The sequence below is a fragment of the Vitis riparia genome, chromosome 17 (genome assembly GCF_004353265.1).
Source record: "Vitis riparia cultivar Riparia Gloire de Montpellier isolate 1030 chromosome 17, EGFV_Vit.rip_1.0, whole genome shotgun sequence".
In the NCBI taxonomy this organism is placed as follows: domain Eukaryota; kingdom Viridiplantae; phylum Streptophyta; class Magnoliopsida; order Vitales; family Vitaceae; genus Vitis; species Vitis riparia.
The window spans coordinates 5,599,193-5,671,281 of record NC_048447.1 but is presented as its reverse complement, the minus strand read 5'-3'; the positions used below and the strand labels follow the sequence as shown (position 1 = coordinate 5,671,281).

Genomic DNA, 72,089 nt, shown 5'->3' with positions numbered 1-72,089 from the left:
CACAGGGCACTATTCACCCGCGCAAATGCAAAAGTGTGGCTCCTTCAAATGGTCATAACTTCTTTGTTTCAAATCTAAATCGCACACCGTTTGAACCACTGGACTCCTGACTTCCTAAGCTTCAAAATGATATATGGTATGCATAATTTGAGCTCCAGAAAGTGCTCCAAAAACGTGTCCAACAGTAGCAAAAATGGGTGCGGCTGCAACACTTCCATTTAAGCTTTGCACAGTCATCTTCAAACGGCCATAACTTCTTCGTTTCAACTCCAAATCGAGCACCATTTGAAGCTATGGACTCCTGACTTCCCAAGCTTTGAAACGAGATATAGTACGCATGAAATGAACTTCGGTAAGTTTTCCGCACAGGGGAGGGGGGGTGTGCGAATTTCGCACACCTCAAATAGGGGTGTGCGAAATTCGCATTCCTGTGGTTCTCCAAGACAGAGAGCATTTTTTTGAAAATTGGTGAAAAAGCAATTTCGCACCGGGTTCGCACCAGGTTCGCATACCTGTGAAATTCGCACAAGGGGACAGAGAGTATGCAATTTTGAAAAGTGGAGCAAAAATGAATTCGCACCGGGTAGGGGAGGTATGCGAAATTCGCACACCTCAAAAAGGGGTGTGCGAAATTTGCTGAACTTGATTTTTCCTCCCCTGTTTTCCCCTGTTTCCACCAAGACTTTATTCTTCAAGCCTTCCTACCTACATGAACACTTCAAAACTCATCTCAAAAAACATATTAAAACTAAACTAAAGCTAATAATTCAAACTAAAACATGCATAAATTTAAAGAAAGCATAGAATTTAAATGAAGCTAATAGCATGTACCCCAAAAAGAAGATGAACTATTAGCTCATCCTCACTCACACACCACCTTCATGCGAATTCCCCTGGATCCCAAACAAAATTCATCCTTCCCATTTGGTCCAAGGGAATTGTTTTCTCTTCTCTTCCCTAGAGAAGTGGATGCTTTAAAGGATTTAGTAACCCTTTATCATCTTGAACCTTATGATTTTCAATGGAAGGTTGGTCCATAGAGTTGTCATAGCAATCCCCCACCAAAGTGTCAATCATCAACACTTTCCTTGATCTTTTTGCATTGGTTCCTTGAAGGTTATGGTGGGGTTGAGGAGGAAGCTTCCTTTTCTCCCTTGCTTTTTCGAGATTGGTGAGCTTCTCAATGGAGTCTTGAACTTTTTCTATCCTTAGTGATAGATCATTATAAACCTCCTCCATTCTTACATTTATTGAACTCTCCAAATTATCAATCTTTTCATTAAGATGGAAGTTGATCTTTTGTTGCTCACCTACAAAGTCCTCCATGACTTTGCTTATCTTCAAAATGGCTTGTTCCAATGAAGATGTACTCATTGATGGTTGAGGTTGAGGTTGGGTTGTAAGGTTGGGATGGTTATTCCAACTTGAGGTGTAGGAGCTTTGGTAACCGCGCATTTTTCTCATAGTTGGAATGGTAGGGCACTCCCCTACCGTATGCTCATATGAATCATCTCCATTCAAAGCATACTTACTACCCCATTGGCTTTGTTGACTTTGCCTTTTCTCTAATTCAATCCGATCCCTCATGGATAGGTATGCGAATTTGTCCTTCGGTTGATGTTGAGAACTTTGATCACTACCCCATTGGCTTTGTTGAACTTGCCTTTTCCCCAATTCAATCCGATCCCTCATGGATAAGTATGCAAATTTGTCCTTCTCATGATCATAATGAGAGCTTTGATCTTCATGTGGAATTTCCATTTCTAAAAAAAATGATATTCAACTAAGGCTCTTTTCTTCAACTTGTACCAGGGTTCCCTCTTGGTCTCGAATCCAACAAGGAATGCACAAATTGAAATTAAAATAAAAATAAAAGAAAAGAGAATAAAAAATTTAACTAAATAAAAACTAAACTAAAAAAAAAAAAAAAATTAGAAGAAAACTCACCAAACTTGTGATGAAGATCACAAGTTACCCTTAATGGTTGCTTCACTGTGCTTGTGGCACCTTCCCCGGCAACGGCGCCATTTGATTCGCCTCGAGCAACAGTGCCATTTGATTCATCCCCGGCAACGGCGCCATTTGATGTGACTCATGGTAGCTTAGCTTTAAAGGCGTATCAACAAAATTTATACCTTAGATACTATTACTAAAGTAGCCAAGCTACTATAGCATAGTGGTTCTAGGATCGTTCACTGGGAAGGGTTTTCGCAAACACAAGTGATATTCAAATTAGGAAAATAGGTGATTTTCTTATGGATGTTAGCTTTAAAAGAAGATGTAAATGTTTTTAGAAAGATTTAAACTGATTTAAGCTAACATTAAAGACTAAAATGAAAGGGTGTAAAAACAAGTTTCTCAAAGATAGGATAGTTATGCTCTGGCTCTTAGGCAAATTGGAAATCTCAGGATAGGCTCCTCGCGTTGGGGTTGCAACTATGGTGATGCTTGCTTCCCGAACCGGTATGGATTTAGCAAATCAAGTTTTAATCTTTAAAATGGCAAAACAGATGGTAGTGAATTTCATCAATGGTTATTCACCTTAGACTTCCTTTGAATGGCTCGTAAGAGATAACTAATGGTCTAAAGCCAAAAGCTTACCAAATATTGGCAACTCAAAGTCATTCCGGGTGATAAACTCACCTTTCAATGGCCATTGAAATTGGTTCTAATGGATCAATGCAAAACTTGGAATTGAAAACCTCACCTTCCAATAGCTCGTAGGAGATAACTAATGGATAGAAATCCAAAAGCTTATCAAGTATTGGCCGTTGGAAGTTGTCTAATGGAAATAAAACTAAACTTTGCATTAATGAACCATTAATGAAAAACGACTACCTTACCTTCCGGGTGCAAGAAATTTCCATGGGAAATGCATACAAGCCATCACATAACATCCATACTTTGAGAAACTTAAAAGGTTAGCCTCTCATCCTTGGGGATTTCATCCACCAAGGATGTTTGGCTACTAAGAAAATAAGAAAGAGAAGAGAAGGAGAAACAGAGCAAGGCTCTGTGGTATATTTCAATATATTATGGGTTATATTACATTTATTTCTCCATATGTTTCAACGGATGCAAAGGAGTATAAATAGAGAAGCTTTTCCATCCTTCCTAGCTAAGAAATCTTATGATTGGTGGATTACAAGGAGAAGAATGGAAATTTATACAAAAATATCTAAAAAGAAAAGATCTCGTGTGGAGTCGGCAAAACAGGGGAGATTTCGCACAGGTGTGCGAAATTCGCATAGGGGTGTGCGAAATTCGCATACCATTCAGAAGGTGTGCGAAATTTTCGCACACCTGGAGCAGTTTTCTTCCGAAAGTCATAACTTCCTCGTTTCAGCTCCAAATCATGCACGGTTTGAAGCGTTGGATTCTTGACTTCTTGAGCTTTGAAACGGTATATAGCATGCAAAAAATGGACTTCGGGAAGTGCTCCAAAAGTGCCAAAGAACACTGCAGCTGCTGTCCTCAGATTTCCTCCTTGCTTCTCTTTGCTTTTCTTTTGCTTTTCTTTGCTTCTCTTTGCTTCCCTTTGCTTCTCTTTGCTTCTCTCCTTTTGTTGGCTTGTCTAAGTAGCTCCTCCATCATTTGGCATGCTTGAATTGATTCATAAGCTGATATAAACATGTAAACTTGCCACAAAATGGTTAAAACCAATTACTAAGGACCTTAATGAATTAATTGGGTTAAATGAATATGATTACTACTCAAAGGTGCTTAAAACCTTTATAATTAGGTCTACAAAATAGCACTTTTTGGTAGTAATCAAATAACTTATGAAATTTCAAACTACCACTCTCTTTAGTAATAAGATTCCTTCTCCTCATTTTCCTATGCCCATTAGGTTCCATGTCCTAGCAACCAGAAAAGGATAAGTTTCTCATTATAATCATGAATGATAATTAGAATCATTCGAGAAAATGATGAATAAAAAATATAACCACATGTGTTCCTGAGGGGGGAGTTTATCCTTGATTGCCCAACAACAAAATCAATAGAAGCAAGTAGAAAATAAACCAAATTTCAAATTTCATAGGACTCACACAGTAGCAGATCAGGACCTAGAAGGTTGCGTACCAATAAGCCACATCCTTTTCTAGGCAGATGAGAATAAGCAAAAACAGAACCTTAAAGAGAACAATTGTCCTTGTTCAATTGAAATGAATGAAGAGAAGATGATAAAGATACTTATGGTATACCATCCCAAGAAAACCAGGCCAAAGAAGGTTCAATTCTTCATCTAAAACTTGAGCATTTCCCAACATTACATAAACACATATATCTTTTAGATTTATAAAACTCAATAATATATAAATAAAATAGAAATTAATTAAACTTACCATGGCATCATGAGCTACAAGATTTCCCATGAAGACAAAAAATAACCAAGGGTAATTTGAATAATGAGGACTTGGCTATGCCAAAACACTTTTCAATTATTGGCTGTAATTTGGTCTATTATTATTTTTCACCCATTGGGTCCATGAAGAGATAATACATGGATATCTTTTAGAAATATGTGTCAAAGTTCTCCTAAAGGCTAACACATTTGATGATCTGCTATATTGAAGCAGAGACACGTGGGCGAGCAAACGAAAAGTAGTACGACAACAATGGGTCATAAATAAGGGATGCTTATGTATGGTCATGTAAACATCACTGTACAATAAATGAAACCAATAATTAATAATTAATATAAATTAAAACAATTAATAAAAATTAATATATGAATAATCTTACTCATGAAATGCATGTGGATCCCTTAAAACATCAATAAGCAATCTAAAATCATTAATTTCGAGACAATATCAGTTGTTAAAAATATTGTGTAACACACGTGCAATATTATTATGGATAAACCAAAGATCTAGTCCCATATTGTCATCACATAATCTTGTGATTTTCCCTCTATCGTTCACCACTTCTACATTATCCATACAAAATCCGTCTTCTAGCTTCTTTGATGATACCAAGTATTGAATAGCTTCAAACACATCTCCTAATAGGAAATATTAACTAAATAAAAATATATAAAATAAAAAAACATTAAAAAGTAAATAAAATGTTTATTACAAAAATACCGTAGAATTGATATCAATTCTTGGTTAAGTCTATGTCCGATTACAAGTTGGTGTTGTTGATCCAATCATGTAGGCTAATGTGGTGCTAAAAAACAATTATACGTTGTCCAGATTCTACATAACTATGAGAGCCATCCAAAACATACTGCTTATCCAAAGTTTCTGCAATATCATAGGAACAAAATTCTCTATCATTTGGATGCATTGTTTTCAAAGTCACCAACCTAAAGTAGTTTCCTTTTCCATCTACTTCACAGATATTGTCTTTAATACGTATGACATTATAGTATTTGATAGTGCTACAGACGTTAAACCTGTCATTAATACCAATCATTCGTAAAAAAAAAATATAGTATTTTTTTTTCACAATCTATCCACTACACATGAAGACTCTCAAAGTGTTAGAAAAGTTAATAAAAAACAATTGGCATAAGTATCCTGTACACAACACTTACTATTAATCAAATTTCTGTGAAATGCTAGTAGCATATGGAATACCATCCCAAGAAAATCAGGCTAAATGGGTCATAAATAAGGGATGCTTATGTATGGTCGTGAAAACATCACTGTACAACAAATCAAACCAAAAATTAATAATTAATATAAATTAAAACTATAAATAAAAATTAATATATGAATAATCTTACTCATGAAATGCTCATGGATCCTTTAAAACATCATTAAGGAATCTGAAATCATTAGTTTGATTCATTTCAAGCCCATAGTAGTTGTTCAAATAGTCATGCAAGATACGTGTAATATTATTATAGATGAACTGAAGATCTAGTCCCATATTGTCATCACATGATCTTGTGATTTTCCCTCTACCGTTCGCCATGGCTACATTATCTATACCAAATCCATCTTCCAACTTCTTTGATGATACCAAGTATTGAATAGCTTCAAACATGTCACCTGATAGAAAATGTTAACTAAATAAAAATAAATAAAATAAAAAAACTTTTAAAAGTAAATAAAATGTTTATTACAAAAATACTGTAGAATTGATATCAATTCCCGGTTAAGTCTATGAAAGATTACAAGTTGGTGTTAATGGATCCAATCTTGTAGGCTGATATAGCGTTCAAAAACAATTATCCGTTGTCCAGATTCTACATAACTATGATAGCCATCCAACAGATGCTGCTTATCCAAGGTTTCCGCAATAACATAGGATCAAAATGCTCTGTCATTTGGATGCATTGCTTTCAAAGTCACCAACCTAAAATAGTTTCCTTTTGCTTCTGCTTCATATATATTGTCTTTAATATGTTTCACATTATAGTAGCTGATAGTGCTACAGACATTAAACCTGTCATTAATATCAATAATTTGTAAAAAAATATATAGTAATTTTTTTCACAATCTATCCACTGCACATTGAGTCTCTCAATATGTTAGAAAAGTTAATAAAAAAAATGGCATAAGTATGTTGTATATAACACTTACACTAAATCAAATTTATGTGAAATGCTAGTAGCATATTGAATACCATCCCAAGAAAACCAAGCCAAAGAAGGTTTAACTCTTCGTCTCAAACTTCAGCATTTCCATATACTACATTAACACATACATCTTTTAGATTTATAAAAAAAAAATGTATAAATAAATCATAAATAAATTAAAATTGCCACGACATCATGAGCAACAAGATTCCCCACAAAGAAAAAAAATGACCAGTGGTAATTTGAATAATGAGAACTTGGCCATGCCAAAACCCTTTTCAATTCTAGGCTATAATTTGGTCTATTATTATTTTTCACCTAGTGGGTCCATGAAGAGTTAATACATGGATATCCTGCAGAAATATGTGCCAAAGTCCTGCTAAAGGCCAACACGTTTGATGATATGCTATATTGAAGCAGAAATACGTGGGCGAGTAAACGAAAAGTAGTACGACAAGAAGGGGTCATAAATAAGGGATGCTTATGCATGGTCATGAAAACATCAATGTACAACAAATAAAACCAAAAATTAATAATTAATATAAATTCAAACAATAAATGTACATTAATATATGAATAATCTTACTCATGAAATGCTCATGGATTCCTTAAAACATCAATAAGCAATTTGAAATAATTAGTTTGATTCATTTCGTGCCCATAGCAATTGTTCAAAATGTCGTGTAACACACGTGCAATATTATTATGGATAAAGTGAAGATCTAGTCTCATATTGTCATCACATAATCTTGTAATTTTCCCTCTACCATTCACCACTACTACATTATCCATACCAAATTCATCTTCCAGCTTCTTCAATGACACAAAGTATTGAATAGCTTCAAACATGTTACCAGATAGGAAATATTAACTAAGTAAAAATATATAAAATAAAAAAATGTTAAAAAGTAAATAAAATGATTATTACAAAAATACCATAGAATTGATATCAATTCTTGCTTAAGTCTATGTCCGATTACAAGTTGGTGTTGTCGTATCCAATATTGTAGGCTGATGTGGAGTTAAAAAACAATTATACGTTGTCCAAATTTTACAAAACTATGATAGCCAACTTAAACATACTACTTATCCAAAGTTCCCGTAATATCTTAGGGACGAAATTCTTGGTTATTTAGATGCACCGTTTTCAAAGTCACCAACCTAAAATAGTTTCCTTTTGCTTCTGCTTCATATGTATTGTCTTTAATATGTTTGACATTATAGTGGCTGATTGTGCTACGAACATTAAACCTATCATTAATATCAATAATTCGTAAAAATATATATACTAATTTTTTTCACAATCTATCCATTGCACATTGAGAATCAAATTTATGTAAAATGCTAGTAGCATATCGAATACAATCCCAAGAAAACCTAGCCAAAGAAGGTTTAACTCTTCGTCTAAACTTGAGCATTTCCCTACACTACATTAACACATACATCTTTTAGATTTATAAAAAAAAATAATGCATAAATAAATAAAAAAGAAAGTAAAATTGGCACGACATCATGAGCTACAAGATTCACCATGAAGAAAAAAAATGACCATGGGTAATTTGAATAATGAGAACTTGGCCATGCCAAAACCCTTTTCAATTCTTAGCTATAATTTGGTCTATTATTATTTTTCATCCATTGGGTTCATGAAGAGCTAATACATGGATATCCTGCAGAAATATGTGTCAAAGTCCTCCTAAAGACCAACATGTTTGATGATATGCTATATCAAAGAAGTGATATGTGGGCGAGCAAACGAAAAGTAGTACGACAAGAAGGGGTCATAAATAAGGGATGCTTATGTATGGTCGTGAAAACATCTCTCTGCAACAAGTAAAACCAACAATTAAAAATTAATATAATTTAAAATAATAAATAAAAATTAATATATGAACAATCTTACTCATGAAACGCTCGTGAATCCCTTAAAACATCAATAAGCAATCTGAAATCATTAGTTTGATTTATTTCGAGCCCATCGCAGTTGTTCAAAATGTCGTGTAACACACGTGCAATATTATTATGGATAAACTTAAGATCGAGTCTCATATTGTCATCGCATAATCTTTTAATTTCCCTATACCGTTTACCACTGCTACATTATTCATACCAAATTCATCTCTCAAATTCTTTGATGACACTAAGTATTGAATAGCTTCAAACTTGTCACCGGATAGGAAATATTAACTAGATAAAATATTAAAAAATAAATAAATAAATAAAAAGTAAATAAAATAGGTATTACAAAAATACCGTAGAATTGATATCAATTCTTGGTTAAGTCTATGTCCGATTAAAAGTCGTTGTTGTCGTATCCAATCTTCTAGGCTGATGTGGAGTTAAAAAAATATTATACGTTGTTCATATTTTACAAAACTATGATTGTCAGCTAACACATACTACTTATCCAAAGTTCCTGCAATATCATAGGAACGAAATTCTCTGTTATTTGGATGCACCATTTTAAAAGTCACCAACCTAAAATAGTTTCCTTTTGCTTCTGCTTCATATATATTGTCTTTAATATGTTTGACATTATAGTAGCTGATAGTGCTACAGACATTAAACCTGTCATTAATATCAATAATTTGTAAAAAAAATATATAGTAATTTTTTTCACACTCTATCCACTACACATTGAGACTCTCAATGTGTTAGAAAAGTTAATAAAAAAAGAAAAAAAATGGCATAAGTGTGTTGTATGTAACCCTTACTGTTCATCAAATTTATGTAAAATGCTAGTAGCATAAAGAATACCATCGTAAGAAAACCAAGCCAAAGAAGGTTTAACTCTTCGTCTAAAACTTGAACATTTCCCTACATTACATTAACACATACATCTTTTATATTTATACAAAAAAGAATAATGCATAAGTAAAACATAAATAAATTAAACTTGCCACGACCACATGAGCTACAAGATTCCCCATGAAGAAAAAAAAAGACCAAGGGTAATTTGAATAATGAGAACTTGGCCATGCGAAAACCCTTTTCAATTCTTGGCTATAATTTGGTCTATTATTATTTTTCATTCATTAGGTCCATGAAGAGCTAATATGTGCCAAAGTCCTCCTAAAGGTCCACACGTTTGATGATCTGCTATATTGCAGTAGAGATACGTGGGCAAGCAAACAAAAAAGGTTGGCAAGAAGGGGTCATAAATAAGGGATGCTTATGTATGGTCGTGAAAACATCACTGTACACCAAATAAAACCAATAATTAATAATTAATATAAATTTAAACAATAAATAAAAATTAATATATGAATAATCTTACTCATGAAATGCTCGTGGATCCCTTAAAACATCAATAAACAATCTGAAATCATTAGATTGATTTATTTTGAGCCCATAGTAGTTGTTCAAAATGTCATGTAAAATACGTGCAATATTATTATGGATAAACTTAAGATCTAGTCCCATATTGTCATCACATAATCTTGTAATTTCCCTCTACTGTTCACCACTGCTACATTATCCATACCAAATCCATCTTCCAACTTCTTTGATGATACCTGATTACTACTTAAAAAGTGCTATTTGATAGCTTGTAATTAATCCTTTTAAACACTTTTAAGTAGTAGTTATTGCCTTTTAACCCAATTAACATGTTAAGGCCTTTCAATCAATTCTAATCAAATTGTGTAAGTTTTGGTGTTTTTGTTAGTATTTTGATACCAAAGCATTATGAGATTGAGGGAGTTATATGGAATCCTTGGCAAAGCAATGAAGCTTAGAAGCATGAAGAATCAAGCTTTGAAGCCTTTTGCCATAAGAAAGTTGAATGCAAAGGAAAGCAAAGAGAATCCAGCCATGAAGCATTCTTGATGAAGTCATTTCAGCCACTTTTGGAGCACTTCCTGAAGTCCAAATTATGCATGCTATATGTCATTTAGAAAGCTTAGGAAGGTCAACAATCCAATGCTTCAAACCGTGTTCGATTTGGAGCTGAAATGAGGAAGTTACAGCTTTGGAGACAACTGCTCCAAGCTGAAAGGAAGGATTCAGAAAAGTGCTGCGAAATCACCCTTTTGTTGCGGAATGATTTCGCAGGCCTTTTTGCACAGTGCCTATGGATTTCCCCTGAATTTCACGACGCGATGGAAGCCAAACACCACAAGATGAAGCCAACTTCGCAGGGTGGAATCACCTTTTGCTGCGAAGTATTTCGCAGCCTTTTGTTTCTGCGAAATTCGCAGACCTCTTTTTCACCTGCGAAATGGTCCTTAGTGCTTCCCGATATTTGTAACCGACACTTGGAGATATTTTTCATTAGATTTTTGTTGTCTAAATCCCAATTCCTTGTATCCACCAATTATAGGATTCCTTAGCTTTTAAGTTAGGAATTGGCTAAATATCCATGTAATAGCTATAATGTAATTTTGGTATAAATAGAGCCGAGGAGCCTGTTCTGAGGGTGATGAACCTTTGTAAAGTTTCAAAGGAAGTAAATACAGAGCTTGAGCTCTGCTTACCTTCTCACTTTGATTGTATTTTTTATTTTACTAAGTTATGCACTCTTTGAGGAGTTTTCCCCAGAGAATGAGTAACTAAACCTTTTTAGTTTCCTTGGAGTTAAGGTTGCCGGGAAAGGTTCCAAGTGCAAGAATCAGAAGCTTTGTGGTTTCAGCTATGAATGAAGAGAAAGTGTGTCCCGTGAATGGTTTCTAATGTTTTTAGTTAACTTAAAACGCCTTGGAGTACCTGGGCCAACACTTGGTAAGGCAAGTGATCTCTAACCATGGAGATGCACTAGTTTACCCCTTGCGAGCCTCTGGTAGGTGACTTGAAGGTAGGATTTTCTAGAATTGCAACACTTGGTAAGCTTTTGGACTCTAGGAGACATCCATTAGTTATCTCTTGCGAGCTTTGAGGGAATCCAAGTTAAAGATCACTTGAATGGTAAAGGCTAAGTGAGAGGCTCGAACCATTGCAAGTTGCATCAGTGAGAGATTAAAGCTGAAATCCAATTGAGGGATGCATTTGTGCAGCACCTGTTAGAGAATTGACTTTATGTTAATTCTCTAATGGAGGAATTGAACCAACTGACCGGAGCTATGCTATTGCATGAGGAACTCCCCTGTAACCTGAATCTCCAAGGATGCTTTTCTTCTTAAGTAATTTCATCACTTGTGTGTTGTTAATCTAAGTCAAACCTTTTTCAACCAAAGTTTGTGTTTTATTTCTTAAGCTAATCTTGAAATGAAAAGCACCAATTCATTTGAATTGGTATCATTTTCAGCTTGGTACCTTCCCAGTGAACGATCCTAGAGCCACTATGCTATAGTAGCTTTTTCTTTGCTACCTCTAGTTCATGGTGTTATAGGTTATAAATTTTGTGATTACTCCCGCCATCAGGAGCACCAGCTGGACACGAATCAGCTGAGACACCAATTAGGCATGAATCAAATGGCGCCGTTGCGGGGAAGGTGTCAAGTTTCTAGTGATACTATTTCAGTGTACTTGTGATTTCATCACAGTTTGGTAACGTTTCTTTGATTTATTAATTCTTTTTTTCTTTTTACTTATCATAATCTAAATTTAGCTTTTAAATTCAGCTTAGTTTTATTTTGTTTTTGTAGCCCTGTTTTCTTTTGTTGTCCTGTATTTTCATTTTAGTTTCAGATAGATACTAGTTGTGTATGCCAAGTGGATACGTGGCAGTGGAGGAAGGCTTGTTAAAAGTGATACACCTCATACTAAGAAATTGGAATTGAGCTTGAATATCATGGAAACTACACCTGAAGATCAGCATAGTCACCAAGGTCGTCAAGACAATCTCAATGAATTTAGATCAATGAGGGACGCATGCATCCACCTCGTATGAGTGCACCATCATGTATAGTGCCCCTACAGAGCAGCTAGTGATCAGACCATATATTGTTCCACTTCTACCAACTTTCCATGGATGGAAAGTGAGAATCCCTATGCACATATAAGGAATTTGAAGATGTTTGTAATACATTCCAAGAGGGAGGAGCTTCAATTGATTTGATGAGGCTTAAGTTATTTCCTTTTACTTTAAAGGATAAAGCCAAAATTTGGCTTAATTCTTTAAGGCCAAGGAGTATCCGTACTTGGACTGACTTACAAGCTGAATTCCTTAAGAAATTTTTTCCCACTCATAGAACAAATGGCTTGAAAAGGCAAATTTCAAACTTCTCAGCTAAAGAGAATGAGAAATTCTATGAGTGTTGGGAAGATATATGGAAGCTATAAATGCATGTCCTCACCATGGTTTTGATACTTGGCTATTGGTGAGTATTTTTATGATGGGATGTCGTCCTCAATGAAGCAACTCCTGGAGACAATGTGTGGAGGAGATTTCATGAGCAAAAATCCGGAGGAAGCTATGGATTTCTTGAATTATGTAGCTGAAGTTTCAAGGGGATGGGATGAACCACAAAGGAGAAGTGGGAAAGATGAATCTCAACTGATGCTTTCAATGCTAAGGCTGGGATGTATACTTGAAAGAAGAGGATGATACAAAGCAAAGTTTGCAGCTGTGACAAGAAGATTGGAGGAGCTGGAACTGAAAAAGATGCATGAAGTGCAAGCTGTTGCTGAAGCACCAGTGCAAGTGAAGCTTTGTCCTAATTGTCAATCCTATGAACACTTGGTGGAGGAATGCCCTACAATTTCAGCTGAAAGGGAAATGTTTGGAGATCAGGCAAATGTTGTTGGACAATTCAAGCCCAATAACAATGCGCCCTATGGAAATACTTACAACTCAAGTTGGAGGAATCATCCAAATTTTTCATGGAAGCCTAGAGCACCTCAGTACCAACAGCCAGATCAACCATCTCAACAATCTTCAAGTCTTGAACAAGCCATTTTGAATCTCAGCAAGGTAGTGGGAGATTTTGTTGGAGAACAAAAAGCCATCAATACTCAACTTAATCAAAGAATTGACAGAGTAGAGAATACTCTGAACAAAAGGATGGATGGAATGCAAAATGATATAACCCAAAGGATAGATAATCTCCAATACTCAATATCAAGGCTCACAAATTTGAATACAGTGCAAGAAAAGGGAAGATTTCCTTCTCAACCCCACCAAAACCCAAGGGTGTCCATGAAGTGGAAAGCCATGAGGGAGAATCATCACAGATGAAAGATGTCAAAGCCTTGATCACTCTAAGGAGTGGTAAGAAAATTGAGCAGCCACCACCTAAGCCACTGTTGAAGAAGGAAGAGACAATGAAGAGGAGGAAATGGAAGACAAAAGGGAGAGATCAGTGAAAAGAAAGAGGACATGAGTCAACAATGAATGCAAATCCAGAGAAGGAACTTCTGAAGGAAGAAATGCTGAAGAAATCAACTTCTCCACCTTTTCCTCAAGCATTGCATGGGAAGAAGGGGATTAGAAATGCAGCTGAAATTCTTGAAGTATTGAGACAAGTTAAAGTCAATATCCCACTGTTGGATATGATTAAGCAAGTTCCAACATATGCAAAATTCCTAAAGGACTTGTGTACTATCAAAAGAGGGTTGACTGTAAATAAGAAAGCCTTCTTGACTGAGCAAGTAAGTGCAATCTTACAATGTAAGTCTCCTTTGAAGTACAAAGATCCGGGAAGTCCTACCATTTCAGTCATGATTGGAGGAAAGGTAGTGGAGAAAGCTTTATTGGACTTGGGAGCAGTGTGAATTTGCTTCCATATACTGTCTACAAGCAATTGGGACTTGGTGAGTTGAAGCCAACAGCAATCACTCTATCTCTAGCAGATAGATCAGTAAAAATTCCAGAGGAGTAATTGAGGATGTCTTGGTTCAAGTTGATAATTTCTACTATCCGGTGGATTTTATTGTTCTTGATACGGATCCTACTGTAAAGGAAGCTAATTTAGTTCCTATCATCCTGGAAGGCCATTCCTTGCTACCTCAAATGCAATCATCAACTGTAGGAATGGGCTCATGCAACTCACTTTTGGCAATATGACACTTGATCTCAACATTTTTTATATGTCTAAAAGCAAATCACTCCGAAGAAGAAGAGGTCCAGAAGAAGTGTGTATTATTGACACTCTGGTAGAGGAGCACTGCAATCAGAATATGCAAGACAAGCTGAATGAAAGTTTTGCGGATTGTGAGGAAGTTTGTCTGAACCCCTAATGTGCTGCTACTTTACAAAGTTGGAGGAGGATAGAAGAGATTCTACCTTTGTTCAATAAAGAAGAAGGAGCAGATGCTGAAAAGAGATCCCAAAACTCAATTTGAAGCCTCTACCTGTGGAGCTGAAATATACATACTTGAAGAAAATAATCAATGTCCTGTCGTAATATCTTCATCTCTGACCAGTCATCAAGAGAAGTGTTTACTGGAAGTTCTCAAGAGGTGTAAGAAAGCAATAGGATGGCAAAATATCTGATTTGAAAGGCATTAGTCCTTTAGTTTGCACGCATCATATATATATGGAGGAGGAAGCTAAGCCAATTCGTCAACTTCAAAGAAGATTGAATCCTCATTTACAAGAGGTTGTGCGAGCTGAGGTGCTGAAGCTACTTCAAGCAGGTATTATCTACCCTATATCTGATAGCTCTTGGGTGAGTCCTACTCAAGTGGTACCAAAGAAGTCAGGGATTACTGTGGTTCAGAATGAAGAAGGAGAAGAAATCACTACGCGTCTCACTTCAGGGTGGAGGGTGTGTATTGATTATAGAAAGTTGAATGCAGTAACCAGGAAAGATCATTTTCCATTGCCATTTATCGATCAAGTGTTGGAGAGAGTCTCTGGCCATCCGTTCTACTGTTTTTTGGACGGGTATTCAGGGTATTTTCAAATTGAGATTGCTGTGGAAGATCAGGAAAAGACCACTTTTACATGTCCATTTGAACATATGCTTATAGAAGAATGCCTTTTGGTTTATGTAATGCACCTGCAACATTCCAAAGGTGTATGTTGAGTATCTTCAGTGATATGGTGGAGCGAATTATGGAGGTTTTCATGGATGACATCACCGTATATGGAGGTACATTTGAGGAATGCTTAGTCAATTTGGAAGCAGTTCTTCACAGATGCCATTGAAAAAGACTTGGTGCTCAATTGGAGAAATGCCATTTTATGGTACGTCAAGGAATTGTCCTTGGCATATCATCTCCGAAAAAGGGCATTGAAGTTGATAAAGCAAAGGTGGAGCTTATTTCCAATTGCCATCCCCAACAACTGTAAAAGGAGTAAGGCAGTTCCTTGGCCATGCAGGCTTCTATAGGAGGTTCATCAAAGATTTTTCAAAGCTTTCAAACCTCTTTGTGAGCTGTTAGCTAAGGATGCTAAGTTTATATGGATGAAAGATGTCAAAATAGCTTTGATCAACTGAAGAATTTTTAACAACAACTCCAATAGTGAGGGCCCCTAACTGGCAATTACCTTTGAACTAATGTGTGATGCCAGTGACTTTGCTATAGGAGCTGTGCCTTGGTCAAAGAGAAGATGGGAAGCCCTATGTGATCTACTATGCAAGCAAACATTGAACGAAGCCAAAGGAACTACACAACTACAGAGAAAGAATTGTTAGCTGTGGTATTTGCCTTGGACAATTTCGTGCTTATTTAGTAGGGTCTTTCATCATTGTTTTCACTGACCATTCAGCCTTGAAGTATTTATTGACAAAGCAAGATGCAAAAGCAAGGTTGATAAGATGGATTCTTTGTTACAAGAATTCGATCTCCAAATCAGAGATAAGAAAGGAGTGGAAATGTGGTAGCTGACCACCTCTCAAGGTTAGCTATAGCACATAATTCTCATGCCTTGCCTATTAATGATGATTTCCTGAGGAATCACTTATGTTTCTAGTCAAAACTCCTTGGTATGCTCACATTGCTAATTATTCTAGTTACTGGTGAAATTCCAAGGAGTGGAATGCACAGGACAGGAAGCACTTCTTTGCAAAAATTCATGCTTATTATTGGGAAGAGCCTTTCCTTTTTAAATATTGTGGCAGATCAGATCATAAGGAAAGTGTGTGCCTGAAGAAGAGCAACAGGGAATTCTAAACCATTGTCATGAGAATGCATGTGGAGGCCACTTTGCCTCTCAGAAAACAGCTATGAAGGTGTTACAATCAGGGTTTACTTGGCCATCTCTGTTCAAAGATGCCCACAATCATGTGTAGAGTTGTGATAGATGCCAAAGGCTTGGCAAGCTGACAAAATAAAATCAAATGCCCATGAACCCTATACTAATAGTTGAGCTATTTGATGTATGGGGCATTGACTTCATGGGACCTTTTCCAATGTCTTTTGGTAATTATTACATCTTGGTGGGGGTGGATTATGTTTCTAAATGGGTTGAGGAAGTCCCCTGTAAACAAAATGATCATAGAGTGGTTCTCAAGTTTTTGAAAGAGAACATTTTTGCAAGATTCGGGGTGCCCAAAGCTATAATCAGTGATGGAGGTTCTCATTTTTGCAACAAGCCTTTTGAAAGTTTATTAGCCAAGTATGGAGTGAAGCATAAGGTAGCTACACCTTATCATCCACAAACTTCCGGGCAAGTTGAGCTAGCAAACAGGGAGATAAAGAACATATCGATGAAAGTGGTGGGTTCAAGCAGAAAAGATTGGTCTATTAAGCTTCATGACTCATTATGGGCATATAGAACACTTATAAGACTATTCTTGGCATGTCCCCCATCGTCTTTATATGGCAAAGCATGTCATTCTCCCTGTGGAAGTTGAATACAAAGTTGGTGGGCAATAAAAGTTGAATATGGACTTGATCAGAGTAGGAGCAAAGAGGAGCTTAGACCTTAATGGAGATGGAGGAATTATAGAAATGATGCTTACATTCAATTCCAAAGTTGCAAAACAGAGGATGAAGAGTGGCATGATCAACTAATTTCCAACATGAAATTCAGAAGGGACAAAGAGTTTTATACTTTATGACACAAGACTCCATATTTTTCCTGGAAAGCTCAAGTCTAGGTGGATAGGTCCTATCATTATCCATCAAGTACATATCAATGGGGTAGTGGAATTATTGAATTCCAATGGCAAGGACAACTTTAAAGTCAATGGATATCGTCTCAAGCCATTCATGGGAGCCGTTCAAACCAGACAATGAGGAAATCAACCTCCTTGAGCCACAAAAAGCCTAAGCAAATAAGGGGTTTGATGGACTTGGTTTTACCAAAGTCCAAAATTTTGTAAATTTTGTAAATTTTAAAGTTTTATTTCATACTTTGATCTTAAGTTTTTGATCTTAAATTGTGTTTTTTATGTAATTTTCATCTTTTTGAATGATCCCAGGTGGGAGAAAATGCAAAGGAAGAAATCGGGAAGAATCGGAGGCAAAAACAGAGCAAAAACAGGGGAGAAAAGAGCTCTGCGAGAATTTCGCAGCCAAAGAGGATTTCTCTGCGAAAACGGCCATTTTTTGCGAAATCAGTTCGCAACACTTTTGAGTCCTCTGCGAAAGTTTTCGTAGCTGTGAATCCAAGAATGGCACACGAGTGCCACTCCGCAGCACAGGAGCCCCAATTTCGCAGCTGCGAAGTGGGCTACGAAGCTCTAAGGCATAAAAAACCCCAATTCCGCAGCGATATCTCCATTTCGAAGGGTGTTTCGCAGCTGCGAACCCGATTTTTGGCACACGAGTGCCATTCTGCGGTACAGTGACTTCAATTTCATAGCTGCGAAGTAAGCTGCAAAGTGATTTTCTCCTGCGAAACCCCCAATTTTGCTGCGGAATCGGCTTTCTTCTACGAAACCCAAGATGACCTTTAATATTCTGTTATTCTTTATAAATACCGGTCATTTGAGCTGCGAAAGCATTTCAGAATGGGGAAAAGTCGCAACAGTTATCCGTTCGCCTCCTCTCCATAGCCCGATGTCGCACGCACCTCCGGTCGTCCCTTCCAATCATCACCGCCGCCCAAACCTAGTCATTTCGTAATGGCACGAACTAGAGGCACTAAGTCTTCCTCTCCGTCTAGCCGAAAGTCAACGCCGCGCGAGACGCCTGTTCAAGCCTCAACCTTTGAGCCTCCACGGCCGGAAGTTGTTTCGCCTCCTGAGAAGCCCACGCCAAAGAAGCGCCAGGCCAAGCCGACATTGCAGACGCCTCCAACGAGGCGTTACCTTACCAGGTCAGGGGGCCGTCCCCTGCAAAAACGAGCTAGAGAGGAAAGCTCGGAACCCATCAACTTGACAGGGCAGTCCCCTGTTCCATCTCCAGAGCTCTCTCCGGTGCCATCTCCGGCACCACCAGCGAAGCCTCAAGCAAGCCAGCCGCCACCCTTTGAGCCCCAAATTCCGTCTGGGCCAGCTCCTGAAGCAATACTCAGGCGTCCAATGCTCACTCAGCCACCAATTGAAGGCAATTTGGACTGCAGAGCTCGGCCATTCCATTCAGAGTTGTGCTTTGACACAGCCGCCTTCCAATTGCGGCCGGAGCTTGAAGGATCATTCCAATTGCTGTGCAGATATCGAATGGAGGAGCTTCTGACCCCACGAGACTTCTTCTATCCCAGAGTGGCCATGGATTTTTATCAGTCCATGACTACTCAACAGGTCAGAGATCCTACCTTAATTCATTTTACCATTGATGGTCGACATGGCATCCTGGGAGCTCGTCATATAGCTGAGGCCCTGCATATCCCATATGAGCCCAGCCATTTTGATGATTTCCGAGCTTGGGCTAGCCCTTCTCAGTTGGAGATGGTGCATATCCTGTCTAGGGGAGCCTCTACAAATCCTCATCTGTTAAGGGGGGAACTTCCTCCAAGGATGTTCCTCATTGATGCACTCTTGCGTCATAATATTTATCCACTCCAGCATTGGACCCAGAGGAGAGGAGTTTTGTTGGAGGCTTTGTTCAGAATGTCAGAGGGATACTTTTTTGGCCCTCACCACTTAATCATGGTTGCCCTTCTCTACTTTGAAGAGAAGGTGCATAAGAAGAAGTTGCCAAGAGCTGATGCCATTCCACTTATCTTCCCGCGGCTGCTATGTCAAATTCTTGAGCATCTGGGATACCCATCAGAGCCTCAGCTGGAACGCAAGAGGATATGTCGAGAGGTTTTTACTTTCGAAAAATGGAGCAACATGACAGCTTATAAGATGGAGCAGCCAGAGCTCCCACAGCCAGCTCAGATTCCAGCTGCAAGGAGAGCATCTCCACGTTTTATACCTGAGGGTATACCTGTTGCCTCTCCTTCCATAGCCAAAGCCTCTCCAGTCCCTCCAGTTGCTCCAAATTCAGCACAGCCTTCCACATCAGCCGAGCCAAGGATGGCCATCCCTATTTCTGAGTATAGGGATTTATGCTAGGCATTGCAGACTTTGACAGCATCTCAAAGCAGCCTTGCTCAGGAGATGGCAGCCTTGAGAGCTCGCCAGGAGCAGATGATGACCACTCAGGCTCAGCATACTACTATCTTGAGGTAGCTTCAGCATCATCTTGGTCTCCTAGCAGCTGATGAGCATCTCACTCCTACCACTGCAGTGCCACATTCTAAGGCCACAGAGCCTCAGGCCCCTCATGAGTCAGCCACTGAAGAGGCAGAGCCATCTGCCTAAGTCCTCAGAGCTAGCATCACCCTCCTATCTGAACATATATATATCTATTATATATTTCCTTTATGTATTTTGTTTTAGTTAGTCATATATGAAATCCCCCACATTTTGATAGCATATATGGGGATTACTTGGATTACTTGTATTACTTCTTTTCCAACTGTACTCAAATGATTAAAGTAATACAAAGTCTAGTTTTTTGTCAACTCTTAGCATTAATTTATTCTTATTTCCTTTGCTCACACATTTTATTCTTTTTGAAACATGTGGTTTCTCCAATCAGTATTCGAAATTGATATCACTCAGGATGTACCACTTCCTCCCTTTAATTTCAATCACCCATATCATATTGAGGACAATGCTCGGCTCGGTTGGGTGGGGGGGAGGGGGGGGGGGGGGGGGGGGGGGGGATATGAGGAAGGAAGTTTGCTAAGTTGAAGGCATGGAAGAAAATATCGGTAATCACGGATATATCGGTACTTCGATTTTACGGATATATCGGATATATCGGAGATATATCGGCGGATATTTTGGAAAAAAATATCGATAGGCTTAAAATTGTTAAAAACTCATGGAAATGTAAAGAAAACTTCATAATAATATAATTAGAAGTATAATAGACATTTTAAAGTTGTTTTGTAGAAAATTTTGATATACATATGATATAATTTGCGATATTAAATGTAATTATATCATGTCGATTTATAAGAAATGTTAATTTTGTAATTGTTCTCATTATAAAGTCACATAAAATACTTCATTTCAATAAATAGCAATAATTTGTACACATTACATTACAATGTCCCTTTAGTACCAAAATGAGGATCGATGTGGTTCAATGGGATTGATAGATGAAGGAACGCCGTCTTGCTGTTGGAGACAATATTGGTACCAACTCAATGAACCTCGATAATATTGGTTAAAAATTCTAACATGCCATGCATATATCTCTTGAGTCCTGCCCACTGCCTCTACATGGATAGGATACTCAAAGTTCACCCATGTGTTAATGCCCAATCCTCCTTCCATCTGATATGGAACTTGGTAAGGCATTTGTCTAGAAGGTGAATAACGTGACATACCATACTCTTCATCTGTTGAACTTGAAGGTTGACCATAACTCATCACATGAGGAGGGTAGACATTAGTCTCATTCGAGGAGTCACTAAATTGAGTTCCTATACTCATAGATTCAAAACTCCCTGAAAGTAACTCCTCATTATATGGTTCCATCATTCGTTCTCTTCCTCTATAAGGCCTCCCAATAGCTCCTATGCCTGGACCAGCTCTTCTAGAGCCATGGTCTTCATCCTGTGTGCAGTGTGTGAAAGTATTTTCACAGGTGAATTGGCTGACTGGATATTGACTATGTTGACGTTCATTAATATCTCCTCCCGCATTATCACCGCCATCATCAGTTCCACCTCTTGAACCATCGTAACCAGAAGCAGAAGTACCTGCAGCACTAGGTCTACTACTATGGCCAACACTTGTGGAGTCAATCTCTTGGTGGGAATCATCAGTATCTTTGCTAAAACTTTCAGAGTGAACTTCTTCAGACAACACACGTTCAACATTAACTCCAAATTCTCGAGCATGAGCGGCAATTCGTGGATCGGGATTTCCAACTTCGTCATCCAAGTGTATAGGCCTCACCCATTGGAACAATTGATTATCTTCTTCTTCACCCACTTCGGCTGAAATGTCAAGAAGATCAAGATAATCTTTTTCAGCAACTGATCATTTTCTGCCTCCATATCGCGTAACTTTAGCCTCATATTATAGTAACAAAAAACTAATTGCTCCAATCGAGAGTAAGCCAAACGATTTCGTTGCTTTGTGTGGATGAGAGCAAACGTGCTCCAATTTCTCTCACAGGCAGTAGATGACGCAGTTTGTGAGAGAACTTTGATGGCTAACTTTCTCAATGTAGGTGTTTGATTCCCATACATAAACCACCATTCAGCTGCAACCAATTTGATAATCATATAAATACTTATGTGGTGAATTTACAATAATGATAATCAATTTTTTCCTATAAAGACTCACCGGGCACCATGGTTGACCTTGCTGCAATTGCCGCTCGATCACCGAATCCTCTTTTTGCATCTCGAAAAAGCACAAGCTATGTATTCAACATTTAATTTGTTAATATCATATTTGTAAGTAAACATTCAAATAAATTGATGAATGAAATTATTGTTTTATAGACAAATAACAGTTTTTTATTTACCTCATTTCCAAATTGACCAAGTGATTCAGTAGTTGGATCTAATTTTGCAAAAACATCATGGACCGCTTGAAGTAGTTCCGGATCACTACCAACTCCACGCCTATATTGAAATCTTGGATTCAAGAAGTATGCTACAATAAAATTAAGTAGAGTTAGTATTTTTTAAAACAAAATTAAATACAGAGTAAAAACTTATAAAGATATATAGTACTTAAGTACCTGCTGCATGAATGGATGTTTTAGTGTTTTCTCCCAACGATCTTGTATTATTTTGAACATCCAATCTCCAGCTCCTTGATGCGTAAGGTTCTTTTTCATCACGTGCATAAGCTCATACACAAATGGCATTGTGGGAACAACTTCAGAATCCATAAGTCGAAGCACCACGTATAATGGCTCATATAGTGAAACTATATTTGTCATTCTGTCCCAATACGCATGGTCAAACAATAATTGCTCCAACTCTCGTCCATGTTTTGTTCGACTCAGCTTGTGTTGTGCCCAATCATCACTCATAAACAATTTTTTCAAATCGACCCTTTTTTTAAGAAGACTGTCAAGAGCAATATAATTGGTAGCAAACCTTGTAGCTCCTGGTCGAACAATGTCTCCACCACAATACAGTCTCATTTGTGCTAGTAACCAACCATGATTGTAAATGAAGTTAGTTATCTTGCGAGCATTGTTTATCACCTCGATAACACTGGGTCTTTTACCAATGTCTTCAAAGATTAAGTCGATGCAATGCGCCGCACACGGAGTCCAGTATAAATTATACTTCTTCATCAATTGTTTCCCTGCTTTCATGAACGCCGACCCATTATCTGTGACAATTTGGACCACATTTTCTTTACCGACTTCTTTGATAACAGTCTTCAATAGGTCGTATATATACTTGTGGTCTTTGATATAGTTCGATGCATCAACTGACTTAAGGAAGACCGTGCTCCCTTTAGAATAAACCATGAAATTAATAATACTTAATTTCGTGGGCCCTGTCCATCCATCTGACATTATTGTGCAGCCATATGTCTTCCATTTATCTCTTTGTTGGTTCACATAAGCTTCCATTTCTCTGTACTCCATTTCCAAGTACTTGTTCTTTATGTCAAATGGAGATGGAGGTTCGATTCCCATTCCTACGCTTCATATAAAAAAAATATGTAAAACATGTCACAAAAGGCTATATTTACTAAAAGTATAGCACAATATAACATTTCAAAAATTAGTAATTACCAGCTTGTTGTGCACCAATAATCATATTCTTGAAGTGATGAGACTTTGCTTTTGCGGGTGCGACGCTCTCATAAATGAAGAATTTGCTAATTAAGTGTCCCATCGTTTCTTTAATTGCACCACCCTTGAATATATCTTTGATATTTTTTTGTTTTGCTGCAGAAGACTTGTAAAGCGAAGGGGCAATAGGGGGTGATTGTTGCGAATGTCGCATACTATGTGATTTTCGCATCATCGACGGTAATCCAGTAGACTGTGAAGACTCCCCCATTTTGCGTTTGCTTCCTACAATATTCTCATATTGTTCACGTTCCCATTCTGATGCTTTCGAGGCACGAACTGCAGATCGATACGCATCCCGCTCATCTGGGTGCATATCTGCCGGATACATATACACATCTTCATTCTCAACATCTTCATCATCATCTTCGTCTACCAAATGTGTATGATGAGTCCCCATTGTGCCACGTAATTCAGCACGAATGTTTTCAATATCAGCATTTTTCTTTGCTTTTGCTTTTGTTTTGTCACGCACTAGGAATCGTATCTCTTCTTTCACTTCGGGCGGCACACTCGGACACTTTTTGGTGTTGTTATGCGGGTCGTTATGCATTAAATGGAACTTGAATCGCGTGATGCCTCCACTTTTCATCACCAACCCACAGAAATTACAAATTGTTCCATTTCGGTTACCCTCAATTGGTAAACAATACTTCCAAGCCGGATCTCGCCCTGGCAGGGCAGAACCACCTTCACTAGCCATGCTAAATCTATTGCAATAAAAATACACTTGAATGTGATTTCAATGTAAACAAAAATCAAGTCAATATTTAAATTTAAATATATGAGAAATGCCCACACGTTTGTGTACAAAATAATGATAAAGAATGAACATAGTTGATATTCCATATATTTAATTAAACTAATTAAATAATTTAGCTAAGTTAATTTTTTGAATCTAAATCTAATTCTATGAAAAATTTACTAAATTAAAAATTAATCATAATTGGATATGAAACTAAATCATGATAATCATAAAATTGAATATATTTAATATTCCATATATAGTAGTTCATGTTAATTAAACTAATTAAATAATTTAGCTAAGTTAATTTTTTAAATCTAGATCTAATTCTATGATAATTTTACTAAATTAAAAACTAATCATAATTGCATATGAAAAAAAAATCCCAATAATCATAAAAATTGAACATATTTAATATTCCATATATAGTAGTTCATGTTAATTAAACTAATTAAATAATTTAGCTAAGTTAATTTTTTAAATCTAGATCTAATTCTATGATAAATTTACTAAATTAAAAACTAATCATAATTACATATGAAAAAAAATCCCAATAATCATAAAAATTGAATATATTTAATATTTCATATATAGTAGTTCATGTTAATTAAACTAATTAAATAATTTAGCTAAGTTAATTTTTTAAATCTAGATCTAATTCTATGATAAATTTACTAAATTAAAAACTAATCATAATTGCATATGAAAAAAAATCCCAATAATCATAAAAATGAACATATTTCATATTCAAAATATACTAGTTCATGTTAATTAAATTAATTAAATAATTTAGCTAAGTTAATTTTTTAAATCTAGATCTAATTCTATGATAAATTTACTAAATTAAAAACTAATCATAATTGCATATGAAAAAAAATCCCAATAATCATAAAAATGAACATATTTCATATTCAAAATATACTAGTTCATGTTAATTCAATTAATTAAATGTGAAACTAAATCACAAATAATTACCTAAAATAAACTTATCAATTTATAATTAAATGATCAAATTAACTTAAGTCAATTTAATAAAAATATACAAATTAATTACTATTGAATATAAAAATAACATTAAATCATACCTTAAGATTGAATAATTGAGCAACCTTGAGAGAGCAAATGAAGAATGAAAGCAAAAATGGGTGAAATTGATGGATAAATGGCTATTTATAGAAGCAATTTGGGCCAAAATAGCCGTTGGAACACCAATTTACCGTTGAAATTCAAATCTGGCCGTTGGATCACAAGCTGGGACAAATCTGGCCGTTAGATCACATTCAGAACGTTGGAATCGCATCTGGGCCCTTGGATCAACGCGGGAGTGATCTGGGCCGTCGGATCGCGCTGGAGAGAGGGGGAGAAAAATCGCCAAAAAGTCGGCGATTTATCGCCGAAATATCGCCGATTTATCAGCGATTTTCCGCGGCAGCAGGCGATTTTACCAAAAAATCGCCGATTTATCGGTGAAAACCGATATATCGCCGATTTATCGGCGATTTATTGCCGATTTTTCCCGAAAAATCGTCGGCCGATGTTTCTCCTCCAAATGCCGTGTCGCCGCCGTCCGATACACGATATATCGGCGATATTTCGCCGATATTTCGCGATATTTTCCTCCATGGTTGAAGGAAGTATGCTAAGTTATGTTGATATTTTACCCTTGTCTAGTAAAGTAGTTGTAGTTTTTTTGCTTGTTACTTTAATCTCCATGGTTTATGAGGAAAAATTTTCAAATTAAAAGAGGAGAAACTGAACTTTTTCTTTTCATCTAACTTAGAGTTTGGATTATACTTGCTAAAGTGGTTCAATTGTTGAAACTTCTATTGAATTCAAGTTTAGTCCTTCCACTTTAAGCTATCCACACATTGTGCACAATAGATTCCGATTATAAGATGAAAAACTATTTCCCCCTTGACTTAGAAAATTTTGGGACTTAGTACCTTTGACCTCATTTTAATGATATTGAGACACCCTATGAAAGGCCAATGAGCCTTTGAAAAAAAGAGAAAGAAAGCAAAATGTTTGCTTGCCTTGAAACCCGAGCAAGGTCTGAGGGGTATATGGTGAAAACCTTTAAAACCTGGTGCCCTAAGCCTTAATTGGTTGGGAGTCACCGGCCTCAATGCTCGTTACAAGGGTGGATAGGTGGAGTTAGCATATGGTAGGCAAAAAGGGTATATGAAAAAGTCCGGGGTAAAATCCGAGGAGTTAGTGGTTGAAAGATCCTTAAAGCTTGATGCCCTAAACCTTAATTGGTTGGGAGTCATCGATGGACCCCCGTTACATGGAAAAAACAGAAAAGAATGCCCCTTAAGCCTGTTACCTTCTAAAAAAAAAAAAAAAAAAAAAAAGTGTGTTCTCTGTCTATTGAATTTGGTTAGTTTGCTAAGTGTTAAAAAGAGATAGGTTGGGGGGAGAGATTAGTTTATCATGCTATATTCGGAAGCTATCATCTTACACTTAGATTTTTGTGGAAGAATAAAGTTTGGTTCTTTGGAAGTGAAAATGATTTTAAAACTTCAATTTGCATAATGCATTCCCTTGATCATTGGTATTTAGCAAAGTTTTTGATAACTCTTGTTGAAATTTGAGGTTATATTTCTTTAATGTTCCATGTGAGAGTTTGTCAGTCATGCCACTTAAATATTTTTTGGAAGTGATTAGCATGATGTTGTAAATTATGGTACTTTTATTTTATTTTTTTCTCTCCTTCATTGCTAAGGGACTAGCAATATGTCAGTTGGGGGGAGTGATTACTACTTAAAAAGTGCTATTTGATAGCTTGTAATTAATCCTTTTAAACACTTTTGAGTAGTAGTTATTGCCTTTTAACCCAATTAACATGTTAAGGCCTCTTGCAATCAATTCTAATCAAATTGCCTTAAGTTTTGGTGTTTTGATAGCTTTTTGATCACCAAAGCAATAAGAGATTGAGGAGAGTTATTTGGAATCCTTAGCAAAGCAATGAATAGCTTAGAAGCATGAAGAACCAAAGCTTTGAAGCACTTTTTCCATAAGCAAAGTTGAAATGCAAGGAGGGGAAGCTAAGAGAAATCTGTCATGAAGCATTCTTGATGACAGTCATTTCAGCCACTTTTGGAGCACTTCCTGATGTCCAATTTATTCATGCTATATGTCATTTGAAAGCTTAGGAAGTCAACAATCCAATTCTTCAAACCATGTACGATTTGGAGCTGAAATGAGGAAGTTACAGCCTTTGGAAGAGAACTGCTCCAAGCTGAAGGAAGGATTCAGCAAAGTGCTGCGAAATCACCCTTTTGTTGCGGAATGATTTCGCAACCTTTTTGCACAGTGCTATGGATTTCCCCTGAAGTTTCACGACGCGATGGAAGCTAAACACCACAAGATGAAAGCCAACTTCGCAGCGCTGAGGAACCAACCTTTTGCTGCGAAGTGATTTCGCAGCCCTTTTTGTTTGTCTGCGAAATTTCGCAACCTCTTTTTCACCTGCGAAATGGTCCTTAGTGCTTCCTGATATTTGTAACCGACACTTGGAGATATTTTTCATTAGATTTTTGTTGCCTAAATCCCCAAATTCTCCTTGTAAGGCACCAATTATAGGATTCCTTAGCTTTTAAGTTAGGAAAATGGCTAAATATCCATGTAATAGCTGTTAATGTAATTTTGGTATAAAGATAGCCCGAGGAGCCTGTTCTGAGGGCGATGAACCTTTTGTAAAAGTTTCAAAGGAAGTAAAATACAAAGCTTGAGCTCTACCTTACCTTCTCACTTTGATTGTATTTTTCATTTACTAAGTTATGCACTCTCTAAGGAGCTTTCCCCAGAGAATGAGTAACTAAACCTTTTAGTTCCTTGGAGTTAAGGTTGCCGAGAAAGGTTCTAAGTGCAAGAATCAGAAGCTTTGTGGTTTAAGCTATGAATGAAGAGAAAGTGTATCCCATGAATGGTTTCTACGTTTTTAGTTAACTTAAAACACCTTAGAGTCACCTGGGCCAACACTTGGTAAGGCAAGTGATCTCTAACCATGGAGATGCACTAGTTTACCCCTTGCGAGCCTCTGGTAGGTGACATAAAGGTAGGATTTTCTAGAATTGTCAACACTTGGTAAGCTTTTGGACTCTAAGGAGACATCCATTAGTTATCTCTTGCGAGCTTGTTAAAGGAAGTCCAAGGTTAAAGATCACCTTGAATGGTAAAGGCTAAGTGAGAGGCTCGAACCATTGCAAGTTGCATCAGTGAGAGAATTAAAGCTGAAATCCAATTGAGGGATGCATTTGTGCAGCACCTGTTAGAGAATTGACTTTATGTTAATTCTCTAATGTGAGGAATTGAACCAACTGACCGGAGCTATGCTATTGCATGAGGAACCTCCCCTGTAAACCTAAATCTCCAAGGAATGCTTTTCTTTTTAAGTAATTTTCATCACTTGCTGTGTTGTTAATCTAAGTCCAAACCTTTTTCAACCAAAGTTTGTGTTTTATTTCTTAAGTTAATCTTAAAATGAAATAGCACCAATTCACTTTGAATTGGTATCATTTTCAGCTTGGAAACCCTTCCCAGTGAATGATCCTAGAGCCACTATGCTATAGTAGCTTTTTCTTTGCTACCCTAGTTCATGGTGTTATAGGTTATAAATTTTGTTGATTACTCCCGCCATCAAGGAGCACCAGCTGGACACGAATCAGCTGAGACACCAATTAGGCATGAATCAATACCAAGTATTGAATAGCTTCAAACATGTCACCCGAGAGGAAATATTAACTAAATAAAAATATATGAAATAAAAAAAAACTAAAAAGTAAATAAAGTATGTATTATAAAAATGTCAGAATCGATATCAATTCTTGGTTAAGTCTGTGTCCAATTACAAGCTGGTGTTGTCGTATCCAATCTTGTAGGCTGATGTGGAGTTAAAAAAATATTATAAGTTGTCTAGATTTTTCAAAACTATGATTGCCAACTAACAAATACTACCTATCCAAAGTTCCCACAATATCATAGAAACAAAATTCTCTGTGATTTAGATGCACTATTTTCAAAGTCACAAACTTAAAATAGTTTCCTTTTGCTTCTGCTTCTGCTTCATAAATATTGTCTTTAATATGTTTGACATTATAGAAGTTGATAATGTTACGAACGTTAAACTTGTCATTAATATCAATAATTTGTAAACAAATATATAGTAATTTTTTTCACAATCCATCCACTGCACATTGAGACTCTCAATGTGTTAGAAAAGTTAATAAAAAACATGGCATAAGTATGTTGTATGTAACATTTACTCTTAATCAAATTTATGTGAAATGCTAGTAGCATATAGAATACCATTCCAAGAAAACGTAGCCAAAGAAGGTTTAACTCTTCGTCTAAAACTTGAGCATTTCCCTACATTACATTAATAGATAAATCTTTTAGATTTATTAAAAAAAATAATGTATAAATAAAAAAAAAATAAATTAAACTTGCCATGATATCATGATCAACAAGATTCCCCATGAAGAAAAAAAAAAGACCAAGGGTAATTTGGATAATGAGAACTTGGTCATGCCAAAACCCTTTTCAATTCTTGGCTATAATTTGGTCTATTTTTATTTATTATCCATTGGGTCCATGAAGAGCTAATGCATGGATATCCTGCCAAAATATGTGCCAAAGTCCTCCTAAAGGCCCACACGTTTGATGATCTAATATATTGAAGCAGAGATACGTGGGCAAGCAAACGAAAAGTAGGTTGGCAAGAAGGTGTCATAAATAAGGGATGCTTATGTATGGTCGTGAAAACATCATTGTAAACCAAATAAAACCAACAATTAATAATTAATATAAATTAAAATAATAAATAAAAACTAATATATGAATAATCTTACTCATGAAATGCTCGTGGATCCCTTAAAGCATCAATAAGCAATTTGAAATCATTAATTTGATTCATTTCGAGCCAATAGCAGTCGTTCAAAAAGTCGTGAAAGACACGTGCAATACAATTATGCATAAACTGAAGATATAGTCCCATATTGTCATCACATGACCTTGTGATTTTCCCTCTACTGTTCACCACTACTACATCCATACCAAATCCATCTTCCAGCTTCTTTGATGATACCAAGTATTGAATAGCTTCAAACATGTCCCCAGATAGGAAATATTAACTAAATAAAAATATATAAAATAAAATATGTAATATAAAAATAACGTAGAATCGATATCAATTCTTGGTTAAGTGTATGTTCGATTACAAGTTGGTGTTGTCGTATCCAATCTTGTAGGCTGATGTGGAGTTAAAAAAACTATTAAAAGTTGTCCCTATTTTACAAAATTATGATTGCCAGCTAACAAATACTGTTCATCCAAAGTTCCCGCAATATCATAGGAACAAAATTCTCTGTTATTTAGATGCACTGTTTTCAAAGTCACAAACTTAAAATAGTTTCCTTTTGCTTCTACTTCATATATATTATCTTTAATATGTTTGACATTATAGTAGCCGATAATGCTACGGACGTTAAACTTGTCATTAATATCAATAATTCATAAAAAAATATATAGTAATTGTTTTCACAATTTATCTATTGCACATTGAGACTCTCAATGTGTTAGAAAAGTTAATAAAAAAAATGGCATAACTATGTTGTATGTAACACTTACTCTTAATCAAATTTATGTGATATGCTAGTAGCATATCGAATACCATCCCAAGAAAACCTAGCCAAACAAGGTTTAACTCTTCGTCTAAAACTTCAACATTTTCCTACATCACATTAACACATACATCTTTTAGATTTAAATAAACAGAAAATTGTATAAATAAAACAAAAATAAATTAAACGTGCCACGTTATCATGAGCTACAAGATTCCTCATGAAGAAAAAAAATAACCAAGGGTAATTTGAATAATGAGAACTTGGCCATGCGAAAATCCTTTTCAATTCTTGGCTATAATTTGCTTTATTATTATTTTTCACCCATTGGGTCCATGAAGAGCTAGTACATGGATATCCTGCTTAAATATGTGCCAAAGTCCTCCTAAAGGCCAACACGTTTGATGGTATGCTATATTGAAGATGAGATACATGGGCGAGCAAACGAAAAGTAGTAAAGTAAGAAGGGGTCATAAATAAGGGATGCTTATGTATAGTCGTAAAAACATCACGGTACAACAAATAAAACCAACAATTAATAATTACTATAAATTCAAACAATAAATAAAAATTAATATATGAATAATCTTACTCATGAAATGCTCGTGGATCCCTTAAAACATCAATAAGCAATTTGAAATCATTAGCTTGATTCATTTCGAGCCCATAGCAGTCGTTCAAAAAGTCATGCAAAACACCTGCAATATTGTTATGGTTAAATTGAAGATCTAGTCCCATATTGTCATCACATGACCGTGTGATTTTCCCTCTACCATTCACCACTCCTACATTATCCATACCAAATCCATCTTCCAGCTTCTTTGATGATATCAAGTATTGAATAGCTTCAAACAAGTCACCGGATAGGAAATATTAACTAAATAAAAATATATAAATTAAAAAAACATTAAAAAGTAATTAAAATATTTATTACAAATATAATACCGTAGAATTGATATAAATTCTTGCTTAAGTCTGTGTCTGATTACAAGTTTGAGTTGTCATATCGAATCTTGAAGGCTAATGTGGAGTTAAAAAACAATTCTACGTTGTCTAGATTTTACAAAACTATAATAGCAAGCTAACACATACTGCTTAACCAAAGTTCCCGCAATATCATAGGAATGAAATTCTCTATCATTTGGATGCACTGTTTTCAAAGTCACCAATCTAAAATAGTTTCCTTTTGCTTCTACTTCATATATATTGTCTTTAATATGTCTGACATTATAGTAGCTGATAGTGCTACAGATGTTAAACTTATCATTAACATCACTCATTCATAAAAAAATATATAATAATTTTTTTCACAATCTATCCACTGCACATTGAGATACTCAAGGTGTTAGAAAAGTTAATAAAAAAAATGGCATAAGTATGTTGAATGCAACACATATATCTTTTAGATTTATAAAAAAAAATAATGTAAAAATAAAACATAAATTAATTAAACTTACAATGGCATCATGAGCTACAAGATTTCCTATGAAAACAAAAAATGACCAAGGGTAATTTCAATAATGAGAACTTGGTCATGCCAAAACCCTTTTCAATTCTTGCCTAAAATTTGGTCTATTATTATTTTTAACCCAGTAGGTCCATGAAGAGCTAATACATGAATATCCTACAGAAATATGTGCCAAAGTCTTCCTAAAGGACAACACGTTTGATGATATGCTATATTGAAGTAGAGATACGCGGGCAAGCAAACAAAAAGTAGTACATCAAGAATGGGGTGATAAATAAAGGATGCATATGTATGGTCGTGAAACATCACTGTAATCCAAATAAAACCAACAATTAATATAAATTAAAACAATAAATAAAAATTAATATATGAATAATCTTACTCATGAAATGCTCGTGGATCCCTTAAAACATCAATAAGCAATATGAAATCATTAGTTTGATTTATTTCGAGCCCATAACAAGTGTTCAAAATGTCGTGTAACACACGTGCAATATTATCATTGATAAACTAAAGATCTAGTCTCATATATTCATCACATAATCTTGTAATTTTCCCTTTACCGTTCACCACTGCTACATTATCCATACCAAATCCATCTTCTAGCTTCTTTGATGATACCAAGTATTGAATAGCTTCAAACATGCCACCGGATAGGAAATATTAATTATATAAAAATATATAAAATAAAAAACATTAAAAAGTAAATAAAATATCTATTACAAAAATACCGTAGAATTGATACCAATTCTTTGTTAAGTCTATGTCCGATTACAAGTTGGTGTTTTCATATCCAATCTTGTAGGCTGATGTGGAGTTAAAAAACAATTATACGTTATCTAGATTTTACAAAACTATGATAGGCATCTAACACATACTCCCTATCCAAAGATCCCGCAATATCATAGGAACGAAATTCTATGTTATTTAGATGCATTGTTTTCAAAGTCACCAACCTAAAATAGTTTCCTTTTGCTTCAGCTTCATATATATTGTCTTTAATATGTTTGACATTATAGTAGCTGATAGTCATATGGAAGTTAAACCTGTCATTAATATCCATAATTCGTAAAAAAATATATAGTAATTTTTTTTCGCAATCTATCCACTGCACATTGAGACTTTCAATGTGTTATAAAAGTTAATAAGAAAATTTAAAAAATGGCATAAGTATGTTGTCTGTAACACTTACGGTTAATCAAATTTATGTGAAATGCTAGTACCATATAGAATACCATCCCAAGAAAATCGAGCGCAACAAGGTTTAACACTTCGTCTAAAACTTGAGCATTTCTCTACATTACATTAACACATACATATTTTCGATTTATTTAAAAAAATGTATAAATAAAACAGAAATAAATTAAACTTGCCATGACATCATGAGCTACAAGATTCACCATGAAGAAAAAAAATGACTAAGGGTAATTTGAATAATGAGAACTTGGCCATGCCAAAACCCTTTTCAAATCTTGGCTTTAATTTGGTTTATTATTATTTTTCATCTATTGGGTCCATGAAGAGCTAATACATTGATATCTTGAAGAAATTTATGCCAAAGTCCTCCTAAACGCTGACATGTTTGATGATCTACTATATTGAAGCAGAGATACGTGGGCGAGCAAACGAAAAGTAGTACGACAAGAATGGGTGATAAATAAGGGATGCTTTTGTATGGTCGTGAAAACATCACTGTACAACAAATAAAACCAACAGTTAACAATTAATATAAATTAAAACAATAAATAAAAATTAATACACGAATAATCATACTCACGAAATTCTCGTGGATCCCTTAAAACATCAATAAGCAATCTGAAATCATTAGTTTGGTTTATTTCGAGCCCATAGCAGTTGTTCAAAACGTCGTGTAACACATATACAATATAATTATGGATAAACTGAAGATCTAGTCCCATATTGTCATCATATAATCTAGTAATTTTCCCTCTACAATTCACCACTGCTACATTATCCATACCAAATTCATCTTCTAGCTTCTTTGAAGATACCAAGTATTGAATAGCTTTCCCCATGTCACCGAATAGTAAATTTTAACTAAATAACAATATATAAAATAAAAAAATGTTAAAAAGTAAAAAAAATATATATATTTATTACAAAAATACCATAGAATTAATATCAATTCTTGGTTAAGTCTATGTCCAATTATAAGGTTGTGTTGTTGTATCCAATCTTGTAGGCTGATGTGGAATTAAAAAACAATTATACGTTGTCCAGATTTTACAAAACTATGATAACTTGCTAACACATATTGCTTATCATAATTTCCCGCAATATCGTAGGAATGAAACTCTCAGTTATTTGGATGCACTGTTTTCAAAGTCACCAACCTAAATAGTTTCCTTTTGCTTTTGCTTCACAAATATCATCTTTAATATGTTTGACATTATAGTAGCTGATAGTGCTACGAACGTTAAACCTGTCATTAATATCAATAATTCATCAAAAAATATGTTGTAATTTTTTTCCCAGTCTATCCACTGCCCATTGAGACTCTCAATGTGTTAGAAAAGTTAATAAAAAAAATGCCATAAGGATGTTGTATGTAACACTTACTCTTAATCAAATTTATGTGAAATACTAGTTGCATATCGAATACCATCCCAAGAAAACCAAGCCAAAGATGGTTTAACTCTTCGTTTAAAACTTGAGCATTTCCCTACATTACATTAACACATACATCTTTTAGATTTTAAAAAAATATATAATAATGTATAAATAAAACATAAATAAATTAAACTTGCGACGACATCATGAGCTACAAGATTTGCCATGAAGAAAAAAATGACCAAGGGTAATTTGAATAATGAGAACTTGGCCATGCCAAAACCCTTTTCAATTCTTGGCTATAATTTGGTCTATTATAATTTTTGACCCATTGGGTCCATGAAGAGCTAATTCATGGATATTCTGTAGAAATATGTGCCAAAGTCCTTCTAAAGGCCAACACGTTTGATGATATGCTATATTTAAGCAGAGATACGTGGGCGAGCAAACGAAAAGTAGTACAGCAAGATGGGGTCATAAATAAGGAATGCCTACATGTGGTCATGAAAACATCACTATAGAACAAATAAAACCAACAATTAATAATTAATATAAATTAAAACAATAAATAAAAATAATATATGAATAATCTTACTCATGAAATGCTCATGGATCCCTTAAAACATCAATAAGCAATCTGAAATCATTACTTTGATTCATTTCGAGCCCATAACAGTCATTCAAAAAGTCCTGCAAGACATGTGCAATATTATCATTGATAAACTGAAAATCTAGTCCCATATAGTCATCACATGACCTTGTGATTTTCCCTCTACCGTTCACCACTACTACACTATCCATACCAAATCCATCTTCCAGCTTTTTTGATGTCACCGGATAAAAAATATTAACTAAATAAAAATATGAAAAATAAAAAAAACATTAAAAGGTAAATAAAATATGCTTTACAAAAATACCGTAGAATCGATATCAATTCTTGGTTTAGTCTATGTCCGATTACAAGTCGATGTTATCGTATCCAATCTTGTAGGCTGATGTGGAGTTAAAAAAATATGCTACGTTCTCCAAATTTTTAAAAACTATGATTGCCAGCTAACACATACTGCTTATCCAAAGTTCCCGCAATATCAAGGAACGAAATTCTCTATTATTTGGGTGCACCGTTTTCAAAGTCACCAACCTAAAATAGTTTCCTCTTGCTTCTACTTCGTATATATTGTCTTTAATATGTTTGACATTATAGTAGCTGATAATGCTATGGACATTAAACCTGTCATTAATATCAATAATTCATAAAAAAAATATACATTAATTTTTTTTCATAATCTATCCACTACACATTGAGACTCTCAATGTGTTAGAAAAGTTAATAAAAAATGGCATAAGTATGTTGTATGTAACACTTACTGTTAATCAAATTTATGTGAAATGCTAGTAGCATATAAAATACCATCCCAAGAAAACCAAGTCGAAGAAAGTTTAACTCTTCGTCTAAAACTTGAGCATTTCCCTACATTACATTAACACATACTTCTTTTAGATTTATATATATAAAAAATAATGTATAAATAAAGAAATAAATTAAACTTGCTACGACATCATGAGCGACAAGATTCCCCATGAAGAAAAAAATGACCAAGGGTAATTTGAATAATGAGAACTTGGCCATGCCAAAACCCTTTTCAATTCTTGGCTATAATTTGGTCTATTATTATTTTTCACCCATTGGGTCCACGAAGAGCCAATACATGGATATCCTGCAGAAATATGTGCCAAAGTCCTCCTAAAGGCCAACACATTTGATGATATGCTATATTGAAGTAGAGATACATGGGCGAGAAAACAAAAAGTAGTACGATAAGAAGGGGTCATAAATGAGGAATGCTTATGTATGGTCGTGAAAACATCACTGTACAACAAATAAAACCAACAATTAATAATTAGTATAAATTAAAACAATAAATAAAAATTAATATATGAAGAATCTTACTGATGAAATGCTCGTGGATCCCTTAAAACATCAATAAGCAATTTGAAATCATTAGTTTGATTCATTTCGAGCTTATAGCAGTCGTACAAGACACGTGCAATATTATTATGGATAAATTGATGATCTAGTCATATATTGTCATCACATGACCTTGTGATTTTCCCTCAACCGTTCACTACTGCTACATTATCCATACCAAATCCATCTTCTAGCTTCTTTGACGATACCAAGTATTGAATAACTTCAAGCATGTCACCAGCTAGGAAATATTAACTAAATAAAAATATATAAAATAAAAAAACATTAAAAAGTAAATAAAATATGTATTATAAAAATACCGTAGAATCGATATCAATTCCTGGTTAAGTCTATGTCCGATTACAAGTTGGTGTTGTTAGATCCCATCTTGTAGGTTGATGTGGTATTCAAAAACAATTATACGTTGTCCAGATTCTACATAACTATGATAGTCATCCAAAACATATTGCTTATCCAAAGTTTTTGCAAGAACAAAATTCTCTATCATTTGGATGCATTGTTTTCAAAGTCACGGACCTAAAGTAGTTTTCTTTTCCTTCTGCTTCATATATATTGTCTTTAATATGTATGACATTATTGTATTTGATAGTGCTACAAACGTTAAACCTATCATTAATATCAATTATTCGTAAAAAAAAAATGGAGTAATTTTTTTCACAATCTATCCATTGACCATTGAGACTCTCAAAGTGTTTGAAATTTAATAAAGAAATAAAAAAATTAACATAAGTATGTTGTGAAATGCTAGTAGCATATAGAATACCATTCCAAGAAAACCTGGCCAAAGAAGGTTTAACTCTTCGTCTAATACTTGAGGATTTCCCTACATTACATAAACACATATATCTTTTAGATTTATAAAATAAAATAGTGTATAAATAAAATAGAAATAAATTAAACTTGCCACAACATCATTAGATACAAGATTTCTCATGATGACAAAAAATAACTAAGGGTAATTTGAAATGCCAAAACCTTATTCAATTCGTGGCTATAATTTGGTCTATTATTATTTTTAACCCATTGGGTCCATGAAGAGCTAATACATGGATATCTTGCAGAAATATGTGCCAAAGTCCTCCTAAAGGTCAACATGTTTTATGATATGCTATATTGAAGCAGAAATACGTGGGCGAGCAAACGAAAAGTAGTACAACAAGAAGGGGTCATAAATAAGGGATACTTATGTATAGTCGTGAAAGCATAATTGTAATTAATATAAATTAAAACAAGAAATAAAAATCAATATAGGAATAATCTTACTCATCAATTGCTCATCGATCCCTTAAAACATCAATAAGCAATCTGAAATCTTTAGTTTGATTCAAAAAATCATGCAAGACACGTGCAATATTATTATGGATAAACTAAATATCTAGTGTCATATTGTCATCAAATGACCTTGTGATTTTCCCTCTACCGTTCACCACTACTACATTATCCATACCAAATCCATCTTCCAGCGTCTTTGATGATACCAAGTATTGAATAGCTTCAAACATGTCACCGGTTAGGAAATATTAACAAAATAAAAATACATAAAATAAAAAAACATTAAAAATTAAACAAAATATTAATTACAAAAATACCGTAGCTAATAGTGCTACAGACGTAAACCTATCATTAAAATCAATCATTCCTATAAAAATATATACTAATTTTTGTCACAATCTATCCACTGCACATTGAGACTCTCAAGGTGTTAGAAAAGTTAATAAAAAAAAAATGGCATAAGTATGTTGAATGCAACACTTTCTATTAATCAAATTAATATGAAATGATAGTACCATATGGAATACCATCACAAAAAAACCAAGCAAAAGAAGGTTTAACTTTTCGTCTAAAACTTGAGCATTTCCCTACATTACATAAACACATATATCTTTTATATTTATAAAAAAAAAATGTATAAATAAAACAGAAATAAATTCAACTTGACACGACATCATGAGTTACAAGATTTCCCATAAAAACAAAAAATGACCAAGGGTAGTTTGAATATTGAGAACTTGGCCATGCCAAAACTCTTTTCAATTCTTGGCTATAATATGGTCTATTATTATTTTTAGCCCATTGGATCCATAAAAAATTAATACATGGATATCCTGCAGAAATATTTGCCAAAGGCCTCCTAAAGGCCAACAGGTTTGATGATCTGCTATATTGAAATAGAGATACGTGGGCGAGCAAACGAAAAGTAGTACAATAAGAAGGGGTCATAAATAAGGGATGCTTATGTATGGTTGTGAAAACATCAATGTACAACAAATAAAACCAACAATTAATAATTAATATAAATTAAAACAATAAATAAAAATTAATATATGAATAATCTTACTCATGAAATGCTCATGGATCCCTTAAAACATCAATAAGCAATCTGAAATAATTAGTTTGATTCATTTCGAGCCCATAACAGTCATTCAAAAAGTCGTGCAAGACACGTGCAATATTATTATGGATAAACTGAAGATCTAGTCCCATATTGTCATCACATGACCTTGTATTTTCCCTCTACCGTTCACCACTGCTACATTATCCATACCAAATTCATCTTCCCGCTTCTTTGATGACACCAAGTATTGAATAGCTTCAAACATGTCAATGGATAGGAAATATTAACTAAATAAAAATATATAAATTAAAAAAACATTAAAAAGTAAATAAAATATTTATTACAAAAATACCGTAGAATTGATATCAATTCTAGCTTAAGTCTATGTTCGGTTACAAGTTTGTGTTGTCGTATCCAATCTTGTAGGCTGATGTGGAGTTAAAAAACAATTATACGTTGTGCAGATTTTACATAGCTGTGATAGCCAGCTAACACATACTGCTTATCCAAAGTTCCCGTAGTATCATAGGAAGGAAATTCTCTGTAGTTTGGATGCACCATTTTCAAAGTCACCAACCTAAATTAGTTTCACTTTGCTTTTGCTTCATATATATTGTGTTTAATATGTCTGACATTATAGTAGCTGATAGTGCTACAAACGTTAAACTTGTCATTAATATCAATCACTTGTAAAAAAATATATACTAATTTTTTTCACAATCTATCCACCGCACATTGAGACTCTCAATGTGTTAGAAAAGTTAATAAAAAAATGGCATAAGTATGTTGAATGTAACACTTTCTATTAATCAAATTTATGTGAAATGATAGTACCATATGGAATACCATCCCAAAAATTATGGGTCTTCCAAAGGTTTGAGTGGAGATTGACTTAGGTACTCACACAGGATCTTAGGATTTCTCATGCACTGTGTTATAAGCACACACACTTTGGTCTTGCATTTGTGTGGGTGATGAATGTCGCAAAACAATGCCTAGTCATAATCAACATGCAAAAACTTGTCTTCCAACTTTGCCTTCATCTCAACCCATATATTGATTCATGGACCTCCCATTCTTTCATGAGAGCAAACTTGAAATAGGCAAAACAACAAGGTATAGGGAATGATGTGCATCTGAAGCCACTCAACCAACATAGCAGACTCACTCAACATTGCTAATTGCAGAATTAATCAACAAGATTAAGCCAAATGCTTGATTGGAATCGATAAATCACTATACTCTAAGATCAAAGTTGAAAACTTGCAAATAAATTTTCTATTTGTTTTCAAATATATATTATTTTTTTTCATTTATTCTCATTAAAATTTATAAAATATTACGAGAAGCATTGGCTTCAAAATTTTCCCACATATTCGCTAACATTTTAACAAAATACAACTTAGTCTATAAAATCAACTAATCTACTTCATAAAATAAGGAAATTTATTACAAGATATACCAAATAGGGTACAACTTTCATATGTTTATATATGTACGTGACTAACCATTTCATCTTGGTTTCCATTTGGCAATGACATGGCTGCCATTTTGGCACTACATATATTATACCAAATATTTTAAGATGTAGGTTGTTTCAAAATACACTTCTAACTTTAACTTATGTTGTAGGTGCTTCAAGTAAGCTATAAGCAAGAAAAACTACAATTGTCACTCATATCCCCAACCAAAAGCAATATAAAACATATGTACTAAAATAATTACTTTGGAAAAAATATCAATCACATAACTCAAAGTCAAAGAAATCACACTCAGAAATGCACACCTTTTCACAGAGGTCACAAGATCACCATATGAACTGAACTATTACTTGGATCAAGGGCTCCACTTGCCCAACTGGCAAGTACCAATAAACATACGATAACCCATCATTCTATTGAGTCATTAATCACATAAAAAAACAAGCTAAAACATTGATAAGCACCAGAATAACATCCCACTCATTCCACGAAATCATTATTACCTAAAAGACTAGAACAATGATCAATTTAATTAAGTGATCAAAAGTCAAAGAGCAATAAGATAACACTTCCAAACATGAACTAGGCTCTTCATAATACCATCCATGTTAGTCTAGAAAATTTACTGAAGGAGATCTTATAGCTCCTGCACAGCAAGATATACATATAAGAATGAAAGGAAGTTGCCAAGTAAGAGACCCTTGGCAAAGACTAGATCTACAGTGCAATCATATGTAAAGACTTGGAATTTTCAGAGTATTAAGGAAAACAGAAATCTGCCTTAAAGATTAATGAGAGAAACTTTGATGTAATGATATGTTCTACACTTATGTAAGAGGTACATGTTTAGAAAGAACTCTAAGTTAAACCCAATCAACTTTAAGATACAGAGGTATGGATGATAAATGGTAACAATATGAAGAATTACAATAGTAATTTTGACATATCGACAAACTTCATCTTTAATAGTACTGGGACTATAATGGCAAATCAATCCATGTCATCAAATAAAGCCAAAAGAGCAATTTCCAGTTAATCGATTTAAAATAGCAAACTTGGTAATGAGTTGGAAAGTCCAAGATGCAGATTTTATGGGAGAGCAAACATGGGCATTGAATTTGGCGGCACCCACAAAAAAAGCATGTATCATTAGTTGGGATAAAGAGATAAATAAAGAGTGAATAATAGTTAAAATCTTACGAAGCAAGAAAAAAGCTTTTTTTTTTTTGCAAATAAAAAGAAAATGACTTTTACTAATAAGCTAAAATCATGCAAGAGTAGCCAAATCTTCCACAAAAGGAGATAGTTAGGATCTTTGAACTGGAAGTAAAAGGGCTTCATATTTGGTCACACTTAACAAAGAACTTTTGAATTATGAAGGAAAAAAATTCATCTTGACTCTTAAGGACAACAACCTCACAATCATATAGGAGTTGCATAAGAAAACATGTGCCTATAAACAAAAATTAATGGTGTGAGGTATATAAGCCCTTGTCATCCATGGATCAAATTCATCAATAACTTGTGACAATTTCAAACTACTACTCTATTTAGTAATAAGATTCCTTTTCCTCATTTTCCTATGCCCATTAGGTTCCATGTCCTAGCAACCAGAAAAGGATAACCTTCTCATTATAATCATGAATGATAATTAGAATGATTCGAGAAAATGATGAATAAAAAATATAACCACATGTGTTCTTGAGGGGAGAGTTTATCCTTGATTGCCCAACAACAAAATCAATAGAAGCAAGTAGAAAATAAACCAAATTACAAAGTTCATAGGACTCGCACAGTAGCAGATCAGGACCTAGAAGGTTGTGTACCAACAGGCCACATCCTTTTCTAGGCAGATGAGAATAAACAAAAACAGAACCTTAAAGAGAACAATTGTTCTTGTTTATTTGAAATGAATGAAGAGAAGATGATATAGATACCTATTGTGCTATATGTAATGGCAGGATCCAAAATAACAAGGAATTACTTCAAATAACTTCTATAATATAATCTAACTCTCTTGAAACCCTCCATCCAAAACTGCCAATACAAGATATTAGCAGAAACAAAAGGCTAAGCAAAATGAATTCCGGTAAAATTCTCCTAGTGTGTGGTTTTCATTCCCATGAAGATGAAAGTTCAATCCAACATGGAATTACTGAAAATCATGAAGTACATAGAATGCAAAGTGTTCAGGAAATAGAGGAAAAATGACCACGTGATTACTACTCAAAAAGTGCTATTTGATAGCTTTTAATTAATCCTTTTAAACACTTTTGAGTAGTAGTTTTTGCCTTTTAACCCAATTAACATGTTAAGGCCCCTTTCAATCAATTCTAATCAAATTGCCTTAAGTTTTGGTGTTTTGATAGCTTTTTGATCACCAAAGCAATCCGAGATTGAGGATAGTTATTAGGAATCCTTGGTAAAGCAATGGGAAGCTTATAGGCATGAGGAATCAAAGCTTTGAAGCACTTTTGCCATAAGCAAAGTGGAAATGCAAGGGGAAGCAAAGAGAATCCAGCCATGAAGCATTCTTGATGACAGTCACTGTAGCCACTTTTGGAGCACTTTCTGATGTCTAATTTATGCCTGCTATATGTCATTTGAAAGCTTAGGAAGTCAACAATCCAATGCTTCAAACCGTGTGCAATTCAGAGTTGAAATGAGGAAGTTACAGCCTTTGGAAGATGATTGCTCCAAGCTGAAGGAAGGATTCAGAAAAGTGCTGCGGAATCAGCCTTTTGTTGCGAAGTGATTTCGCAATACTTTTGTACAGTGCTATGGATTTCCCCTGAAGCTTCACGCCGCGATGGAAGCCAAACACCACAAGATGGAAGTCCACTTTCGCAGAGGTGTTGGATCAGCCTTTTGCTACAAAGAAATTTCGTAGCCCTTCTTATGCACCTACGAAATTTCGCAGACCTCATTTTTCTCCTGCGAAATGGTCCTTAGTGCTTCCCGATATTTGTAACCGACACTTGGAGATATTTTTCATCAGATTTTTGTTGCCTAAATGCCCAAATTCTCCTTGTAAGCCACCAATTATAGGATTCCTTAGCTTTTAAGTTAGGAATTTGGCAAAAATATCCATGTAATAGCCATCAATGTAATTTTGATATAAATATAGCCCGAAGAGCCTGTTCTGAGGGTGTGGAACCTTTTGTAAGTTTCAAAGGAAGTAAAATCTGGAGCTTGAGCTCTGCTTTACCTTCTCACTTTGATTGTGTTTTTTATTTATTTACTAAGTTATGCACTCTTTGAGGAGTTTTCCCCAGAGAATGAGTAACTGAACCTTTTAGTTCCTTGGAGTTAAGGTTGTCGGGAAAGGTTCCAAGTGCAAGAATCAGAAGCTTTGTGGTTTTAGCTATGAATGAATAGAAAGTGTGTCCCATGAATGGTTTCTACGTTTTTAGTTAACTTAAAACGCCTTGAAGTCACCTGGGCCAACACTTGGTAAGGCAAGTGATCTCTAACCATGGAGATGCATTAGTTTACCCCTTGCGAGCCTCTGGTAGGTGACTTGAAGGTAGGATTTTCTAGAATTGCCAACACTTGGTAAGCTTTTGGACTCTAAGGAGACATCCATTAGTTATCTCTTGCGAGCTTGTGAAAGGAAGTCCAAGGTTAAAGATCACCTTGAATGGTAAAGGCTAGTGAGAGGCTCAAACCATTGCAAGTTGCATCAGTGAGAGAATTAAAGCTGAAATCCAATTGAGGGATGCATTTGTGCAGCACCTGTTAGAGAATTGACTTTATGTTAATTCTCTAATGTGAGGAATTGGACCAACTGACCGGAGCTATGCTATTGCATGAGAAACCTCCCCTGTATACCTGAATCTCCAAGGAATGCTTTTCTTCTTAAGTAATTTTCGTCACTTGCTGTGTTGTTAATCTAAGTCCAAACCTTTTTCAACCAAAGTTTATGTTTTATTTCTTAAGATATTCTTGAAATGAAACAACACCAATTCACTTTGAATTGGTATCATTTTTTAGTTTGAGTACCCTTCCCAGTGAACGATCCTAGAGCCACTATGCTATAGTAGCTTTTTCTTTGCTACCCTAGTTCATGGTGTTGTAGGTTATAAATTTTGTTGATTACTCCCGCCATCAAGGAGCACCAACTGGACACGAATCAGTTGAGACACCAGTTAGGCATGAATCAAATGGCACCGTTGCCGGGGAAGGTGTCAAGTTATAGTGATACTATTTCAGTGTACTTGTGATTTTCATCACAAGTGTGGTAACGTTTCTTTAACTTTACTAACTCTCATTTTTTTTTTTTAGTTTTACTAATTCATAATCTAAATTTAGCTTTCAAATCCAGCTTAGTTTTATTTTGTATTTGTAGCCTTGTTTTCTTTTGTTGTCCTCTATTTTCATTTTAGTTTCAGATAGTTGCTAGTTTTGTATGCCAAAGTGGATACGTGGTAGTGGAGGAAGGCTTGTTAGAAGTGATACACCTCATACTAAGGAATTGGAATTGAGCTTGAATATCATGGAAACTACACCTGAAGATCAGCATAGTCACCAAGGTCGTCAAGACAATCTCAATGAGTTTAGATCAATGAGGGATCGTATGCATCCACCTCGTATGAGTTCACCGTCATGTATAATACCTCCTACAGAGCAGCTAGTGATCAGACCATATATTGTTCCACTTCTACCAACTTTCCATGGGATGGAAAGTGAGAATCCCTATGCACATATTAAGGAATTTGAAGATGTTTGTAATACATTCCAAGAGGGAGGAGCTTCAATTGATTTAATGAGGCTTAAGTTATTTCCTTTTACTTTAAAGGATAAAGCCAAAATTTGGCTTAATTCTTTAAGGCCAAGGAGTATCCGTACTTGGACTGACTTACAAGCTAAATTCCTTAAGAAATTCTTTCCCACTCATAGAATAAATGGCTTAAAAAGGCAAATTTCAAACTTCTCAGCTAAAGAGAATGAGAAATTCTATGAGTGTTGGGAAAAATATATGGAAGCTATTAATGCATGTCCTCACCATGGCTTTGATACTTGGCTATTGGTGAGTTATTTTTATGATGGGATGTCATCCCCAATGAAGCAACTCCTAGAGACAATGTGTGGAGGAGATTTCATGAGCAAAAATCCGAAGGAAGCTATGGATTTCTTGAATTATGTAGCTGAAGTTTCAAGGGGATGGGATGAACCAACCAAAGGAGAAGTGGGAAGGATGAAATCTCAACTTAGTGCTTTCAATGCTAAGGCTGGGATGTATACCTTGAAAGAGGAGGATGATACAAAAGCAAAGTTTGCAGCTGTGACAAGAAGATTGGAGGAGTTGGAACTGAAAAAGGTGCATGAAGTGCAAGCTGTTGCTGAATCACCAGTGCAAGTGAAGCTATGTCCTAATTGTCAATCATATGAACACTTGGTGGAGGAATGCCCTACAAATTCAGCTGAAAGGGAAATGTTTGGAGAGCAAGCAAATGTTGTTGGACAGTTTAAGCCCAATAACAATGCACCCTATGGAAACACTTACAACTCAAGTTGGAGGAATCATCCAAATTTTTCATGGAAGCCTAGAGCACCTCAGTATCAACAACCAGATCAACCATCTCAACAATCATCAAGTCTTGAACAAGCCATTTTGAATCTCAGCAAAGTAGTGGGAGATTTTGTTGGAGAGCAAAAAGCCATCAATACCCAACTTAATCAAAGAATTGACAGAGTAGAGAATATTCTGAACAAAAGGATGGATGGAATGCATAATGATATAACCCAAAGGATGGATAATCTCCAATACTCAATATCAAGGCTCACAAATTTGAATACAGTGCAAGAAAATGGAAGATTTCCTTCTCAACCCAACCAAAATCCCAAAGGTGTCCATGAACTGGAAAGCCATGAGGGAGAGTCATCACAGATGAAAGATGTCAAAGCCTTGATCACTCTGAGGAGTGGTAAGAAAATTGAGCAACCACCACCTAAGCCACCTGTTGAAGAGACAGAGACAATGAAGGAGGAGGAGGAAGACAAAATGGGAGAGATCAGTGAAAAGAAAGAGGACAGTGAGTCAACAATGAATGCAAATCCAGAGAAGGAACTTCTGAAGGAAGAAATGCTGAAGAAATCAACTTCTCCACCTTTTCCTCAAGCATTGCATGGGAAAAAGGGGGTTAGAAATGCAGTTGAAATTCTTGAAGTATTGAGACAAGTTAAAGTCAATATCCCATTGTTGGATATGATTAAGCAAGTTCCAACCTATGCAAAATTCCTAAAGGACTTGTGTACTATCAAAAGAGGATTGACTGTAACTAAGAAAGCCTTCTTGACTGAGCAAGTAAGTGCAATCTTACAGTGTAAGTCTCCTTTGAAGTATAAAGATCCGGGAAGTCCTACCATTTCAGTCATCATTGGAGGAAAGGTGGTAGAGAAAGCTTTATTAGACTTGGGAGCTAGTGTGAATTTGCTTCCATATACTGTCTATAAGCAATTGGGACTTGGTGAGTTGAAGCCAACAACAATCACTCTATCTCTAGCAGATAGATCAGTAAAAATTCCCAGAGGAGTAATTGAGGATGTCTTGGTTCAAGTTGATAATTTCTACTATCCAGTGGATTTTATTGTTCTTGATACGGATCCTACTGTAAAGGAAGCTAATTTAGTTCCTATCATCTTGGGAAGGCCATTCCTTGCTACCTCAAATGCAATTATCAATTGTAGGAATGGGCTCATGCAACTCACTTTTGGCAATATGACACTTGATCTCAACATTTTTTATATGTCTAAAAAGCAAATCACTCCGGAAGAAGAAGAGGGTCCAAAGGAAGTGTGTATTATTGACACTCTGGTAGAGGAGCACTGCAATCAGAATATGCAAGATAAGTTGAATGAAAGTTTTGCGGATTGTGAGGAAGGTTTGTCTGAACCTCATAATGAGCTTGTTACTTTAGAAAGTTGGAGGAGAATAGAAGAGATTCTACTTTTGTTCAATGAAGAAGATGGAGCAGATGCTGAAAAAAAGGTCCCAAAACTCAATTTAAAGCCTCTACCTGTAGAACTTAAATATACATATCTTGAAGACAATAATAAATGTCCTGTTGTAATATCTTCAACTTTGACCAGTCATCAAGAGAAGTGTTTACTGGAAGTTCTCTAGAGGTGTAAGAAAGCTATAAGATGGCAAATATCTGATTTGAAAGGCATTAGTCCTTTAGTCTACACACATCATATATATATGGAGGAGGAAGCTAAGCCAATTTGTCAATTTCAAAGAAGATTGAATCCTCATTTACAAGAAGTTGTGCGAGCTGAAGTGCTGAAGCTACTTCAAGCAGGTATTATCTACCCTATATCTGATAGCTCTTGGGTGAGTCCTACTCAAGTGGTCCCAAAGAAATCAGGGATTACTATGGTTCAGAATGAAGAAGGAGAAGAAATCACTACACGCCTCACTACAGGGTGGAGGGTGTGTATTGATTATAGAAAGTTGAATGCAGTAACTATGAAAGATCATTTTCCATTGCCATTTATCAATCAAGTGTTAGAGAGAGTCTCTAGCCATCCGTTCTACTGTTTTTTGGACGGGTATTCAGGGTATTTTCAGATTGAGATTGCTGTGGAAGATCAGGAAAAGACCACATTTACATGTCCATTTGGAACATATGCTTATAGAAGAATGCCTTTTGGTTTGTGTAATGCACCTGCAACATTCCAAAGGTGTATGTTGAGTATCTTCAGTGATATGGTGGAGCGAATTATGGAGGTTTTCATGGATGACATCACCGTATATGGAGGTACATTTGAGGAATGCTTAGTCAATTTGGAAGCAGTTCTTCACAGATGCATGGAAAAAGACTTGGTGCTCAATTGGGAGAAATGCCATTTTATGGTACGTCAAGGAATTGTCCTTGGCCATATCATCTCAAAAAGGGGCATTGAAGTTGATAAAGCAAAGGTGGAGCTCATTTCCAAATTGCCATCCCCAACAACTGTAAAAGGAGTAAGGCAGTTCCTTGGCCATGCAGGCTTCTATAGGAGGTTTATCAAAGATTTTTCAAAGCTTTCAAAACCTCTTTGTGAGCTGTTAGCTAAGGATGTTAAGTTTATATGGGATGAGAGATGTCAAGATAGCTTTGATTAATTGAAGAAATTTTTGACAACAACTCCAATAGTGAGGGCCCCTAACTGGAAATTACCTTTTGAACTAATGTGTGATGCCAGTGACTTTGCTATAGGAGTTGTGCTTGGTCAAAGAGAAGATGGGAAGCCCTATGTGATCTACTATGCAAGCAAAACATTGAACGAAGCCCAAAGGAATTACACAACTACAGATAAAGAATTGTTAGTTGTGGTATTTACCTTGGACAAATTTCGTGCTTATCTGGTAGGGTCTTTCATCATTGTTTTTACTGATCATTCAGCCTTGAAATATTTATTGACAAAGCAAGATGCAAAAGCAAGGTTGATAAGATGGATTCTTTTGTTACAAGAATTCGATCTTCAAATCAGAGATAAGAAAGGAGTGGAGAATGTGGTAGCTGACCACCTCTCGAGGTTAGTTATAGCACATAATTCTCATGCTTTGCCTATTAATGATGATTTTCCTGAGGAATCACTTATGTTTCTAGTCAAAACTCCTTGGTATGCTCACATTGCTAATTATTTAGTAACTGGTGAAATTCCAAGTGAGTGGAATGCACAGGAAAGGAAGCACTTCTTTGCAAAAATTCATGCTTATTATTGGGAAGAGCCTTTCCTTTTTAAATATTGTGCAGATCAGATTATAAGGAAATGTATGCCTGAGGAAGAGCAACAGGGAATTCTAAACCATTGTCATGAGAATGCATGTGGAGGCCACTTTGCCTCTTAGAAAACAGTTATGAAGGTGTTGCAATCAGGGTTTACTTGGCCATCTCTATTCAAAGATGCCCACATCATGTGTAGAAGTTGTGATAGATGCCAAAGGCTTGGCAAGCTGACAAAAAGGAATCAAATGCCAATGAAACCCATACTAATAGTTGAGCTATTTGATGTATGGGGCATTGACTTCATGGGACCTTTTCCAATGTCTTTTGGTAATTCCTACATCTTGGTGGGGGTGGATTATGTTTCTAAATGGGTTGAGGCAGTCCCCTGTAAACAAAATGATCATAGAGTGGTTCTCAAGTTTCTGAAAGAGAACATTTTTGCAAGATTTGGAGTGCCCAAAGCTATAATCAGTGATGGAGGTTCTCATTTTTGCAACAAGCCTTTTGAAATTTTATTAGCCAAGTATGGAGTGAAGCATAAGGTAGCTACACCTTATCATCCACAAACTTCCGGGCAAGTTGAGCTAGCAAACAGGGAGATAAAGAACATATCGATGAAAGTGGTGGGCATATAGAACAACTTATAAGACTATTCTTGGTATGTCCCCCTATCGTCTTGTCTATGGTAAAGCATGTCATCTCCCTGTGGAAGTTGAATACAAAGCTTGGTGGGCAATCAAAAAGCTGAATATGGACTTGATCAGGGCCGGGGCAAAGAGGAGCTTAGACCTTAATGAGATGGAGGAATTAAGAAATGATGCTTACATCAATTCCAAAGTTGCAAAACAGAGGATGAAGAGGTGGCATGATCAACTAATTTCCAACAAGGAATTTCAGAAAGGCCAAAGAGTTTTACTCTATGACACAAGACTCCATATCTTTCCTGGAAAGCTCAAGTCTAGGTGGATCGGTCCATTCATTATCCATCAAGTACTTAACCATGGGGTGGTGGAATTATTGAATTCCAATGGCAAGGACACTTTTAAAGTCAATGGATATCGTCTCAAGCCATTCATGGAGCTGTTCAAACCAGACAAGAAGGAGATCAACCTCCTTGAGCCTCAAAAAGCCTGAGCAAAGAAGGGTTTGATGGACTTGGTTTACCAAAGTCCAAAATTTTTGTAAATTTTGTAAATTTTAAAGTTTTATTCCTACTTTTGATCTTAGTTTTTGATCTTAAATTGTGTGTTTTTATGTAATTTCATCTGTTTGAATGATCCCAGGTGGAAGAAAATGTTAGGGAAGAAATCGGGAAGAAATTGGAGCGAAAATAGAGCAGGAACAGAGCAAAAACAGGGGAGGAAAAGAGCTCTGCGAGATTTCGCAGCCAAAGGGGATTTCTCTGCGAAAATGAATTTTTGTTGCGAAATCAGTTTGCAACGCTTTTGAGTCCTCTGCGAAAGTTTTCGCAGCTGCGAATCCAAATATGGCACACGAGTGCCACTTTGCAGCACAGGAGCCCCAATTTCGCAGCTGCGAAGTGGTCTGCGAACCACTAAGGCACAAAAAAGCCCCATTCTGCAACGATATCTCCATTTCGAAGGGTGTTTCGCAATTGCGAAACCGATTTTTGGCACACGAGCGCCATTCCGCAGCATAGTGACTCCAATTTTGCAGCTGCGAAGTGGGCTGCGAAAGCGATTTTCTCCTACGAAACGCTCAATTTTGCTGCGAAAGTGATTTTCTTCTGCGAAACCTAAAAACGACCTTTAGTATTCCTCTAGTCTTTATAAATACCGGTCATTTGGGCTGCGAAACCATTTCAGAAAGAGGAAAAGTCGCAGCAACTGTCTCTTCACCTCCTCTCCATCGCCCGACACTGCTAGCACCTCCGTTCGTCCCCTCTGTTCATCAACGCTACCCAAACCTCGTAATGGCACGAACCAGAGGCGCTAAGTCTTCTTCTCCGTCCGCCAGAAAGCCCGCGTCGCGCAAGGCGCCTGTGCAAGCTTCAACCTCTGAGCCGTCGCGGCCAGAAGTTGTTCCGCCGCCTGTGAAGCCCGCTCCAAAGAAGCGCTCAACCAAGCCGGCACTGCAAACGCCGCCGGCAAGGCGCTACCTTACCAGGTCAGGGGGCGGTCCCTGCAAAAGTGAGCTAGAGTGGAAAGCTCGGAACCCATCGACTTGATAGGTCAATCCCCTGTTCAATCCTCTGTTCCATCTCCAGAGCCCACTCCTGTGCCATCTCCGGCACCGCCGGCGAAGCCTCAAGCAAGCCAGCCGCCGCCTCTTGAGCCTCAAATTCCATCTGAGCTAGCTCTAGAAGCAATAATCAGGAGTCCAATGCTCACTCAGCCTCCAATTGAAGGCAATTTGGATTGTAGAGCTAGGCCATTCCATTCTGAACTGTGTTTTGACACAACTGTCTTTCAGTTGCGCCCAGAGCTTGAAGGATCATTCTAATTGCTGCGAAGATATCGAATGGAGCAGCTTCTAACCCTGCGAGACTTCTTTTACCCCAGAATAGCAATGGATTTCTATCAATCCATGACTACCCGACAGGTCAGGGATCCTACCTTAATTCATTTCACTATTGATGGTAGACATGGCATCCTGGGAGCTCATCACATAGCTGAGGCTTTGCATATTCCATATGAGCCCAGCCATTTTAATGACTTCAGAGCTTGGGCCAATCCATCTCAGCTGGAGATGGTGCATATTCTGTCTGAAGGAGCCTCCAAAAATCCATATCTGTTGAGGGGGGAACTTCCTCCAAGGATGTTCCTCATTGATGCCTTTTTACGCCATAATATCTATCCCCTCCAGCATTGGACCTAGAGAAGAGGAATTTTGTTGGAGGCTTTGTTCAAAATGTCAGAGGGGTACTTTTTTGGCCCTCACCACTTGATCATGGCAGCCCTTCTCTATTTTGAAGAGAAGGTGCATAGGAAGAAGTTGGCCAGAGCTGATGCCATCCCTCTTCTCTTCCCGAGGCTGCTATGCCAAATTCTTGAGCATCTGGGGTACCCAGCAGAGCCTCAGCAGGAGCGAAAGAGGATTTGTAGGGATGTGTTTACTTTCGAAAAATTGAGCAACATGACAGCCTATAGGATGGAGCAGCCAGAGCTTCCACAGCCAGCTCAAGCTCCAGCTGCTAGGAGAGCATCCCCACGTCTTATACCTAAGGGTATACCTGTTGCCTCTCCCTCCACAGCCAGAGCCCCTCCAGTCCCTCCAATTGTTAACTCTTAGCATTAATTTATTCTTATTTCTTTGGCTCACACCTTTTATTCTTTTTGAAACATGTGGTTTCTCCAATCAGTATTCAAAATTGATATCACTCAGGAGGTACCACTTCCTCCCTTTAATTTCAATCACCCATATCACATTGAGGACAATGCTCAGCTCGGTTAGGGGGGAGATATGAGGAAGGAAGTTTGCCAAGTTGAAGGAAGTATGCTAAGTTATTTTGATATTTTAACCTTGGCTAGTAAAGTAGTTGTTTGTTTATTACTATAATCTCCATGGTTTATGAAGAAAAATTTTCAAATTAAAATAAGAGAAACTGAACTTTTGCTTTGTATCTAACTTAGAGTTTGGATTATGCTTGCTAAAGTGGTTCAATTGTTGAAACTTCTATTGAATTCAAGTTTAGCCCTTCCACTTTAAGCTATCCACACACTGTGCACAATAGGTTCCGAGTATATGATGAAAAACTATTTCCCCCTTGACTTAGAAAATTTTGGGACTTGGTACCTTTGACCCCATTTTATTGATATTGAGACACCCTATGAAAGGCCAATGATCCTTTGAAAAAGAAAAAGAGATAAAATAAAATGTTTGCTTGCCTTGAAACCCGAGCAAGGTCTGAGGGGTATATGGTGAAAACCTTTAAAACCTGGTGCCCTAAGCCTTAATTGGTTGGGAGTCACCGGCCTCAATGCTCGTTACAAGGGTGGATAGGTGGAGTTAGCATATGTTAGGCAAAAAGGGTATATGAAAAAGTCCGGGGTAAAATCCGAGGAGTTAGTGGTTGAAAGATCCTAAAAGCTTGATGCCCTAAACCTTAATTGGTTGGGAGTCATCGATGGACCCCGTTACATGGACAATTCAGAAAAGAATGCCCCTTGAGCCTGTTACTTTTCTAAAAAAAAAAAAAGTGTGTGTTCTCTGTTTATTAAATTTGGTCAGTTTGCTAAGTGCTGAGAAGAGATAGGTTGGGGGGAGAGATTAGTTTGGCATGCTATATTCGGAAGCTATCATCTTACACTTAGACTTTTGTGGAAGATTAAAGTTTGGTTCTTTGGAAGTGAAGATGATTTTAAAACTTCAATTTGCATAATGCATTCCCTTGATTTGTAAATTAGCAAAGTTTAGCAAAGTTTTTGATAACTCCTGTTGAAATTTGAGGTTATATTTCTTTAATGTTCCATGTGAGAATTTTGTCAGTCATGCCACTTAAATATTTTTTGGAAGTGATTAGCATGATTTGTAAATTATGGTATTTTTATTCTATTTTTCTCTCCTTCATTGCTAAGGGACTAGCAATATGTCAGTTGGGGGGAGTGATTACTACTCAAAAAGTGATATTTGATAGCTTTAATTAATCATTTTAAACACTTTTGAGTAGTAGTTTTTTCCTTTTAACCCAATTAACATGTTAAGGCCCCTTTCAATCAATTCTAATCAAATTGCCTTAAGTTTTGGTGTTTTGATAGCTTTTTGATCACCAAAGCAATCCAAGATTGAGGAGAGTTATTTGGAATCCTTGGTAAAGCAATGGGAAGCTTAGAGGCATAAGGAATCAAAGCTTTGAAGCAATTTTGCCATAAGCAAAGTGGAAATGCAAGGGGAAGCAAAGAGAATCCAGCCATGAAGCATTCTTGATGACAGTCACTGCAGCCACTTTTGGAGCACTTACTGATGTCCAATTTATGCATGCTATATGTCATTTGAAAGCTTATGAAGTCAACAATCCAATGCTTTAAACCGTGTGCAATTCGAAGTTGAAATGAGGAAGTTACAGCCTTTGGAAGATGATTGCTCCAAGTTGAAGGAATGATTCAGAAAAGTGCTGCGGAATCAGCCTTTTGTTGCGAAGTGATTTCGCAACACTTTTGTACAGTGCTATGGATTTCCCCTAAAGCTTCACGCCACGATGGAAGCCAAACACCACAAGATGGAAGTCCACTTCGCAGAGGTGTTGGATCAGCCTTTTGCTGCAAAGAAATTTCACAGCCCTTCTTATGCACCTGCGAAATTTAGCAGACCTCATTTTTCTCCTGCGAAATGGTCCTTAGTGCTTCCCGATATTTGTAACCGACACTTGGAGATATTTTTCATTAGATTTTTGTTGCCTAAATGCCCAAATTCTCCTTGTAAGCCACCAATTATAGGATTCCTTAGCTTTTAAGTTAGGAATTTGGCAAAAATATCCATGTAATAGCCATCAATGTAATTTTGATATAAATATAGCCTGAAGAGCCTGTTCTGAGGGTGTGGAACCTTTTGTAAGTTTCAAAGGAAGTAAAATCCAGAGCTTGAGCTCTGCTTTACCTTCTCACTTTGATTGTGTTTTTTATTTATTTACTAAGTTATGCACTCTCTGAGGAGTTTTCCCCAGAGAATGAGTAACTAAACCTTTTAGTTCCTTGGAGTTAAGGTTACCGGGAAAGGTTCCAAGTGCAAGAATCAGAAGCTTTGTGGTTTCAGCTATGAATGAATAGAAAGTGTCCCATGAATGGTTTCTACGTTTTTAGTTAACTTAAAACACCTTGGAGTCACCTGGGCCAACACTTGGTAAGGCAAGTGATCTCTAACCATGGAGATGCACTAGTTTACCCCTTGCGAGCCTCTGGTAGGTGACTTGAAGGTAGGATTTTCTAGAATTGCCAACACTTGGTAAGCTTTTAGACTCTAAGGAGACATCCATTAGTTATCTCTTGCGAGCTTGTGAAAGGAAGTCCAAGGTTAAAGATCACCTTGAATGGTAAAGGCTAGTGAGAGGCTCAAACCATTGCAAGTTGCATCAGTGAGAGAATTAAAGCTGAAATCCAATTGAGGGATGCATTTGTGCAGCACCTGTTAGAGAATTGACTTTATGTTAATTCTCTAATGTGAGGAATTGGACCAACTGACCGGAGCTATGCTATTGCATGAGAAACCTCCCCTGTATACCTGAATCTCCAAGGAATGCTTTTCTTCTTAAGTAATTTTCGTCACTTGCTGTGTTGTTAATCTAAGTCCAAACCTTTTTCAACCAAAGTTTGTGTTTTATTTCTTAAGATATTCTTGAAATGAAACAGCACCAATTCACTTTGAATTTGTATCATTTTTTAGTTTGAGTACCCTTCCCAGTGAACGATCCTAGAGCCACTATGCTATAGTAGCTTTTTCTTTGCTACCCTAGTTCATGGTGTTGTAGGTTATAAATTTTGTTGATTACTCCCGCCATCAAGGAGCACCAGCTGGACACGAATCAGCTGAGACACCAGTTAGGCATGAATCACCACGTATAACTAACTGCACACGTGGAACAAATGAAGTTCCAAAAGCATTCTTATTTCAAAAATATGATTAGATAACTCGTTGAGATGAAACTCTAAGATACCACCATTTTCAGACACCTGCGATAAGAAGTTAAATTTAAGAAATGTGTGGATTTAGGAATAAAATTGCTACCATAAGCTTCTTATGACTTCACATAATGCAGTGTTCTATGATAAGTTAGAATAAAAATCTAGTAAGAGTAAAGTTTTGGGATTTACATCAAAATAATACACAATTAACACCACTAAATAAGAAGATAATTGGAATATGCATCACAATATTTTAATGTTTTTTTATAAAGTATTAATTTAAACAGTTGGATTTTACTTACATATGCATAACATAATCAAAAGAAAAAAAAAACTGGCATAAGTATATTGAATGCAACACTTACTATTAATCAAATTTATGTGAAATGCTAGTAGCATATGGAACACCATCCCAAGAAAACCAGGCCAAAGAAGGTTCAATTCTTCATCTAAAACTTGGGCATCTCCCAACATTACATAAACACATATATCTTTTATATTTATAAAACTAAATAATATATAAATAAAATAGAAATTAATTAAACTTACCATGGCATCATGAGCTACAAGATTTCCCATGAAGACAAAAAATAACCAAGGGTAATTTGAATAATGAGAACTTGGCAATGCTAAATCCCTTTTCAATTCTTGGCTATAATTTGGTCTATTATTATTTTTCACTCACTAGGTCCATGAAGAGTTAATACATGGATATCTTGTAGAAATATGTGTCAAAGTCCTCCTAAAGGCTAACACATTTGATGATCTACTATATTGAAGCAGAGATACGTGGGCTAGCAAATGAAAAGTAGTACGACAACAAGAGGTCATAAATAAGGGATGCTTATGTATGGTCGTGAAAACATCACTGTATAACAAATGAAACCAATAATTAATAATTAATATAAATTAAAACAATAAATAAAAATTAATATATGAATAATCTTACTCATGAAATGCTCGTGGATCCCTTAAAACATCAATAAGCAATCTAAAATCATTAATTTGATTCATTTTGAGACAATATCAGTTGTTAAAAATGTTGTGTAAAACATGTGCAATATTATTATGGACAAACCGAAGATCTAGTCCCATATTGTCATCATATAATCTTGTGATTTTCCCTCTACCGTTCACCACTGCTACATTATCCATACAAAATCCATATTCTAGCTTCTTTAATGATACCAAGTATTGAATAGCTTCAAACATGTCACCCAATACGAAATATTAACTAAATAAAAATATAAAAAATAAAAAAACTTTAAAAAGTAAATAAAATGTTTATTACAAAAATACCGTAGAATTGATATCAATTCTTGGTTAAGTCTATGTCCGATTACAAATAGGCTAATGTGGTGCTCAAAAACAATTATACGCTATCCAAATTCTACATAACTATGATAGCCATCCAAAACATACTGCTTATCCAAAGTTTCTGCAATATCATAGGAACAAAATTCTCTATCATTTGGATGCACTGTTTTCAAAGTCACCAACCTAAAGTAGTTTCCTTTTCCATCTACTTCATATATATTGTCTTTAATATGTATGACGTTATAGTATTTGATAGTGCTACCGACGTTAAACCTGTCATTAATATGAATCATTCGTAAAAAAAAAAATATAGTATTTTTTTTCACAATATATCAACTGCACATTAAGACTCTCAAAGTGTTAGAAAAGTTAATACAAAAAAATTGGCATAAGTATGATGTATGCAACACTTACTATTAATCAAATTTATGTGAAATATTAGTAGCATATGGAATACAATCCTAAGAAAACCAGGCCAAAGGGGTCATAAATAAGGGATGCTTATGTATGGTCGTGAAAACATCACTATACAACAAATGAAACCAACAATTAATAATTAATATAAATTAAAAAAATAAATAAAAATTAATATATGAATAATCTTACTCATGAAATGCTCATGGATCCCTTAAAACATCATTAAGCAATCTAAAATCATTAGTTTGATTCATTTCGAGCCCATAGTAGTTGTTCAAATAGTTGTGCAAGATACGTGCAATATTATTATGGATAAACTGAAGATCTAGTCCCATATTGTCATCACATGATCTTGTGATTTTCCTTCTACCATTCACCACTGCTACATTATCCATACCAAATCCATCTTCTAGCTTCATTGATGATACCAAGTATTGAATAGCTTCAAACATGTCACCTAATAGAAAATATTAACTAAATAAAAATATATAAAATAAAAAAGTAAATAAAATGTTTATTACAAAAAATACTGTAGAATTGATATCAATTCTTGGTTAATTCTATGAAAGATTACAAGTTCGTGTTATTGGATCCAATCTTGTAGGCTAATGTAGTACTAAAAAACAATTATATGCTATCCAGATTCTACATAACTATGATAGCCATCCAACAAATACTGCTTATCCAAGGTTCTCGCAATAACATAGGAACAAAATGCTCTGTCATTTGGATGCACTGTTTTCAAAGTCACCAACCTAAAATAGTTTCCTTTTGCTTCTGCTTCATATATATTGTCTTTAATATGTCTAACATTATAGTAGCTGATAATGCTACGGACATTAAACCTGTAACTAATATCAATCATTCGTAAAAAAATATCTAAACTAATTTTTTTTCACAATCTATCCACTACACATTAAGACTCTCAAGGTTTTACAAAGTTAATAAAAAAATTAAAAAAAAAATGGCATACATATGTTGAATGCAACACTTACTATTAATCAAATTTGGCATATCATTTCGAGCATATAGCTATCATAGCATATGGCATATCATATCAAGAAAACTAGGCCAAAGGAGTCATAAATCAAGAATGCTTATGTATGGTCGTGAAAACAACACTGTACAACAAATGAAACCAACAATTAATAATTAATATAAATTAAAACAATAAATAAAACTTAAAATATGAATAATCTTACTCATGAAATGCTCGTGGATCCCTTAAAACATCAATAAAAATTCTGAAATCAGTAGTTTGATTCATTTCAAGCCCATAGCAATCGTTCAAAATGTCGTGCAAGACACGTGCAATATTATTATGGATAAACGAAAGATCTAGTCCGATATTCTCATCACATGACCTTGTGATTTTCCCTCTACCGTTCACCACTACTACATTATCAATACCAAATCCATCTTCTAGTTTCTTTGATGATACCAAGTATTGAATAGCATTAAACATATCACCGGATAGGAAATCTTAACTAAATAAAAATATATAAAATAAAAAAACATAAAAAGTAAATAAAATATTTATTACAAAAATACCATAAAATTGATGTCAATTCTTGCTTAAGTCTATGTCCGATTACAAATTTGTGTTGTTGTATCCAATCTTGTAGGCTGATGTGGAGTTAAAAAACAATTATACGTTGTGCAAATTTTACATAACTATGATAGCCAGCTAACACATACTGCTTATCCAAAGTTCCCGCAGTATCATAGGAAGGAAATTCTCTGTCATTTGGATGCACCATTTTCAAAGTCACTAACCTAAAATAGTTTCATTTTGCTTTTGCTTCATATATATTGTGTTTAATATGTCTGACATTATAGTAGCTGATAGTGCTACAAACGTTAACCTTGACATTAATATCAATCATTTGCAAAAGAATATATACTAATTTTTTTCAGAATTTATCCACTACACATCAGAATTTATCCACTGCACAGTCAGACTCTCAATGTGTTAGAGAAGTTAATAAAAAAATGGCATAAGTATGTTGAATGCAACACTTTCTATTGATCAAATTTATGTGAAATGATAATACCATATGAAATACCATTCTAAAAAAACTAGGCAAAAGAAGGTTTAATTCTTCGTCTAAAACTTGAGCATTTCCCTATATTACATAAACACATATATCTTTTAGATATATATAAAAAAAATAATGTATAAATAGAACATAAATAAATTAAACTTGTCACGACATCATGAGCTACAAGATTTCGCATGAAAAAAAAAATGACCAAGGGTAATTTGAATAATGAGAACTTGGCCATGCCAAAACCCTTTTCAATTCTTGGCTATAATTTGGTCTATTGTTCTTTTTAACCCATTGGGTCCATGAAAAACTAATACATGGATATCCTGCAGAAATATTTGCCAAAGTCCTCCTAATAGGCAACACGTTTGATGATCTGCTATATTAAAGTAGAGATACGTGCACGAGCAAACAAAAAGTAGTACAACAAGAAGGGGTCATAAATAAGAGATGCTTAAGTATGGTCGTGAAAACATCATTGTACAACAAATAAAACCAACAATTAATAATTAATATAAATTAGAACAATAAATAAAAATTAATATATGAATAATCTTACTCATGAAATGCTCGTGGACCCCTTAAAACATCAATAAGCAATCTGAAATCATTAGTTTGATTCATTTCGAGCCCATAGCAGTCGTTCAAAAAGTCGTGCAAGACACGTGCAATATTATTATGGATAAACTGAAGATCTAGTCTCATATTGTCATCACATGACCTTGTGATTTTCCCTCTACCGTTCACCATTGCTACATTATCCGTACCAAGTCCATCTTCCAACTTCTTTGATGATACCAAGTATTGAATAGCTTCAAACATGTCACTGGATAGGAAATATTAACTAAATAAAAATATATAAAATAAAAAAAACATTAAAAAGTAAACAAAAGATATATTACAAAAATATTGTAGAATTGATATCAATTATTGCGTAAGTTTATGTCTGATTACAAGTTTGTGTTTTCATATCCAATCTTGTAGGATGATGTGGAGTTAATAAACAATTATGCGTTGTCCAGATTTTACAAAACTATGATAGCCAGCTAACACATACTACTTATCCAAAGTTCCCATAGTATCATAAGAACAAAGTTTTGTGTTGTTTGGATGCACTATTTTCAAAGTCACTAACATAAAATAGTTTCGTTTTGCTTTTGCTTCATATATATTGTCTTTAATATGTCTGGCATTATAGTAGTTGATAGTGCTACAGACGTTGAACCTGTCATTAATATCAATCATTCGTAAAAAAATATATACTAATTTTTGTCACAATCTATCCACTGCACATTGAGACTCTCAAAGTGTTAGAAAAGTGAATAAAAAAATGGCATAAGTATGTTGAATGAAACACTTTCTATTAATCAAATTATGTGAAATGATAGTACCATATGGAATACCATCCCAAAAAAAAAAACCCAACAAAAGAAGGTTTAACTATTCGTCTAAAACTTGAGCATTTCCCTACATTACATAAACATATATATCTTTTAGATTTATAAATAAAAAAATAATGTACAAATAAAGCAGAAATAAATTAAACTTACCACTACATCATGAGCTACAAGATTTCGTATGAAAACAAAAAATGACCAAGGGTAATTTGAATAATGAGAACTTGGCCATGCCAAAACCCTTTTTAATTCTTGGCTATAATATGGTCTATTATTATTTTTAACCCATTGGGTCCATCAAAAACTAATACATGGATATCCTGCAAAAATATTTTCCAAAGTCCTCCTAAAGGCCAACAGGTTTGATGATCTGTTGTATTGAAGTAAAGATACGTGGGCGAGCAAACAAAAAGTAGTACCATAAGAAGGGGTCATAAATAAGGGATGCTTATGTATGGTCATAAAAACATCATTGTACAACAAAGAAAACCAACAATTAATAATTAATATAAATTAAAACAATAAATAAAAATAAATATATGAATAATCTTACTCATGAAATGCTCGTGGATCCTTTAAAATATCAATAAGCAATTTGAAATCATTAGTTTGATTCATTTCGAGCCCATTGCAACCGTTCAAAAAGTCGAGCAAGACACGTGTAATATTATTATGGATAAACTAAAGATCTAGTCCCATATTGTCATCACATGACCTTGTGACTTTCCCTCTACCGTTCACCATTGCTACCTTATCCATACCGAATCCATCTTCCAACTTCTTTGATGATACCCAGTGTAGAATAGCTTCAAACATGCCATCGGTTAGGAAATATTAACTAAATAAAAACATATAAAATAAAATAAAAACATTAAAAACTAAATAAAATATTTATTACAAAAATACCGTAGAATTGATATCAATTATTGCTTAAGTCTATGTCTGATTACAAGTTTGTGTTGTCGTATCCAATCTTGTAGGCTGATGTGGAGTTAAAAACCAATTATACGTTCTCCAAATTTTACAAAACTATGATAGCCAGCTAACACATACTACTTATCCAAAGTTCTCGCAATATCATAGAAACAAAATTCTCTGTCGTTTGGATGCACTATTTTCAAAGTCACCAACCTAAAGTAGTTTCCTTTTGCTTCTGCTTCATATATATTGTCTTTAATTTGTCAAGCATTATAGTAGCTGATAGTGCTATAGACTTTCAACCTGTCATTAATATCAATCATTCGTAAAAAAATATATACTAATTTTTTTCACAATCTATCCACTGCACATTGAGACTCTCAAGGTGTTAGAAAAGTTAATAAAAAAAATGGCATAAGTATGTTGAATGCAACACTTTCTATTAATCAAATTTAAGTGAAATGATAGTACCATATGAAATACCATCCCCAAAAAACCAAGCAGAAGAAGGTTTAACTCCTCGTCTAGAACTTGAGCATTTCCCTACATTACATAAACACACATATCTTTTAGATTTATATATATAAAAATAATAATGTATAAATAAAACAGTAATAAATTAGACTTGCCACGGCATCATGAACTACAAGATTTCCCATGAAAACAAAAAATGACCAAGGGTAATTTGAATAATGAGAACTTGGCCATGCCAAAACCCTTTTCAATTCTTGGCTATAATTTAGTCTATTATTATTTTTAACCCATTGGGTCCATGAAAAACTAATACATGAATATCCTACAGAAATATTTGCTAAAGTTCTCCTAAAGGCCAACATATTTGATGATCTTCTACATTGAATTAGACATACGTGGACGAGCAAACGAAAAGTAGTACGACAAGAATGGGTCATAAATAAGGGATGCTTACGTATGGTCGTGAAAACATCATTGTACAAAAAATAAAACCAACAATTAATAATTAATATAAATTAAAACAATACATAAAAATTAATATATGAATAATCTTACTCATGAAATGCTCGTGGATCCTTCAAAACATCAATAAGGAATCTAAAATCATTAGTTTGATTCATTTCGAGCCCATAGCAGTCGTGCAATACACATGCAATATTATTATGGATAAACTGAAGATCTAGTCCCATACTGTCATCACATGACCTTGTGATTTTCCCTCTAACGTTCACTACTGCTACATTATCCATACCAAATCCATCTTCCAACTTCTTTGGTAATACCAAGTATTGAATAGCTTCAAACATGTCGTCGATTAGGAAATATTAACTAAATAAAAACATATAAATAAAAAAACATTAAAAAGTAAATAAAATATTTATTACAAAAATACCGTAGAATTGATATCAATTCTTGCTTATGTCTATGTCCGATTACAAGTTTGTGTCGTCGTATCCAATCTTGTAGGCTGATATGGAGTTAAAAAACTATTATACATTGTCCAAATTTGTAAAATTATGATAGTCAGCTAACACATATTGCTTATCCAAAGTTCCTGCAATATCATAGGAACGAAATTCTCTGTCGTTTAGATGCACTATTTTCATAGTCACCAACCTAAAATAGTTTCCTTTTACTTCTGCTTCATATATATTGTCTTTAATATGTATGACATTATAGTAACTTATAGTGCTACAGACGTTAAACCTGTCATTAATATCAATCATTCGCTAAAAAAATAAATACTAATTTTTTCACAATCTATCCACTGCACATTGAGACTCTCAAGGTGTTAGAAAAGTTAATAAAAGAAAAAGGCATAAGTATGTTGAATGCAACACTTTTATTAATCAAATTTATGCGAAATGATAGTACCATATGGAATACCATCCCAAAAATACCAAGCAAAAGAAGGTTTAACTCTTCATCTAAAACTTAAGCATTTCCCTAAATTACATAAACACATATATCTTTTAGACTTATAAAAAAAAATAATGTATAAATAAAACAGAAATAAATTAAACTTGCCATGGCATCATGAGCTACAACATTTCGCATCAAAACAAAAAATGACCAAGGGTAATTTGAATAATGTGAACTTGGCCATACCAAAACCCTTTTCAATTCTTGGCTATAATTTGGTCTATTAGTATTTTTAACCCATTGGATCCTTGAAAAACTAATACATAGATATCATGCAAAAATATCTACCAAAGTCTTCCTAAATGCAAACACGTTTGGTGATCTACTTTATTGAAGTAGAGATATGTGGGCGAGCAAATGAAAAGTAGTATGACAAGAAGAGGTCACAAATAAGGGGTGCTTATGTATGGTCTTGAAAACATCATTGTACAACAAATAAACCAACAATTAATGATTAATATAAATTAAAACAATAAATAAAAATTAATATATGAATAATTTTACTCAAGCAAAGCTCGTGGATCCCTCAAAACATCAGTAAGCAGTCTGAAATCATCAGTTTGATTCATTTCGAGCTTATAGCAGTTGTTCAAAATGTCATATAACACACGTGCAATATTATTATGGATAAACTGAAGATCTAGTCCCATATTGTCATCACATAATCTTGTAATTTTCCCTCTACCATTCACCACTGCTACATTATCCATACCAAATTCATCCTCCAGCTAGTTTGATGATACCCAGTATTGAATAGCTTCAAACGTGTTACCGGATAGGAAATATTAACTCAATAAAAATATTTGAAATAAAAAAACATTAAAAAGTAAATAAAATATTTATTACAAAAATATCGTAGAATTGATATCAATTCTTGCTTATGTCTATGTCCGATTACAAGTTTGTGTCGTCGTATCCAATCTTGTAGGCTGATATGGAGTTAAAAAACTATTATACATTGTCCAAATTTTGTAAAATTATGATAGTCAGCTAACACATATTGCTTATCCAAAGTTCCTGCAATATCATAGGAACGAAATTCTCTGTCGTTTAGATGCACTATTTTCATAGTCACCAACCTAAAATAGTTTCCTTTTACTTCTGCTTCATATATATTGTCTTTAATATGTATGACATTATAGTAACTTATAGTGCTACAGACGTTAAACCTGTCATTAATATCAATCATTCGCTAAAAAAATAAATACTAATTTTTTTCACAATCTATCCACTGCACATTGAAACTCTCAAGGTGTTAGAAAAGTTAATAAAAGAAAAAGGCATAAGTATGTTGAATGTAACACTTTTTATTAATCAAATTTATGCGAAATGATAGTACCATATGGAATACCATCCTAAAAATACCAAGCAAAAGAAGGTTTAACTCTTCATCTAAAACTTAAGCATTTCCCTAAATTACATAAACACATATATCTTTTAGACTTAAAAAAAAAATAATGTATAAATAAAACAGAAATAAATTAAACTTGCCATGGCATCATGAGCTACAACATTTCGCATCAAAACAAAAAATGACCAAGGGTAATTTGAATAATGTGAACTTGGCCATACCAAAACCCTTTTCAATTCTTGGCTATAATTTGGTCTATTAGTATTTTTAACCCATTGGATCCTTGAAAAACTAATACATAGATATCATGCAAAAATATCTACCAAAGTCTTCCTAAATGCAAACACGTTTGGTGATCTACTTTATTGAAGTAGAGATATGTGGGCGAGCAAATGAAAAGTAGTATGACAAGAAGAGGTCACAAATAAGGGGTGCTTATGTATGGTCTTGAAAACATCATTGTACAACAAATAAACCAACAATTAATGATTAATATAAATTAAAACAATAAATAAAAATTAATATATGAATAATTTTACTCAAGCAAAGCTCGTGGATCCCTCAAAACATCAGTAAGCAGTCTGAAATCATCAGTTTGATTCATTTCGAGCTTATAGCAGTTGTTCAAAATGTCATATAACACACGTGCAATATTATTATGGATAAACTGAAGATCTAGTCCCATATTGTCATCACATAATCTTGTAATTTTCCCTCTACCATTCACCACTGCTACATTATCCATACCAAATTCATCCTCCAGCTAGTTTGATGATACCCAGTATTGAATAGCTTCAAACGTGTTACCGGATAGGAAATATTAACTCAATAAAAATATTTGAAATAAAAAACATTAAAAAGTAAATAAAATATTTATTACAAAAATATCGTAGAATTGATATCAATTCTTGCTTATGTCTATGTCCGATTACAAGTTTGTGTCGTCGTATCCAATCTTGTAGGCTGATATGGAGTTAAAAACTATTATACATTGTCCAAATTTTGTAAAATTATGATAGTCAGCTAACACATATTGCTTATCCAAAGTTCCTGCAATATCATAGGAACGAAATTCTCTGTCGTTTAGATGCACTATTTCATAGTCACCAACCTAAAATAGTTTCCTTTTACTTCTGCTTCATATATATTGTCTTTAATATGTATGACATTATAGTAACTTATAGTGCTACAGACGTTAAACCTGTCATTAATATCAATCATTCGCTAAAAAAATAAATACTAATTTTTTTCACAATCTATCCACTGCACATTGAAACTCTCAAGGTGTTAGAAAAGTTAATAAAAGAAAAAGGCATAAGTATGTTGAATGTAACACTTTTTATTAATCAAATTTATGCGAAATGATAGTACCATATGGAATACCATCCTAAAAATACCAAGCAAAAGAAGGTTTAACTCTTCATCTAAAACTTAAGCATTTCCCTAAATTACATAAACACATATATCTTTTAGACTTATAAAAAAAAATAATGTATAAATAAAACAGAAATAAATTAAACTTGCCATGGCATCATGAGCTACAACATTTCGCATCAAAACAAAAAATGACCAAGGGTAATTTGAATAATGTGAACTTGGCCATACCAAAACCCTTTTCAATTCTTGGCTATAATTTGGTCTATTAGTATTTTTAACCCATTGGATCCTTGAAAAACTAATACATAGATATCATGCAAAAATATCTACCAAAGTCTTCCTAAATGCAAACACGTTTGGTGATCTACTTTATTGAAGTAGAGATATGTGGGCGAGCAAATGAAAAGTAGTATGACAAGAAGAGGTCACAAATAAGGGGTGCTTATGTATGGTCTTGAAAACATCATTGTACAACAAATAAACCAACAATTAATGATTAATATAAATTAAAACAATAAATAAAAATTAATATATGAATAATTTACTCAAGCAAAGCTCGTGGATCCCTCAAAACATCAGTAAGCAGTCTGAAATCATCAGTTTGATTCATTTCGAGCTTATAGCAGTTGTTCAAAATGTCATATAACACACGTGCAATATTATTATGGATAAACTGAAGATCTAGTCCCATATTGTCATCACATAATCTTGTAATTTTCCCTCTACCATTCACCACTGCTACATTATCCATACCAAATTCATCCTCCAGCTAGTTTGATGATACCCAGTATTGAATAGCTTCAAACGTGTTACCGGATAGGAAATATTAACTCAATAAAAATATTTGAAATAAAAAAACATTAAAAAGTAAATAAAATATTTATTACAAAAATATCGTAGAATTGATATCAATTCTTGCTTATGTCTATGTCCGATTACAAGTTTGTGTCGTCGTATCCAATCTTGTAGGCTGATATGGAGTTAAAAAACTATTATACATTGTCCAAATTTGTAAAATTATGATAGTCAGCTAACACATATTGCTTATCCCGAGTTAAAAAGTTCCTGCAATATCATAGGAACGAAATTCTCTGTCGTTTAGATGCACTATTTTCATAGTCACCAACCTAAAATAGTTTCCTTTTACTTCTGCTTCATATATATTGTCTTTAATATGTATGACATTATAGTAACTTATAGTGCTACAGACGTTAAACCTGTCATTAATATCAATCATTCGCTAAAAAAATAAATACTAATTTTTTTCACAATCTATCCACTGCACATTGAAACTCTCAAGGTGTTAGAAAAGTTAATAAAAGAAAAAGGCATAAGTATGTTGAATGTAACACTTTTTATTAATCAAATTTATGTGATATGATAGTACCATATGGAATGCCATCCCAAAAAAAACCAAGCAAAAGAAGGTTTAACTCTTCCTCTAAAACTTGAGCTTTTTCCTACATTACATAATCACATATATCTTTTAGATTTATAAAAAAAATGTTTAAATAAAACAAAAATAAATTAAACTTGCCACGGCATTAGGAGCTATAAGATTTCCCATGAAAACAAAAAATGACCAACGACAATTTGAATAATGAGAACTTGGTCATGCCAAAACCCTTTTCAATTCTTGGCTATACTTTGGTCTATTATTATTTTTAACCCATTGGGTCCATGAAGAGCTAATACATGGATATCTTGTAGAAATATGTGCCAAAGCCCTTCTAAAGGCTAACACATTTGATGATCTGCAATATTGAAGCAGAGATGCGTGAGCGAGCAAACGAAAAGTATTACGACAACAAGGGGTCATAAATAATGAATGCTTATGTATGGTCATGAAAATATCATTTTACAACAAATAAAAAAAATTAATAATTAATATGAATTGAAATAATAAATAAAAATTAAATATGATTAATCTTACTCATGAAATGCTCGTGGATCCCTTAAAACGTCAATAAGCAATCTGAAATCATTAGTTTGATTCATTTCGAGCCCATAGCAGTTGTTCAAAATGTTGTGTAACACACGTGCAATATTATTATGGATAAACTGAAGATCTAGTCTCATATTGTCATCACATAATCTTGTAATTTTCCCTCTACCATTCACAACTGCTACATTATCCATACCATATATTTGATGAGACAAAGTATTGAATAGCTTCAAACATATTACCGGATAGGAAATATTAACTAAATAAAAATATATAAAATAAAAAAACATTAAAAAGTAAATAAAATATTTATTGCAACAATACCATAGAATTGATATCAATTCTTGCTTAAGTCTATGTCTAATTACAAGTTAGTGTTGTCGTATACAATATTGTTGGTTGATGTGGAGTTAAAAAACAATTATACGTTGTCCAGATTTTACAAAACCATGATGGCCAGCTAACACATACTGCTTATCCAAAGTTCCCGTAATATCATAGGGACGAAATTCTCTGTTATTTGGATGCACCGTTTTCAAAGTCACCAACCTAAAATAGTTGTCATTTGCTTCTGCTTCATATATATTGTCATTAATATGTTTAACATTATAGTAGCTGATAGTGCTACGGACGTTAAACCTATCATTAATATAATTAATTCCTAAAAAAAATATACAGTAATTTTTTTCACAATCTATCCAATGCACATTGAGACTCTCAATATGTTAGAAAAATTAATAAAAAAATGGTATAAGTATGTTGTATGTAACACTTACTCTCAATCAAATTTATGTGAAATGCTAGTAGCATATCGAATACCATCCTAAGAAAACCAAGCCAAAGAAGGTTTAACTCTTTGTCTAAAACTTGAGCATTTCCCTATACTACATTAGCATATACATCTTTTATATTTATAAAAAAAAATAATGCATAAATAAATCAGAAATAAATTAAAATTGTCATGACATCATGGGCTACAAGATTCCCCATGAAGAAAAAAAATGACCAATGGTATTTTGAATAATGAGAACTTGGTCATGCCAAAACCCTTTTCAATTCTTGGCTATAGTTTGGCCTATTATTATTTTTCACCCATTTGGTCCATGAAGAGCTAACACATGGATATCCTGCAGAAATACAAAGTCCTCCTAAAGGCCAACACGTTTGATGATATGCTATATTGAAGCAGAGATACATGGGCGAGCAAACAAAAAGTAGTACGACAAGAAGGGGTGATAAATAAGGGATGCTTATGTATGGTCGTGAAAACATTAGTGTACAACAAATAAAACGAACAATTAATAATTAATATAAATTAAAACAATAAATAACAATTAATATATGAATAATCTTACTCATCAAATGGTCGTGGATCCCTTAAAACATCAATATGCAATCTGAAATTCTTAGTTTGATTCATTTTGAGCCCACAATAGTTATTCAAAATGACGTGCAACACACATGCAATATTATTATGAATAAATTGAAGATCCAGTCCCATATTGTCATCATATAATCTTGTAATTTTCCTTCTACCGTATACCACTTCTACCTTATCCATACCAAATTCATCTTCTAGCTTCTTTGAGGACACAAAGTATTGAATAGCTTCAAACATGTTACTGGATAGGAAATAGTAACTAAATAAAAAAATGTTAAAAAATAAATAAAATATTTATTACAAAAATACCGTAGAATTGATATCAATTCTTACTTAAGTCTGTGTCCAATTACAAGTTGGTGTTGTCGTATCCAATATTGTAGGGTGATGTGGAGTAAAAAAACAATTATACGTTGTCCAGATTTTACAAAACTATGATAGCCAGCTAACACATACTTCTTATCCAAAGTTCCTGCAATATCATAGGGACGAAATTCTCTGTTATTTAAATCCACCTTTTTCAAAGTCACCAACCTAAAATAGTTTCCTTTTGCTTCTGCTTCATATATATTGTCTTTAATATGTTTAACATTATAGTAGTTGATAGTGCTACGAACGTTAAACCTTTCATTAATATCAATAATTAGTAAAAAAATATATATAGTAATTTTTTTCACAATCTATCCACTACACATTGAGACTCTCAATGTGTTAAAAAGTTAATAAAAAAAAATGGCATAAGTATGTTGTATGTAACACTTAATCTTAATCAAATTTATGTGAAATGCTAGTAGCATATCGAATACCATCCCAAGAAAACCTAGCCAAAGAAGGTTTAACTCTTCGTCTAAAACTTGAGCATTTCCCTATATTACATTAACACATACATCTTTTCGATTTATAAAAAAAAAAATAATGTATAAATAAAAAAGAAATAAATTAAACTTGCCACGACATCATGAGCTACAAGATTCCCCATGAAGAAAAAAAATGACCCAGGGTAATTTGAATAATGAGAACTTGGCCATGCCAAAACCCTTTTCAATTTTTGGCTGTAATTTGATCTATTATTATTTTTCACCCATTGGGTCCATGAAGAGCTCATACATGGATATCCTGCAGAATATGTGCCAAAGTCCTCCTAAAGGCCAACCGGTTTGATGATATGCTATATTGAAGCAGAGATACGTGGGCGAGCAAACGAAAAGTAGTACGATAAGAAAGGGTCGTAAATAAGGGATGCTAAGGTATGGTTATGAAAACATCACTGTACAACAAATAAAACCAACAATTAATAATTAATATAAATTAAAATTACAAATAAAATATATTATATGAATAATCTTACTCATGAAATGCTCGTGGATCCCTTAAAACATCAATAAGCAATCTGAAATCATTAGTTTGATTTATTTCGAGCCCATAGCAGTTGTTCAAAATGTCGTGCAACACACCTGCAATATTATTATGGATAAACTTAAAATCTAGTCCCATATTATCATCACATAATCTTGTGATTTTCCTCTACCGTTCACCACTGCTACATTATCCATCTTCCAGCTTCTTTGATGATACCAAGTATTGAATAGCTTTAAACATGTCACCGGATAGGAAATATTAACTAAATAAAATATATAAAATAAAAAAACACTAAACAGTAAATAAAATATGTATTACAAAAATACCGTAGAATCGATATCAATTCTTGGTTAAGTTTATGTCCGATTACAATTCGGTGTTGTCGTATCCAAGCTTGTAAGCTGATGTGGAGTTAAAAAAAGATTATACGTTGTCCATATTTTCCAAAACTATGATTTCCAGCTAACACATACTGCTTATCCAAATTTCCCGCAATATCATTGGTACGAAATTCTTTGTTATTTGGATGCACCTTTTTCAAAGTCACCAACCTAAAATAGTTTCCTTTTGCTTCTGCTTCATATATATTGTCTTTAA

The 72,089-nt window shown here is 34.6% G+C and overlaps 2 protein-coding genes across 2 annotated transcripts; both read left to right on the top strand.

Moving 5' to 3' along the window:
• The first annotated feature begins 18,426 nt into the window (after positions 1–18,426).
• Positions 18,427–19,803, top strand: LOC117904032 (protein piccolo-like). Its single transcript, XM_034816562.1, has 2 exons — positions 18,427–19,005; positions 19,519–19,803. Exons 1-2 carry the CDS (start codon positions 18,427–18,429, stop codon positions 19,801–19,803), a joined length of 864 nt encoding a protein of 287 aa, XP_034672453.1.
• A 31,638-nt stretch (positions 19,804–51,441) lies between these two features.
• Positions 51,442–51,971, top strand: LOC117904031 (extensin-like). Its single transcript, XM_034816560.1, has 2 exons — positions 51,442–51,658; positions 51,736–51,971. The coding sequence occupies exons 1-2, from the start codon at positions 51,442–51,444 to the stop codon at positions 51,969–51,971; spliced, it is 453 nt and encodes a 150-aa protein (XP_034672451.1).
• Positions 51,972–72,089: the final 20,118 nt, after the last annotated feature.

What these genes read in the sequence shown, in the direction of transcription:
- LOC117904032 (XM_034816562.1), top strand. Translation starts at nt 18,427, where the DNA reads ATGGCACGAACTAGAGGCACTAAGTCTTCCTCTCCGTCTAGCCGAAAG. An exon ending in GAGACTTCTTCTATCCCAGA is followed by an intron (nt 19,006 to 19,518) that starts GTGGCCATGGAT and finishes TACCCATCAGAG; the next exon opens with CCTCAGCTGGAACGCAAGAG.
- LOC117904031 (XM_034816560.1), top strand. Translation starts at nt 51,442, where the DNA reads ATGGCACGAACCAGAGGCGCTAAGTCTTCTTCTCCGTCCGCCAGAAAG. An exon ending in AGGGGGCGGTCCCTGCAAAA is followed by an intron (nt 51,659 to 51,735) that starts GTGAGCTAGAGT and finishes TTCCATCTCCAG; the next exon opens with AGCCCACTCCTGTGCCATCT.